Source organism: Drosophila suzukii, unplaced genomic scaffold (assembly GCF_043229965.1).
Source record: "Drosophila suzukii unplaced genomic scaffold, CBGP_Dsuzu_IsoJpt1.0 scf_9, whole genome shotgun sequence".
NCBI lineage: Eukaryota > Metazoa > Arthropoda > Insecta > Diptera > Drosophilidae > Drosophila > Drosophila suzukii.
Window position 1 is genome coordinate 343474 of NW_027255941.1, and position 72089 is coordinate 415562.

Below are 72089 nucleotides of genomic sequence, written 5' to 3' on the forward strand. Positions count from 1 at the left end.
AACTTTAAATCCCTTGGTTTGTTTCCCGTAATCGAAACGATTCCCACGCACTTTAGCAGCCACTGTGATACATTACTTATTTCTTATCAATGACCCTAGCAAAATCATACACTATGACCAGGTTTCTGTACCAGCCTTCTCCAGACATGACTTAATATTTTTAACATACGACTTGACCTTTGACAGCAAAATCAATTCTTTTACGTATTGAGATTACAAAAATATAAACTATAATGAATTAAAAACCGAATTTTTGTGTTGTGACTGGTCATGTATCTACCATCTTCGTCATGTAGATTGTCAATTAGAGGCTTTAACCAACAATGTCCAGTATTTGTTCAACAAGTTTGTGCCCCTAAGGACCAAGGTGATTAAGCCAATGCAAAATCCATGGTTCAGTAGTGAAATTAAAAACCTAACCCGCCAGCGAGATGTAGCTTACCTCCGGTGGAAGCGATACAAAACTGATGAATTATAACATACATATAACATACAATTTAATAACTGTGTTAACTCAAAAAACAGACGGAACAATCTAAAACGGTTAGGTATTGCAAAATGTAAGCAACAGACAGAGTCTGAGGTGGATGTCGAATTAATAAACAAAAAGTTTTTGGAAATAGATGTATCTGAAGCAACATGCAATCCGTACCTGAATACTCAACCCCTCTGTGATAATAGTTTTAGCTTTATATGTATAAACCAAAGTGATGTCCTAGCTAGTATTCTGCATGTCAAGTCCGATGCTGTTGGTCTCGATAATATGAGTCCAAAATTTGTTAAGCTTTTGCTCCCCTTAAGTTGCCCCATGTTACATATATTTTTAACACGGCTATTAAAACGTCTTCATTTCCGGACAATATGGAAAAACCCCAAAATTTTCCCAATTCCTAAGCTAAACAATGACTATAGACCTATTTCAATATTACCTTTTCTATCAAAAGTCTTTGAAAAACTTATGTCCTCACAGATTCAACTATACTTAGCTAATAATTCTCTACTTAATGAAAAACAATCTGGATTCCGTAAGAAAAGGAGTTGTATCACTGCAATCACTAATATTGTTGAGGATATAAGACAAGAACTGGACAGTAACTGCGTAACGTTTTTGACGCTCCTTGACCACAGCAAGGCTTTTGATTCTGTGAATCATAACATTCTCTGTACCAAGCTTAGGAATATGTTTAATTTCTCAACTAATGCGACGAAGCTTATTAGGTCGTACTTAACGAATAGGTTTCAAGCAGTCGTCTCTGGGACGCAAGTTTCTTCTCTCCGGAACTTATCCAGGGGAGTGCCACAGGGATCTGTGCTAGGCCCTTTATTGTTTTCTATTTACTCGTATGTCAATGATCTCCCTAGTATCCTGTCTGAGTGTGAAGTACATTTATATGCTGATGATGTCCAAATATATGTTAGTAGACCAGTAACTGAAATACATGCCTGTGTCCGTATAAGTAATAAAATGTTGTGGCTAATTGAAAAATGGGAAAAGGAAAATGACATACAACAAATTGTTGTCAAAAGTCACGTTTGAAAGTTATTAATGAACAAAAATGTACATATTTACCAGTTCAGCACAACTAACGCTGACCGAGCATTGAACTTTTTTATGCGTACAAACTCTATTTTCAGGTCTTGGAAATATTAAAAGGGTGCTTAACAGGTAATTTTAATTTACCACTTTTGGTAAAACTGGCTTGTTTAGCGGAACAACAGCAATAAATACCTAATCTTGTGATCTTCTAAAGCTGCAGGCCTGTACTATGTCTTTAAAAAGGTTGTTTTATATGCTTTGTACGCTCTCCTCACGTGCTTGGTATACATACAAAAGTTTTGGATCATTGTAAAACATATTGTTTCTATATTTTAAAAATGGTTTTTCTGGTTGAACTTAATTCAGTATATCCCTTAAGATTCCTTAACTTTTGACATATAACACATTGTTTTAAAAAGTAAAGTTTGGTAGTTATAACTGAACAAAAATTGCCACTTTTACCAGTTCAAACAACTAACGCTGCCTGAAAATTGAATTTTGTATATGCGGATCCAAATTCTATTTTATGGCCATGGAATCATTTAAACTGTAACATTTCCATGTGAGACTTTTCCAAGACTTTTGGAAAAGAAGGTCAATTATAAGGTTGATGTAAGACAAAAACTTCTAATGTCAAACAAAAACTCCTCTCAACGAGTAAAGAGTCGTGACGATCGCACCTTCAACATACTAAAGTACTGATATCAAATTTTGTGACGAAAAAATATTATACACTCGACAAAATAAATAACAGCAGATGAGTGGAAGTGCTGGAGGAGATTTACTGAAGATGCTTAGTGGGAAGGAGCAATACAATTCCTATCGGTCGTGTGCTCGCAATGAAAGTGGGCTCTGGTCAAAAGAAGGCAGATATTCGTAGGTTCCCTCTCACTCTGCGTCTTATAATCAAAATGTAAGTGTCCTAATATTTTAGGAGAATTATTGTATTAAAAAAAAAAACAACTAACATCGTTCTATAAAAATGGAAGATTTGATCATAGTAAAATTAAGTAAGTGCTCGGTAATTTTGCAATTAAGTTAGTCATTGTATGCTTAGCTTAATTTGTTGAATAAATAAATAAATAAATAAAATTAAGTAAACTGAATTTACTTATACTGTTATGTTTATGTATTATACATTACTATTACACTGTAAATTTTTAGTTTAGTGATAGAAATTTGATCCGTTAATACTTGTTTAAATACTTAAAACATTTTAATACTAACATTTTTAAAACTTCATATTGTGTTTTTACTTAAGAAGTAATAATTGTATAGTCGGATATGTTTCGCTTTAGAAAGGGTATAGGAGCAGTGGCACAAACAAGAGAAATCATGTAAAGGGGCGAGAAGAAGACTTGGTGCAGCATACTGTTTGAGTTATTAAAAAGGAAGCAGGCTACTAAACACCTATGTTTTGTTATTAAGTGATATTTTTTGAAAATAATAAAGTTAAATGGCTGGATAAAATGTTTTGTGTCAATAAACATCCCGCAAGGGGCTACACACACCTCTTAAATGTAAATTCAAATATACAAGTAAAAAGCAGGCCATGTCGAAGGTTAAAAATAAATTAACCAAGAAAAAACAAGACCCTTAAAAAATAATTGTACGTTAATGGAAAGCCTAAATAACACAATTGAAAGCAAATATGTATAAATAAACAAAAAATAAATATTAAATGTAAAATTGTAGTTAGAAATTGGTCAACAGTTTAAAGTTGGTTAGCTGAGTAACGGGTATCTGATAGTCGAAGCACTCGATTATAACGTTTTTCTTACCCGTTACTCGTACAGTAAAAGGGTATACTAAATTCGTCGGAAAGTGTGTAACAGGCAGAAGGAAGTGTTTCCGACCCCACAAAGTATGTATATTCTTCATCAGGATCACTAGCCGAGTCGATGTAGCCATGTCCGTCTGTCCGTATGAACGCTGAGATCTGGGAAACTATAAGAGCTAGGCTATTGGGATTTGGCATACAGATTCCTGAGCTTCTTGTGCAGCGCAAGTTTGTTTCAGCAGGGTGTCACGCCCACTTTAACGCCCATAAACTGCTCAAAACTGTGGCTCCTACAGTTTTGATGCTAGAATAAAAATTTAAACTGAAATGAATTGTTCTTATCAATAGATTGATCCAAAAAAAAGTTTGACACGCTCGCTTTAACGCCCACAAACTTCAAAAAATCGTAAGTATAAACGCTGTTACCTCCGAAACTGTCAAAGGTAAAGAATTTGGATTTTAGATTTAGAATCCGTAGCCTTATACGCAGCGCAAGTTTGTTACGCGAATATGCCACGTCAAACCGCCCAAGCCTGTGGCGCCCACACTTTTCATGCTAGATAACAATTTTGACTAAAATGTATTAGTCTCGTCAATACCTATCGAATGATCCAAAAAAGTTTGCCACGCCCACTCTAAAGCCCACAAACCGCCTAAGCGTGTGGCGCCCACTATTTTTATGCTAGAAACAAATTTTAACTGAAATGTATTAGTCTCGTTAATAGCTATTGATATACCTAAAGAAAAGTTTGCACCCTTACTCTAACGCCCATAACGCTTAAATCTGTCTACCGCCCACATAACCATATATCGAGATCACGGGAAGGTGGCGCATTTCAATCTCGCTTTGCTGCTTGCATATCTCCATTTCCCTTTGGTCCCTTTAGCTGAGTAACGGGTATCTGATAGTCGATCGTTTTTGTATTTGTTGACATTATATTGTTATTTGTTTCTTTTCCACAACCGATAATTAAAGAAATATAATAATTTGTTGTTTAATTTTGTGACTTATTTTGTTCAATTTAAACAAAGAACAGAAGTAGGTTTTTTGTTTTGGTGTACTCCATAAGTTGTATTAAGTGTATTCCATTATTGTACCTTTTCAACTTTTCTTGAAGAAATAATAAATCACAAATTAATCTGCTCAGAGTTTTAGTGTGTATTTATCAGTTCGAAACCTTACCCTAAAACTTTTAAAAGTGAAAAAATATTGGTTCACACCAAGAGCTGTAGTATTTAACTTCGCTAGAACTTCACCATCGATCTTTTACAGGAATGTGCAACTTTCTCCTTTTTAACCTTTGAAAAATATCTATTTTTGGAAAATTGGCATTCAAAATACGAATCGTTGTTCACCGCAATTACATCCAAAATGTAGAAAAAGTCTACTAATAAATTCTTGAGTGTAAACACTGCAAAAAGTACAAATTACTTGTGAAACCAAACAAATTCCCTGATAAAAACATTTATACTAAACTGTGAAAAAAAATACACATTGTGAAACCACAATTACCACCAGCGTTTTTAATCTTAAGTTTTCCAATTCAATTAGTATTTTTAATGATATAAATGAACAAATGTATGAAGGAAGAAAAAATACGGACAGTAGTGATGAAGAACTTTTAGAAAGCTAAAGGAATCTCTGTATAAAGAAGTCAAATCAAAGTTCAGACAGTGAGTTAGATGTTGGCAGAGAAAATCTAGCAGGTTACATAGAAAACAGCACAACAGCACACAACAACACAAATTATACGAGCTGCCATCCCGTCAGCTCTAAACACCAAGCCCAAGCCTTTGAACAGAAATTCCAGGAAATAGAGGGAAGACTTCGCTCTATCTCCATAACTAACACAGAGGTCAAGGCCTACAAACCAATTACAATTAATGCTAGTGTAAAATGTGAGGAATCCTTAGATGTTGTAAAATCCATTTCCGAATTCGACGGGAAACAAGAAAGCTATGAAGAAAGCTAGAGAACTTTCTCTAAAAAAATACTATGATGAAATAGAGAAGAAACTTACGCTTCTTACACGAGCCCGCTAATGACAGGTGTGCCTATGCTGCAAGCCTGGCCAAATTTACAAGCGAAAAAGAATGGCGCCAGAAAACTGGCAGTCAACCCAGCCAAAAATCGGGCAACGGTCAAAAGAACCCGCGTTATGTTAGGACAGGGAATGACCAGGCTCATAGTTTTAGGGACCCCGGCCCCGGTAGTTCGAAACAACGATAGTTTGGCCAAAAAAGCCAACATCAAGAGGCCGAGGCTGTGTATGTGGAACCAACTTTTCGTTCTTAATTACAGACTAATACAAGGAAAATAAATGGGGATGTCTCAATGAGAACCCAAAAAATTAATTTTACCCAACAAAATGAAGCCACAGCTATAGAAGACGAAATTTCGGATCGGGAATAAATAAATGTCTTATCCATTTTTTTTATAAAAAGAACACTTTCTTCATTCTGAATTGCCTAACGGAATTCGATGGGATAGTGGGCCTTGATTTCCTAAAGGTGGTAAACGCAAGAATAAATCTGATAAATTATACTATACGATATGAAGGGGGCACGGGACCCTTCTATTTGCAGAATTTAAGGATGTAAGTTGTAAAAAACTCCTTTCAAAAAATGATCAAATCAAGATCAAAAGCATTTGCGGACCCTCACAAGTCCCTGCCTTACAACATAAAAACGGTTGCAACAATCCCAACAGATGAGGAACCTGTTTATTTTTTTTCGAAAATGTACCCCTATCCTCAAGGGGTAGCGGACTTTGTTAATGCGGAGGTTAAACAACTTCTTGCTGATGGCATAATTCGACCGTCAGAATCACCCTATAACAACCCAATTTGGGTCGTAGACAAAAAGGGTGTTGACAAAGATGGCCACAACAAAAAGCGGCTCGTTATTGATTTTAGGGAACTAAATAAAAAAACCGAAGATGACAAGTATCCTAATCCCAATATATTGGTAAAATTATCAAATTTAGGTAAAACCCAATTGTTCACAACATGGGACTTAAAATCGGGATTACACCAGATTAAGCTGGCGGAAAAAGATAGGAAAAAAGCAGCCTTTTCAATTAACAATGAGAAGTATGAATTTTGTAGGCTCCCTTTTGGATTGAAAAACGCTCCGAGTATTTTTCAAAGGGCTATTGATGATGTATTAAGGGACGTCATAGGGAAGATTTGTTACGTCTATATAGATGACGTAATAATTTTTTCCGAAACAAAGGAAGATCACATTAAACAATTCGATAAGATCCTATAACGTTTATGCGCTACCGGTATGCGCTTATCCAAGGAAAAGTCAAAATTCTTCAAGGAAAGTGTGGAGTACCTTGGATTCGTAGTATCGCGAGGGGGAAAAAGAACCTACCCAGAAAAAGTGCAAGCGACAAAAAATTTTCGGCCACTGAGAACTTTCTTCAATCTTAGATCATTCTTGGGATTAGCTAGCTACTACAGATGTTTTATAAAAGGGTTTACTACCATTGCGCGACCGCTCACAAATGGGAAGGTGGGTGCGAACCAGTCGAGAAAAATTGAGATAAATTTAAACGAAGCTCAGAAAGAGGCCTTCGATCGGCTAAAGAATATTTTAGCATCGGAGGAGATTCTCCACAACACCGCATTGGGGCCGTATTATCACAGGGCAAGCGACCAATTACCAGTGACGAGGAATATCTGGCGGCAAATGTAAAAGAACTCTTAGCCATTGTATGGGCATTAAAGAGTTTAAGAAATTATTTATATGTGGTAAGAAATCTAACGATCTATACAGATCATAAGCCCTTTACTGCTGTCATATCTCCAAAAAACGAAACAAACGACAACAAAAATACATTGGAAAACGTTCGTTAATGAGCACAATGCCACGGTCGTTTATACCCCTGCCAAGAAGAATCAAGTGACGGATGCTCTTTGCCGCCAAAACGTAAACGCACTAGAAGACAGTGGTGATTCCGACCTCGCTACTACTCACAGCGAGGAATCTCTGACCTATACCATAGAATCAACAGACAGACCATTAAGCTGCTTCGCAACGCAATACATTGCGAGCTCCCTGTTCTTGCATTTATGCAACATTCCCTAATTAAAGAATTTCCCTCAACAGCCTTTAGACATTCTTAATTGTTTGTAGTCGATGTAAGGGACAAATCGAAACAACTCGAAATAGCTGCCGCCGAACACAGTAGGGCACATCGCGCAGTTTAAGAAAATATGAAGCAAATACTGCTAGATTATTTTTTTTTCAAAAATGACCAGAATTGTGACGGAAGTCGTAACAAGTGGCGGGGTGTGCTTAAAGGAAAAATATAATCGGCATCCATAAAAACAGACCACTGCAAAAACACCCATCCCAACATACGTAGGGGAAATTTAACACATTGACATTTTTTCTACAGACGGAAAATATTTTTTAACTGCTGTGGATAAACGCATTTTTTATTCCACAGTTTAGCGAAGGCGACCTCACCACGGTCAGACTAGAGCTAAACGAAAACACTCATCACACCATAGCATCATTCTATCTGGCTCACGACTACGACGGGCCATTACCAAACACCAATACACAATAACTTATGCATACGCACTCATCTAAGGAACTCATCCTGGGTGCGGACGCTAACTCACACCTCACGCAACGGGGAAGTACAAACACAAACGAAAGGGGTGAGACTCTACGACTATCTCCTTCAATCAAATCTATTCATCTGCAACAAAGGTAATGACCCAACTTTCATCACTAGGAATAGGAGGGAAGTCTTAGACATTACACTAATATCTGATCCCCTACTTAACCAGCTAGAAGCGTGGAAGGTGTGGATCGAACACTCATTCTCAGACCACCGATACATAGAATTTACAATAATTCTAGACTGTCCTCCCGCCGAGAACATTACTAATCTAAGATTAACCAACTGGGGATACTACAAAAATTTCCTCAATAGGAACCTACACGCTCCACCGACGAACGTACGCAACGGTCAAGTATTCGATAACCTAGTTAATACTTTTACTGACATCTGCGGTGAGGCCATAAAAAGGGCTTGCCCAAGCAGAACAGTCAAAGCAAAGCACAAACCCATATGGTTGTGTTCCACCACCCTGGCGAACCTTTAAAGAGAGTGTAGAACTTACTTCAATAGAGCTAAATACAATAATAGCAAATTTACCTGGAACTTATACCACACCAAACTGAACCTATACAAAAAGGAAACTAGAATATCAAAACGAAGAGCATGGGCTAATTTCTGTAGTAGCATAGAATCTACTGCGGAAGCATTCAGACTCAGAAGAATTTTAGCAAAATCTCCAGCAACCATTGGCTACCTAAAAACCAATGCTGACAGCTGGACGGAAAACAGTCAGGAAACCCTTGAACTACTGTTAGACACCCACTTCGCTAAAAACACCCAAGTAGTGGAGGAACTCTACATAGAGGAGAACCTTGACGACCAGAGTATAGACAACATCTCGAACCCTGACCGCATTAAGTGGGCTATTAATTGTTTTAAGCCCTTTAAATCCTCCGGCCCAGACGGTTTCTTCCCGGCCCAGCTACAAGGGACACTAGATATATCCCTACCCTGGCTGACAGCCATCTTCCACGGCTGCCTTGCTCTAAACCATATCCCAACAAGGTGGCTGGACGTTAAAGTAATTTTTATACCGAAAGTCGGCAAACCCTCCCACAGCAACCCAAGAGACTTCCGCCCGATTCATCTCTCTATCTTCTAGTTGAAGACCCTGGAAAGGCTAATTGACATCTATATCAGGCTAACCGTCAACCCAAGCCTACTCTCTGGCGCACAGCACGCGTACCGTAAGGGCAGATCAACAGACACCGCCCTCCACTCTCTAGTATCTAGTGTAGAGAGAGGTTTCCGCAATAAGGAAGCAGCGTTTCTAGACATAGAAGGCGCCCTTAACAACATCACCCCAACGGCGATTACTGGTGCTCTGACTGAACTGGGCATTGAGCGGCCCATAGTGGGACTCATACAAACCATGCTTACCAGCAGAGTAGTGTACTCCGCTACGGGATCAGCCCACTCGACCAGGAATATCAGCAAAGGAACCCCACAAGGGGTGTATTCTCACCTCTTCTATGGGTTATAGTGGTCAACAAACTTCTATCACTTCTAGAAGAGGCGGGCACTAAAGTGGTAGCCGCAAACTCTTTGCAATCTAATGGAGACAGCCTTATCCACCCTTTCTAGGTGGACGGCTGTCTGTGGACTGGGAGTTAACCCAGAAAAGACCGAACTAGTTCTTTTAACAAGGAAGTATAAGGTACCAAAGCTAGTTCTCCCAAAACTACACCAAACGCGCCTAATCCTTAGCAATCAAGCAAAGTACTTAGGTGTCATCCTTGACAAAAAGCTCCACTGGACAAACAACATCCTAGATCGCACACGCAAAGCGGCCATAGCTCTCTTCGATTGTAAAAAAGCATTAGGGAGGAAGTGGGGTTTCTTCTCCAGGATAGTTCACTGGCTATACACTGCAATATTCAGGTACATTCTCCTCTACAGAAACATCATATGGTGGCATTCCCTAGAAAAGAATTGTAACCTCCGGATCCTTCACAACATCCAAGGAAGCGCAGAAATCTGCATCAGTGGGGGTGCTCCGCACCACCGCCACTGAAGCACTAAACACAATTATCGACCTCTGCAACAGCGCTGAGGCTTCGCGAAGCCGCGGCATGGACAACAGGCTCTACGGGTCACTCCTGTATCCTAACAAAACATACATTCCTACCACATAGTACAGACTACGTTCCACCCATAGTCAACTTCGAAAGAAGATATAAGATCTTCATACCCACCCGTACAGACTGGGACAACCTCCCACATCAATTCGAAAACGCCGTCAACATATACACAGACGGCTCCAAGCTTAACTCCCAAACTGGTGGGGGAGTCTTCTCTCCCGAACTAGACATAAAAGTCTCATTCCGCCTACCAGACTACTGTAGTGTTTTTCAAGCGGAAGTCATGGCAATTCAGGAAGCCATGGCCCACCTGGACACATCAGAACATCACGATATAGACATTTTCATCTTCCTCGACACCTACACAACAAACTCAAAAACAATCTCTGAATGCCGCAAATCTCTTAACGAGATGGCCACTCATCAGAGAATCAGCCTCATCTGGGTGGCTGGACACCGTATTGAGGGCAAGTGCATAGCAGACGAGCTAGCAAGACAAGGGACAACCGCCGACATACTTCGCGATTAGGACACGGTGGGTATGCCCATGGTTACCTGCCCGCTCCACCTCAGGCAGAGACCAACAACCGATGGAACACAATCTCAACATGCCACAGTTCTAGACACATGGCCAATTTACAACTCGAAAAGAACAAAAACTACAATATAGTAGGAAGGACATCTCCACTCTTCTCTAGCTCCAAAAATTTTTCTCCACACAACTGTCAACGCTATGCACACAATATAGCGGTGTATTCGGATTAGAAACCGAATCGTTGAGTACAAATAATTTTTATGAACAAAAGCTGAGATTGAAGGATGACGAACCGGCTTATATCAAGAAATACAGAAAAATTAATGAAAGATAAAATTGTCGAACCATCTGTATCTGCATATAACAGCCCACTCTTATTAGTTCCGAAAAAGTCCATACTGGGCTCAGTTAAAAAGAAGTGGCGATTAGTAATTGACTATCGTCAGATCAATATAAAACTATTGTCTGATAAGTTGCCTCTACCTATAATTGATGACATTTTAGACCAACTAGGTAGAGCAAAATATTTTTCATGTCTCGACTTAATGTCAGGTTTTCACCAAATCGAGCTTGAAAGAAGCTCTAGAGATATAACGTCCTTCTCAACAAGCAATGGTTCGTATCGCTTCACGCGATTACCATTCGGCTTAAAAATAGCGCAAACTCTTTTCAGAGAACGATGACTATGGCATTCTCTGGACTAGATCCTTCTCAAGCATTCCTTTACATGGATGATCTAATAGTCTTTGGTTGTTCCGAAAAAACATATGCTTAAAAACTAAACTGATGTTTTTGAGAAATGTAGGAAATACAACCTCAAGTTACATCCTGAAAAATGCTCATTTTTCATGCATGAAGTCACTTTTCTAGGACATAAATGCACTGATAAAGGAATCTTGCCCGACGACAAAAAATACGTCATAAAAAATGATCCAGTCCAACACGATGCGGACAGCGCTAGAAGATTTGTTGCATTCCGCAATTTTTACAGACGTTTTATTAAAAACTTTGCCGACTATTCTCGCCATATAACTAAGTTATGCAAAAAAATGTTAAATTTGAATGGACAGCTGACTGCCAGAATCCGTTCGAACATCTTAAATCGGCTTTAATAGAACCAACATTGTTACAATACCCAGATTTCAGCAAAGACTTTTGCATAATAACAGATGCTAGTAAGCAAGCTTGTGGAGCAGTTTTAACTCAAAACAAAAATGGACTCCAACTCCCAGTTGCATAGCATAAAGATCTTTTACAAAGGGTGAAAGTAACAAAAGTACAACGAAACAAGAACTTACAGCAATTCATTGGGCAATAACACACTTCAGACCATATATTTATGGTAGACACTTCACTCTCAAAACTGATCACAGACCCCTTACGTACTTATTTTCTATGATAAATCCGAGTTCTTGAATTAGAAGAGTACAACTTCACTGTAGAGCATCTGAAGGGTGAAGACAATTACGTAGCAGATGCGTTATCAAGAATAACCATCAAAAGCTAAAAGACATCACCAGAAATATAAATAAAGTCACTACAAGATCTCAAAGTAGACAGAAATCCTGCGAAGGAGAAAAAGAAATAGAGTTGCCTAGGCAATCTATAGAAAAAGCTTCAATGACGAAGTACGTAAAGTAGTGACCTTGCACGTTAATAATATGACCTATTTCTTCAAACATGGAAAACAAATTACTGCAAGATATAATGTTAGCGATTTATTTACCAATGGAATTCATGACTTAGGTCAGTTCTTCCAAAGGCTTGAAATGCAAGCCAGTATATGTAAAATCAGCCAACTAAAAGTGGAAAAAGGGAAAAAATCTTCAAGCCAGTTTCAATTGATGATATTAAAAAAATGGGCAATAAGACACTGGAATCATTGAGAGTAGTGCTACTCAGCCCGGTGACCGTAGTACATAATGATAAAGAAAAAGAAGCTAAACTGTCTACATTTCACAACGATCCAGTACAAGGAGGTCACACTGGCGTAACTAAAACCTTGACCAAGGTCAAATGATATTAGTATTGGAAAGGTATGACCCGATATATTACTAAGTACAAAGTAAATGCCAAATATGCCAAAAATCAAAAGTGACAGCACGTACAATGAGTCCTATGACAATCACAGACATTCCAATAAATGCTTTCGACAGAGTGATAGTAGGCACAATTGGTCCACTACCAAAATCAGATAATGGTAATCTTTTATAGTAAGGTACGGTCCAATGAAAACGTTCATTTCGGGCATGGGAATCGAATATAAGAATTCAATTATAAACGACTTGTGCAAATATTTAATATTAAAAATATAACATCTACAGCACACCACCACCAGACAGTTGGAACAGTAGAAAGAAGTCACAGAACATTTAACGAATACATACGCTCATACATATCGATTGATAAAAATGATTGAGACGAATGGCTAAAATATTTTGTATACTGCTTCAACACTACACCCTCAATAGTACATGATTACTGTCCACATGAGTTAGTTTTTGGCAAAACATAGAATTTGCCAAAACAATTTAATACTATAAAAAATACAGAGCCTATATATAACATAGATGATTATGCTGGAGAGAGTAAATGTAGATTGGAAATAGCACATAGAAGAGCTAGAATTATGATAGAAGAAAATTACAGGAAAAACTAAGAATTTTATGAACTGAACTTGAAGTAGAATATAACAATTGTGATTGGACGCCCATATATACATATATCATCATCAAGCATGAATTGAATATTTTTAACAGCAACATTGATTACCTTTATAGCACATGTGTGTTAATAAGGGAAAAAACTATCCATCCAAAGCAAAATCCTTGGTTTACCAATAACACTAAAATAAACAAAAAAGGAAGTTAACTTCGGCAAGCCGAAGCTTGTATACCCTTGCAGCATTACATTTTAAGGGACTTTGAATATATTGATACGTTTTGCCCTCCTTTCTAAGCTCAATCAATTTTTTCTTTCTCCCTTGAAGCAATGAGGTCCTCTACCCACTAAAGCTAATTTTTTTCTATAGTTATAGTGTATTATGGTTCAATTTATAATAATGGTCTTCATTAAAAACCTATTTTTACCATTTTAGTGAACAGCCGAAATGTTGTGTCCGTGTTCAAAAATATGAAAGAAACCCAAAAACAGACCAAATCTAATAAGGTTTTTGCTTGTTTTGTATCTCTATGATCCATTCTACAAAAAAGATGTACTAGCGATTAACTAATGAAAAGGACTATGCTAATAAGCCGTTATATAGTTTCGCTTCTGTCGCACTGCTATTTTAATGAACACAGCTGTATGCTAGTGGCCAAATCAATTTTGATTCCCACCCTGCTTACGCAAAAATGAAATGTTGCTTGTAATTCAATCGTCCGTTACGTGTTTAATCTTCGTCGCACTGACCACTCTTCCCACCTAGTTCAAAATATTCTTGACATCAGCCTTAGTCAGTGGATTGACCTTAAGACATTAATTTATTTTCAAAAGATTGTGTGCACCCGTGATCCGTCTTACATGTTTAGAAAATTCTTCCAGCTCAATCGCAAAGAACACAAAACTCTATTATCCTCAGATATAAAACCCTTTGCTCGAAAAGGCAATTCTTTATTAATGCTATTCGCCTATGGAACAATCTACCTCATGCTCTTAAAACCATCAGAAGCGCGTCTCAGTTTATCTCTAAAATCAAAGAATTTATGCTTGCTGCAAACTTAAACTTATACTTAAACTTATACTCAAATTGTAAACACAACTTTGTTAATTTTGAAGTACTCCATTTAAATTATTTATTTTAATTAAATATTCTTTACTCAAGCCGATGTGACTAACGCAATAAATATAAGTCTTTACTTGTAGCGTTAGGATATAAATAAATAAATTAAATTAATGTCTGGCAGCTATTCTCGGAGTAAAACGATTTAGATCGCATGTGGAGGTGAGCAAGAGCATTGCCAGAAAACAGAGCTTATGGTGAAATGGCGAAAGCCTTGAGCTGGCTGCGTCAAAGATTTCACTGGCCGGGAATAGTAAGCCAAGTCCGAGCTTACGTTAGGGATTACACAGTTTGTAAAGAAACCAAACCAACGATTTGCGGTCCTAGACCCGAGATTGGTGCGGAAACGGTAACACTCAGGCCATTTCAGAATATATACATTGATTTTCTAGGCAAGTATCCGAGGTCTACTCGTCTCTAAATGCGATTCGAGCCTATTTAGAGCATGATCACCGAGACTGGGATCTTTATCTATCGCAGGTTGAGTGTGCACTCAGAGGAGCGGTCCACCAGGCTACCGGAGTGTCTCCCTATTACGCTCTCTTTGGGCAAAATATGTTCACCAACGCAGCAGATTTCCAACTGGCGAGGCGTTAGAAAACAACGAGAAGAAATTCGAAGGAATTCACACAAGGCATACGAAAGGAGCGCAACTGTGTACAATCGGAGGTCAAAATATGTGCAATTTGCACTTGGACAGGATGTATACAGGGGAACTTCACTTTGAGTAATTTCGGACACAACTACAATGCCAAATTCGCAAGGAAATTTATTAGATGTCAAGGATAGGTAACAACATGTACGAGGCTGAGACTTTGCAAGGGAAACCTAGAGGAATATACCACTCGAAGGATTTGAAGCAGTAAATTGCGGATCTATTAGCAACCTACGGCGAGCCCTGGAAGAGAAGCAGTCGGTGAGAAGGGCTTGCTGAGGTACTGACCTGTCTTCCGCGACGAGATTCCAAGTCCAATTTCACCTCGAAACACCTTGCCATTTTTTTTAATTTCATCGTGCACCAGCAAATTCGTCTTTTTAAATTCGTCAATAAAACAAGCCCAGCTGCCTGACAGTAAGATCATGCTACTTTGAACTTTGAAAACTTAGGTCACTCTACAAAGAATAACATTTTTTTTTTATGTATTAAGTTACTTTCTTCCGTGAGGAGGGAAGAATTATTTGGGCTCCCCGTTGGAACGGGTTAACGCCAACGACAATGTATAAAATTAAATTTCAAGAAAAACAAAATGTAATAGACTGCTTGTAAATAGCGTGCAGTAGTTTCTGGTGATGTTATGATGACGATGAACGACGAGCGATGAAGATGATATAGATGTGTGTGAGAAATTTCAAATTTACGACTTGGTGAGTTGGTATAAGCGTGAATGGTGTTATAGTGTATTAAATAAGCAGTGTGGAGTGTGTTATATTAGATATTAATATTAGCAGCCCGAATGAAACTGGTAACCAATTTTCTATTGTTTCATTCCCAAGAAAACGATATATACCGTTATATTTAAGTAGTGTTGGATAATTCTGTCTTGTTGGTGTATACTTTGAGCAATTTAACAGAATATTCGAAATGTCTTCATTAAACTTTCTTAAACTTTCATTTTGGAAAGTGTGTAATTATCAAAAGCGTGTCCGCTTAAGATTCTGTTCAGAATCTTCATTTCTATACGGTTGAATAGGTCTTCTTTGTTTTAAACCAAGGCTTGGAAGGGATATACGGTGAGAGGAGAGAGTAACTCTTGTTACGCTCTAATGAAAACAGACTGTATTTACGCTCCCCGTCTTGTTTTATTTGCGCGAACATATGAATGATAGCGTCTTTGAGGGTCCATCTGACGGATACGAAAGAGCCGTTCATCCTAGTATTTTTAGCCGCTGTATCTTGGAATGTATATTGGAATGGCTTGGAATGTGGTGAAACTCTACGGACACCAGGGCTGGATTGTTTATGACTTTTTTCAGAATGCATTAAGAAATGCAGTTTTTGGAGTCCGCGTTCTTTATTGTCTGGATGGCATCAAGACTGTCAGTTAAAATTGTTATTTTAGAGAACTTCTTTGAAATACCGAAGTCAATGGCTTTCTCTAGGCCTGTAAGTTCAGCAGTCAGCGACGACAGTTTTTTGTCGCTGTATAAACTTTTTACTGAACTGAAATTTATGTTAGCAAAAGCACTACCTGTACAATTTTCCGACACAGAACCATCAGTGAAGATGTTTTCCATATTTTTTGAGGTTAAATCTATTATTTTGTCCTTAAGCCTAGTACTCAGATCGGCTAAGAGTTTCACTAGTCTAAAAGTCTTATTCTTTGTGGTATGACCGAAGTTTTCAAAGTTCACCCGCAATGCATGTTGCATGGTCTTACTGTCAAGCAGCTGGGCTTGTTCCCAAACGGAAAGCAAATCAGTTAAAGCAATTTAAAAAAGAAAAGGCTGCTGGTGCACAAAGAAATAAAAATACAAATAAATGAAATGTTCAACGAATGTTTTTATTTATGTAAAATATAAGTTTAAGGCTTTCTTCTCGTCCCACGGGTGCTTCGCCATCTTTCCCGCGCCATTTGTAGTCCAGCACCGTGTCCCAATAGGCTGGCCAATAATGGCCTGTCGGTCAAGTCCCACAATAATGGGCAACAGCTTGGATTAGGCGTCCTTTTTCATCTAGCCGTTTTTCTTCCATTTTTCATTTTTAAATTCCCCACCGCTTTTGCACGAATACCGCCAAAGATGAAATTTCTTATTCTTTGGGCGGCGGCTAACGGCGTTCATCGAAAATTCAATTCTGGTATTTTTTCTGGTATTTCCTTAGCTCATATGAGTACCGCGCTAAAAAACTGACCCGACGAAAAGCGTTAGCCGCGTATATGCCTCTCTCTCACTCCTATAATTAGCTCGCGGTTTTCGTCGATGTGAGTACTAGGCTTTAAAGCCTAGTACTCAGATTGACTAAGAGTTTCACTAGTCGAAAAATCTTATTCTTTGCAGTGTGACCGAAGTTTCAAAGTTCACCCGTTCTTACTGTCAAGCAGTTGGGTTGGAAATTTAAATTTAAAAAGGAGGAGTCTGCTGGTACACAAAGAAATTAAAATAAAAATAAATGGAATTTTCAACGAATGTTTTTATTTATGTAAATTAGTAGTTTAAAGCTTCCTTCTCGTCCCACGGATGCTTCGCCATCTTTCCCGCCCCACCGCAGTCCAACTCCGAGTCTCAATAGGCATATTGGACCTTGAGGAAGTGGGAGCAGGATTGGGAACGGGGTTGATCCGCTGATGCTGCAGGAAGTCACCCAGCATCCTGGCAGTGGCTGGCTAAGGCTTCTCCAACTGTTCCTTAGCGGGAGTTACGTATAACCCCACTTCACTTCCCACATATGTCCAAAACCCAATTTCTTCTTTACCACCTCTTAATAATAAAGTACAAGAATTGCTTAACTCATTAAATGCTAAATAAACAATATATTAAAGTAATACAGCAAACAGGAAATGCACAGGTTAACGATCTGGCACATGCCAACCAAAATAAGTTCTAAGAATCCAAATAAGCAATATAACACAGTAAACAGGAAATGCATAGTTCATCGATCGTTATTAAATTCAGGCTAACTAGAGGCCAACGATCTTACACATGTCGACCAGAATAATTCGTAATAAGCACTTCTGTAAACCTAAATTAAGTTTTCTTTAAAACATTATCAATAAAGAATATTCAGTTGATTTTTGCCCACCAAACCCGCTTGACGTGTTTTACTTACAAATAATTTATTTTTTTTTAAAACTTCGCGACTCCTTAAACAAAATTGGCGCAGTCGGTAGGATCCTTTTTAATTAAAGAGGGTCCAGTGATTATTCAAATCGAACTTAACGCGAAGAGAAAAAATATAACAAAAATTTTTTGTGATAAATAAAAAATACAAAAAGTCAGCGAACAGAAGCGAACTAAAAATCAGTCCGCTAAGTGAACGTGGTGCAGTGCATAGAAAAGTGCATTGATCAAAGCAAAACCAGACCAAGCAGCGCAACAGCATTAAATCCAACTAAAAATCAGTGGATTAATGCCTGTAAAGATCGAACTAAAATCGACTTAGACAGCGCTAAGAAGGAAATCAACTCAACCTGGATAGAAGAAGGCAGCGAAGGATCGCTTCATACGACAATAGCAGGATGGCTCACGATAACGGCCAGATGCCCCAAGCGGATCTTTTGGAACAATTGGCCATAAGGGAAAGACAGCTGGAGCAACTGCAACAAGCGTATGTACAGCTCCAAGGAAATGGAAACAACCCAGCCCAACAAGAGCGGTTGTTCAAAAACATCAATCGTTTGGCAACCTTTACGGGAACCGGGGAAATCTCCATCAACTCCTTCTTCAGTAGCGTGGAGTACCTGTTACAGACGGTAGAGGACCCACAACTCAAGAGAGAAGCCACAGGGACAATATTCTACAGGACAATTCAGGGTCAAGCAAAGGATGCAGTAATAAATATCCCGGAGCCGGACAACTGGGACCTGATAAAAGCCACCTTGAAGTTAAGGTACAGACCAGACACGGAGCCGCACCAAATCTACAAGAGGATATGTGACCTGAGAGTGAATTCGGTGAGCGAGCTTGCAGTAGAAATTCAAATATAAAATATAAAAATGATGAATTAATTGTGTATCATATGAATGATAATTTTATAGATTTAAGTAATGTCGAAATTTTATTAGTTAACACAGCCAAAGAAATGACACAAGGCACTTTACTAGACAAGATCTACGAAGTCAGAGATTTAAGCACTATATTAAAGATAATGATGCAACGCAGATATGAAAATAGTTGCATTAGGTATCAGTATAGGAAAGGTAGACCTAATCAAAACAATTACAGGAACAACAACCAGAATACCAATCAACAATATAATCAGCAAAACAATACAATGCAAAATGCACATCAAAATAAGAATACCAATCAACAATATAATCAGCAAAACAATACAATGCAAAATGTACATCAAAATTATCAGAGCAACAATTCAGGACAAGTTAGACAGAACAATACCCCTCAGAATTTTAGAGGCAATAACTCCGGACAAAGTAGACGATATAAAAATAATCAGTGGAATCAACAAGCAGGATCACATCAGTCTAGGCAAAATAGGCCAGCGAATGTGGTACCTATGGAGGTAGATATCATAGAAGCCAACCAACACCAAAACAATACCGACCAAAGCAGATACGAATATGACAACTACAACAGTGACCATAACTCGAACAGTAAACACGAAAATAATCAAATGGAAAACTATCCACAGGCAGAATTCAATAATACGGTTTTTTTTTACGAAGCCGCCTCGGATGGGTTACCACTAATAGAACTTAACATAGACAAACAGAAATACGTGGCCTTAATAGACACAGGAGCCACCTTGAGTTTAGTTAGCGACCAGATTAACGGTTACAGAAAAATGAGACTAAATACGCCCATACCATACACTACAATTAACAGCAAAGACGTAATAGCGTACGAAATTCATACCACAGCCCCAAAAGAATTTAACTTACCAAATAACGCAAGAGTACGATGGAAATTAGCCCCGGGGCTAATTTCCATCGTACTCTTGCGTTATTTGGTAAGTTAAATTATCCCTATGGATAGACCTCCTAAATTTGTTGACTGCATTTATAAACATTGAGAGGAAGGTTTTAATTTTAAATCAAAAAGAAAACGTAATTATAAACAATCCATATCAATACGAAGAAGTTTCTGTATTAGAAAGTAGCAGTAAAAACTTAGAGAATTTGAAACTCGACCACTTAAATGAAGAAGAAGTCAGAGAAATTAAAGTCATTGTACAACGATTTAGCAAACTTTTTTTTAAGGAGGGAGACCAACTAACTAGTACGACAGAAATTGAACACGAAATACGGACCAATACAGAGGAACAGTTAAACTCAAAACTTTATAGATACCCACCACAACACGAGGAAGAAGTTAGGAAACAAATAAAAGAAATGGAAGAACAGGGTATAATTAGAAAGAGTAATTCAAGATACTCTAGCCCACTTATAGTTATCCCGAAGAAGATCGACAACTCAGGAAAGAAAAAGTTTAGGATAGTAATAGACTACAGGAAGTTAAATGAAATAACCATAGACGACAAATTTCCAATTCCGATCAGATCTTAGTCCGAGAATCAGACAGAAAAAAAACGGCATTCGTAACGCCACATGGACTATATGAGTTTATAAGAATGCCATTTGGGTTGAAAAATGCCCCTGCCACATTTCAAAGACTTATGAATGAAATACTTAGGGATCACATTAATAAAAAATGCGTCGTGTATCTAGACGATATACTTATTTTCAGCACCTCATTAAAAGAACATATTCAAGCTATTAACGAAATATTCCAAATATTAGAAAAGAAAAATTTAAAAATACAGATTGACAAGTGTAACTTCATGAAAAAGGAAACTGAATTTCTAGGACATATCCTTACAAAAGAGGGCATTAAGCCAAATCCAAATAAGATCGCAATCATAGAAAAACAAGGAAGAACGCTATAGTCGAGTACCTCGACTATCAGATACCCGTTACTCAAAGGGAAATGGAGATATGCAAGCAGCAAAGCGAAATTAAAATGCGCCACCTACCGGCGGTAGACAGATTTAAGCGTTATGGGCGTTAGAGTGGGCGTGGCAAATTTATTTTTGGATCAATCGATAGGTATTGACGACACCAATACATTTCAGTAAAATTTTTTATCTAGCATGCAAAGTGTGGGCGTCACAGGTTTTCGCGGTTTGTGGGCGTTTAAGTGGGCGTGGCAAACTTTTTTTTAGGTCAATCGATAGGTATTGATGAGAACAATACATTTCAGTTAAAATTTTCTGTCTAGCATCAAAAGTGTACGAGTTACAGTTTTGGGCGGTTTGTGGGCGTTAGAGTGGGCGTGGCAGTCTACTGAAACAAACTTGCGCTGCGTAAGAAGCTCAGGAATCTGTACGCCAAATTTTAATAGCCTAGCTCTCATAGTTTCCGAGATCTCAGCGTTCATCCGGACAGACGGACAGACGGACAGACGGACAGACGGTCAGACGGACAGACGGACAGACGGACAGACGGACAGACGGACATGGCTAGATCGACTCGGCTAGTGATCCTGATCAAGAATATATATACTTTATGGGGTCGGAAACGCTTCCTTCTGCCTGTTACATACTTTCCGACGAATCTAGTATACCCTTTTACTCTACGAGTAACGGGTATAATTACTGTTACCACGAACAGAGAAGCAAATAAAAAGCTTCTTAGGTATAACAGGTTATTACAGAAAATTTATAAAAGATTATGCTAAAGTAGCACAGCCAATAACCAAGTATTTGAAAAAAAATGTTAAAATGAATCTAAAAGACCCCACCTATGTCGAAGCATTTGAAAAATTAAAACATTTAATCAGTTCTCACCCAATTTTAAGATATCCCAATTTTGAAAAAAAAATGTACATTAACTACAGATGCATCAAATTATGCAATTGGATCTGTCCTATCTCAAGACGGTCATCCAATCTGCTTTGCATCAAGAACGCTAAACAATCATGAAAAAAATTACTCAGCAACAGACAAAGAATTCCTAGCAATACTATGGAGCGTCAATTATTTCAGACCATACCTTTACGGGAATAAATTCAAAATATTAACTGACCACCAGCCAATAAAATTCTTACACTCAAAACATAAAGGTAAAGATATTTCAATATAATAATAAATAAGAATATCAATTTGAGATAGATTACTTGAAAGGAAAAGAGAACAGAGTGGCAGATTTTCTTAGCAGACTGGAAGACAGCCACCTCACGAACAAAACCGAAAACGAAAGAGACAATGAATACGAAGATAATATTTCAGACATAAACATGATAGCAAACATTGAAGATAATCTCTCAACATCAACAGTACACTCAGCCGAAGAAAATTTACACAATCATTTTTATATAAAAGAGGAAATAGTTAACAAATATAAAACACAAATAATTATTACAGACAGTAAAACAGACGAGTATAAAACAATACATGGAAAATCAATAATATTTATAGCAAAACAAATATATACACAAAGGAAAAGTCGGAATCTATTCAGAATTATCGTATCAAGAGTATAACATAGTACAAGAAAAACTAATAGAAATGTTTTCAGACAACAAACAATTAGAATTCATAAAATGCACACTCAGAGCTCAAGATATTGAACATGAAACAGAAGCAGTAAGACAAATTTCGTTTTATCATGTAAGAGAAAGTATGCACTCAGGAATTCAGGAAACATATAACCAATTGAAAAACAAGATTTACTTTCCAAAATTGTTAGAGTTGGTGCAAATGGTTATAAATCAATGCGACTTTTGCAAAGAAATAAAATATGATAGAAATCCTATTAAAAATAAATTCAGTAAAACGGAAACCCCATCAGATAAAAATCAGATAATACACTTGGATACATATGTAATAAAAAATACACATTTTTTAACGACCATAGATAAATTTTCAAAGTTCGCAGCAGTATACCCATTAAATGATAGAAATCATATCACTATAGTAGAACAATTGGAGGAACATTTTACGAAAATAGGCAAACCAGGTAAAATAATAGCTGATAACGAATTTGATTCATTCAGGATTAAAGAACTACTAAGACAAGAAGGGATAGAATTACACTTGACAAAACCGAATAGTCACACTGGCAATTCAGATGTAGAAAGACTACACAATTCACTAGCAGAAAAGTTTAGAATAACATATAAAACGGAAGCGTCGAATATGTCAGTAAAACAAATTATGCAGAGAGCAGTGAGAAATTACAATGAAAGATATCACTCCACAATCAAATGTACCCCCAGCGAAGCCCACAACAATAAGATAGAATTGACAAAAATAAACGAAAATATAGATAGCGCTAAACAAAAAATGTTAGAAAAGCACAACGGCAACAGGGAGCATTATGAAGAAAAACGAGAAGAGGGTTTTATAAAGAACTACAAGGCAGTCAGGCACAAAGAAGCTCCGAAATTCAAAAAAGCAAATCTCGGTAATATTGACCCAATAAATATTAAACGCCCTTATAAATTTACAGAAAATACTAACGACGACTATGTTGCTGACGACAATACTAATGACAATGGCAATAACAACAACAGCGGGAACACTAACGATTCAAGAAATACCTGATCAGGACGGGTATGCGCAAATAGAGATGAAAAATCAAGATATAATTATCACAACAGATATAGTAGTACATATAATAAACTTAAAAGATATTGACAATATTTTGAACGAAATAGGAAAAAACATAGAAATGACAAACAATGACAACAAACACATATTACAATCGGAACTAACTGAAACAAAAAACAAATTGTATACCCTATATGGAAACCACAATCGCGAAAGAAGAGGATTAATTAATGTAGTAGGTAGTTCAGCAAAATGGTTGTTTGGAACAATGGACGATGAAGACAGGAAAGAAGTTGAGAATCATATCTCTACATTTAAAGAAAACATGCAGGAAACAGATGAAGCATTAAACAAGCAAATTTACATAAATACGTATTTCAATGATACAATAAAATACATTGAACAAATAGTTAAATCAGATAGAGAGGCAATAGAGAGACAATTGAATGCAATTAGCAAATTCGAAAATAACAGATACCAGGAGAACTTATATTACGACCAACAGATAAAAATTCAGTTAATAAAAAATAAGATTGAACATTTGCAGGATAACGTTGCTTCTGCTAGATACAATATATTACATCCCAGCATATTAACAGATCACGAAATAAAAAAATACAATATCGATTTCAACAAACTAAACCATATAAAGTTAGCTACGGCTATGTTCAGAAATAATCTTTTAGTATTCGCAATAGAAATACCAAACAACTTTGTAACAGTAAAAATACAACAGATAATACCGATGCCTAATGAAGAAAACTTTGAAATAGATCAGGAATCAGAACTGATATTTAACTATAAAAATTCAACATACATCTATAAAACAAATAAAAAATTAAAAGAAATGCGAAAAAGTAAACATTGTGTATTTAAGAAAAATTGCAAACTGGTACAAAGAAATGAAATGCAAATATTAGAACTAGACGAAGAAACCGTAGTAATTAAGAATGCTAAAAATGAAACATTATATCAAAATTGTAACAGCAATGAAATTAAAATGAAAAAAATATTCTAATACACTTTACAAATTGTACAATAGGTATAGAAAATAATTATTTTACAAATTCATACGAATTAGATAAGAAAAGAATTTTATATGAGAAATCAAATCAAACTCAAAATTTTACTAAACAAATCACTTTTGAGAAAATATTGGAAAATAATAAGATTAACTGATCGAACATAAGAAAATTAAAAACACATAAAGACATAAATTATTTTTTTAATGCAACCATACTTTTGTCAATAATTGTATTAATTGCTTACATTGTTTTAAAACACAAGAACATTAAAATTCAGCTCAATAACAATAGAATTCAGGAGAATTCTTATCTAAAAGGGGGAGAAGTTACGTATAACCCCACTTCACTTCCCACATATGTCAAAAACCCAATTTCTTCTTTACCACCTCTTAATAATAAAGTACAAGAATTGCTTAACTCATTAAATGCTAAATAAACAATATATTAAAGTAATACAGCAAACAGGAAATGCACAGGTTAACGATCTGGCACTTGCGAACCAAAATAAGTTCTAAGAATCCAAATAAGCAATATAACACAGTAAACAGGAAATGCATAGTTCATCGATCGTTATTAAATTCAGGCTAACTAGAGGCCAACGATCTTACACATGTCGACCAGAATAATTCGTAATAAGCACTTCTGTAAACCTAAATTAAGTTTTCTTTAAAACATTATCAATAAAGAATATTCAGTTGATTTTTGCCCACCAAACCCGCTTGACGTGTTTTACTTACAAATAATTTATTTTTTTTTAAAACTTCGCGACTCCTTAAACAAAATTCGGGCGCCCTATTTTCCTCCTCCCTATAGAAGCCAGCGGGTCCTCCAGCTCCGCTTAAGCTGCCAAGTAGCTGGTGGTGGTGGTGTCCGGAGTCCTAATGGAGAGGTGGTCGGAGATCGTATTACTGGTGGTTCTGCTAAAAAGATACTTCTAATAGTACAACGCGACCAAATTCTTTTGGCCAGATCTTACTTTCTTTGCGAGGACGCGCTCGGCAGGATGTCCATGTAGAGATCGAAGTCCCACTCGGCATGTTCCTTCCCACTGGGATTCTCTAGTGGATCTCCTCCAGCACTTCAACTATTCTGCGAATTTGCCCCTTTTGTAGAATTGCTTCCTGTCGGTGAAATCCAGCAATAAAAGGCATAAGCTTGGATTTGGCGTCCTATTTCATCTGCTCTGACCTTCTGGATTCGATTTTGGGGTTTTCCTTCCATTTTTAATTTTTAGTTTCCACATCGCCTTTGCACGAACACCGCCAAAGATTAAATTTCTTATTCTTTGGGCCGCGGCTAACGGCGTTCATCGAAAATTCACTCGCAAAATCTGGTATTTTTCTGGTATTTCCTTAGCTCATCTGAGTACCGCGCTGAAAAACAGACCCGACGAAAAGCGTTAGCCGCGTATTTGCCTCTCGCTCACTCCTATGGTTACCTCGCGGTTCTCGTCGATCTGAGTACTAGGCTTAAATAAAGAGAGAATTATAGCTTCGTTTGCCATTTTTGTATTGTTACAAGTACCTTTAAAGAAATTTGTGTCAACTGAAATCCATCGTGTGAACAGAGAATAAGGACAAAGAGGAGCAATACTATCCAGGATACTTTTAAACTCAGCATAAATACTACTGTAACTAGTATTTTTGGCTACAAAGGAGTTTGACAGAAGCGACGCAGATGGTAGTCCATGAGCGAACGTTTTGGCCAACTCCTTTGCTGTAGCGAATTTAATCCCATAAGCTGGAGATAGTTAAGCTGCAAGATTATAAATAATATTAATTGGAGTCGATTTAATTAGTCCTAAGGTCTTTCTAAGATGAAAATTAGCATGCTTATTTATGTTGTTTTGTACTGATTTTGAAATGTTAGAAAAAAAGGAGCAGGCATATTCATATCTAGTTATAATAAATGCTTTATAAAAAAGTAATGACTTGCTTGGATGTACTCCGAAGCGGCATCCACTGAGCATTTGAATAAACATAATCGTTTGATTAGATTTAGAGATCGTTTTATTTACATGCTGAACAGACGAGTTATTTGAACTTATGACTGTACCTAAATAATTCACGCTATCTACATTTTTTAAAATAATATTATTGCGCAAGATTTGCTGATTTGTTTGGATTAAAAGTAAGATTTTTAATCTTGCACAGTTCCATAAATCTATTTACTTTTTGTTCTAATTTCTTTTCAGCCACCGAATAGAGTTTGTCATAGCAGACTAGAAAAAAGTCGTCAGCGTACTGGAACAAAATACTGCCATGGTCATTACTTAAGCTGTGAAGCTCAGCTGTATGTAAATTAAAGAGGATTGGACTCAGACAACTACCTTTGTTTACTGTAACCTCTGCAGTACCCATAGTAAGAAGTCTTTTACTAAGGAAATTGATAATGAAATATATATGATTGTGATCGATACCCAAACTGATTAATTTGCTACCCAGAATAGGGATATTGACGGCATCAAAGGCTTTACTTAAGTCTAAAACAGCTGCGCTAACGTGGAAACCACGAACTTTTAGGTTGGCTATATTATTTAACACATCGTTGATGCATTGGGCAGCAGAATGATTTTTTCTGAACGCATAGGATCTTGGTGGCAGAATATAAATTTTTTTAAATGTGCTCTTCCATACGCAATTTTATCAAACCTTATAAGCACTTAAAAGTCACACATAGAAGGCAGATAGGTCTGTTGTTGGTGATAATTGAAGAGTCAAGATTTTTTTGGGAACAGGTATTCTCCCTTATTTTCCGCCACTGTTCTGAAATAACACCATTGTCTAAAGTAATGTTTAGCAGGGATACCAGTTTTTCTATTTGTTCTAAGGGTAGAGCTAAAAGCATTCTGTATGAAATGTTGTCAAGACCCTTAGCCGAGTCTGGGTTACGAGAGTTTAGGAAGTCAAGAAGTTCACGCGCTGAAAAATTTGAGTTGGTATATCTATAACGCAGGTCAAGAGAAAAAGATACGTCAGGACACATCGCAGTGTTGGGTGCTGTGGCTATTTGATTGAGGAAGTCTCTATGTTCTGAGTCAGATATTGCCCTATTGGACGGTTTAATTTGTTTATAAAGTTTAAGATTTTTGATTTTGTTCCACATCTTTCAGTGAAGAGGGGTTGAAAATATCTTCTGCAAGCTTGTTGAGGTTTTCTTTTCTCATTTTATAAAAATAGTTGTTAAATCTTTTGTTATTGTTAATATAGGCAATAGCATCAGATTGCAGTTTGGATTAAAAATATTTTTGTCTGCACGCGTTTCTTAATCTAAACAATTTTTTACAGATCTCGTCCCAATACTTTTTTGGAACATATCTATTATATGTATTTATTTTAATTGAATTGTTAGAGTGTATTGTTTGGGATGAGTTGGAGATGCTATCTAACGTTACAATTTGAATTTTGGAAAAGTCTTGAATTATTTTTTGATGGTTAAATTTAATAATATTAGTCGAAGCAGAAATTTGTTTATTTCAATTAAGATTGGGAAATGATTGCTATTTGATATTTTAGAATTTATTGAGGACCAGTTAGAACAAAGATTGCTACTATTAATGAACTATAGGATGGGTTATGAGAATAAGTTGGAGAGCCGTTGTTAAGGCAAAAGAAACCGCAGCCTCTGGCATCTTGAGTATTATTACCCCAAATGCTGGATTTGGCATTAAAGTCACCACCTATGACAGTTAGACCACTCGATTGAACAGCAATAGTAAACAGATCATCGCAACCTTGTTGAGAAGAACTAATGTCTGCAGCATAGACACTGAAAATATGAATATTATTTCTTAGGTTAATTTTACAGATACCAATGACTTCCAAGCTAATATTACAGTTGATTTGTGATTCCAACGCATCCATAACCATTGTTACGTGGCTACATACAAAGCTATAGTTTGCCAAGCTACACATGGAATTATTGGAAACCCATATCTCTGATAAAGAATAATTCTAGTAATTATTTGTTATTATTAGCAGTTAAGCTCTGAATATTAGGATTTTTGTTGTCATTTAAATAATATAATTTTAGGTTTTATTTTCAAATGAAAACAGATAGACAAATAAAAGAGAAAAATATATAAATAAAAAATAATAACTTCAACAGATAAAAATAGATAATATTAAAAAAAAAAAATAAAATATAAATAAAAAGGTTATTCAAAATTAAACAAGTTGATTAATTTTGAACAAATCAATTTTTGATTTGTAAGTGCTATTCTGTTTCTTAAATTCTCTAAAAAGTTTCTTGGTTCAGGTACTAAATTGGTTGTTTCGTTGACTAGAAATGAGGATATATCAGAAGCTAATTCATTTAAACTATTCTCCGCAGCTTCAAAAGCTGGATTGTCTAAAAAAGGTTGACTAGAGGGTGAGGAACTAGGCGGATTAGAATGAATGTGAGAAAACTTTTCGTTTAGAGTGTACTCGTGTTCATAAAGAGCAGCTCTCTCTTCGTTTTTCTTGCTAAGAGAGTTCTTAACAACCTTGTTAAAAGGGTTTTATGCAAATATATGTTGGGTAGCTATTTTGGTATTATTTTGTAACACTGGAATGGCGGATTTTCTTTGCCATGTTGGCTGGGGGAAATGGGTTAAATCGTTGGTGTCAACTTCATCTAAAATTTTGAAGAGAGAGGGGTACCTAATCTTCGTTTCATTTCGTGATAAATTTTTAAGAGTCATACATTTCTGGATAGCGTACGCTCTCTTACGAGCAGGACACTCAAGAGAGGTAACTGAGTGATTTTGTTTGCAGTTGACACAAACGAGTTGACTACATTGTTGTTCTCTTGAATGCGATAGAGAACATTTACCGCTTTTTTGTTTAGTTTGTTTAAAATCTAAAAGAACGTAAACATTGACTAAAAGGAACAAATGGACTAACATTAATTTTGGTGTACAGAAAGACAACCTCGTTGGGAATTTGAGAATCTTTAAGCAGAATCTTAGCCCTAGGAGTGTTGATAAAAATATCTTTATTGTCTCAGTCCTTAGTCTTCACACGAATTATTTCTTGTATAGGTACTGGAGAAAATATGTACTCCTTAAGTTCAGAGTCGGAAAATTTTGTCGGAATATTAAAAATAATACCCATTTTAAAAATGAAATGCTTAACAATATTTGGTTCGTAACCATTACTTTTAAGATTAGAGGACAGGATGCTATTAGCTGCCGTCGCTGACTTACACTCAGCCTTGCAGCGCCCATAACCAATCTTATTTACTGAAATTATATATTTAATTTTTAGTTTTAACAAGACAGCATTTAATTTAAGTGGATTTATAGGAACTCTTCTAGGTCGATTTTCGACATTGTTTTCACCAATTTTGTCTATGTAGACCACAAAGGGTCCCTTGTGAGCGCTGCCGTACGAGTATCCGTTGTTTTCCAAATTTTCACTTTCCCTCTTCTCTTCTTTGCTAGCAGGGTCCGTTATATTTCTACCAGTTACTTGACTGCTTGGACTCGGACGACTTACAGGGTCATTGACCTCTTTCATCTCAACTTCTTCGCTTTCCGATTCGACTAAATTCTTATCCGTAGGTTTTTTCTTTTTATTTAAGGGTGTAAATTTCGGCCTAAGGGTTTTTTCCTTGGCCTCGGAGGATGCCATTTATCTTGGGGTAATTTTACCCGTAATTGATTATTATTTATTTAACCAATACCAAAAAACAAATATTTATAAATAGTATTTAAACGTATATATTTCGTTATATTTTTGTTAAAAAAAAAAACAACACCTCAAACACCTCCGTTGCATGCAACAGTCCGCATTGGAATGAATAAGATTTTCGACTAGTGAAACTCTTAGCCGATCTGAGGACTAGGCCTAAGCCTTGACGAAAACCGCGAGCTAGCCATAGGAGTGAGCGAGAGGCAATCAGGCGGCTAAGGCTTTTTGTCGGGTCTGTTTTTCCGCGCAGATGAGCTAAGGACCTTAAGGTCTAATATGTTTATTGGGATTCGGAGCTGGACTACAGATGGCGCGGGGAAGATGGCGAAGCATCCGTAGGACGAGAAGAAAGCCTTGAACTTCTCATTTATATGAATAAAAACGTTTTTTGAACATTTCATTTATTTTTGTGCACCAGCAGACTTTTCTTTTTTAAATTGCTCCAATTGATATCTTTTCCGTTTGGGAACAAGCGCAGCTGCTTGACAGTAAAACAGTGGTCGGCAGCGGCCTATCTAGTGAGCATAGGGAAGTGTTCTGCCCATCCTCTGCTCGCTCACGTATAACGTACATGTTCGTGTGACTTCGGCATGGGTCTTCGGGTCATTTTTTCTCAACTTCGGCTCGCTTTTTTGTTGCTGCGGCAGAGGATCTCAGTGCAAAGCAGAGAAACGTCTCGCTACAGCACGCCGCGCGCAAACTTCGTGTTTGTTACACTCACACTAATGCAAGGCAAACTTGTGATGGTATGTGTGTGCCGACCACTGCAGTAAAACCATGCCAAATACGTTGCAGGTGAATTTTGAAAACTTCGGTCACACTACAAAGAATAAGGTTTATCGACTAGTGAAACTCCTAGCCCATCTGAGGTGGTGGTGGAAAAGGTCAGTGAAGCGGAATTTGGTCGCTGAAGCGGAAACCCCCTCCTGTCTAAAAGGGCTATAACCTTATTTGATTACCGCGCTGAAAAACAGACCCGACGAAGAGCGTTTGCCGCCTATTCGCCTCTCGCTCGAGAGGCTAGATCAACTCGGCTAGTGATTCTGGTCAAGAATATGTACATATATATACTTTATAGGGTCGAAAACGCTTCCTTATACCTGTTACATACTTTCTGCCGCAGCTTACATACCCTTCTAATCTGCGAGTTACGGGTTTAAATATACATACTTTGTTTTATAGCATATTATTGCACTTTGCCTTTGTTTCAACATAGCGCCGGCAGTCCAAAACTGGGCGGATTCAGTAATGCCTTTCACGCATTGTAGAGGAGTGACCGCGTGCTGTGTGCACTGGGCGAGTAAGTTACTGGCGCTACGACTCCACAACGATGATTATCAGCGATTGTTGTGCTGAGCTCTATTGCCCACTTTTTATAAGCTTTACTGCCGCCGGTTATAAGATATGACATTTGACTTTTATTTTGTCCTGGTCAGAACTTGGTCGCGGTAGTGTCAATGGCAAAACAAGTTTATGACGATTTACGTGCGGTCTTGCTGGCTGGATTTTTCAGTTTGGGTCTGGTACCATATATATGTTTATTCGATTCTTAACCTAGTCCTACTGACTAAAACGGTTTAAAGCGACGCGACTGTTTAAGCAGCTCAATCTTTCGCTTGTCCTCCTCGAACTTTTTACGAATCTCCATGATATTCTGCATCTTACTCTCGCGGATCTGAAAGGTGTAAAAGTTCTTCAATTCCTTGGACTTGTTTTCCGTGGGTACCTTTTGTTCCAGGCGTCCAATCAGAGAGGCCTTTTGCTTAAAGCCAGCGTTGCGTCCCTCGTTGCCTACGGTGACCCATCCGTCGGCATCAGATTCTCCGCTCTTGGCCGCCTCCGTCGCAGCTCGCTCCCTTTTGTCGTACCCGGCCATGTATTTCCTGATCTGTACCTTCGCCTTGTAAGCCTCCAAAAGGTAGTTTTTATCGTACTCCTCATGCCAGAGCTCCATGCCTGTTTTGACAATGCACTCCCCGCTGGTATTGAAGAGGTCAATGCTTCCCAAGGCCAGGGCCTTGTTGATGCTGCTGGCCTTCTCAAACACAATGTAGGCTACCTTAAAGATAAAGAACGGGCGTGCGTAGGAGAACGTTTCCCCGGTGCTCTCGTACCATTTGGTAGTCTCCTCCTTTCCCGTCCTAACGGCAAACTCTACGGCCTGAATGCTTCCCGCCCGACTGAAGACCGTGTTCAGACTGTCTTCCGCGACGTAAGGCGGAACATTGAGCAGGAAGAGTGTGCGACCCTTGGGTTTGTTGGGATCCATCAGATGAATAAAGTGCTCCCGCATGAAGACGCTGTGGCAGCTTTTGGAATTGGGCTTGGTGCGTAGAGGAACCACTAAGGTTGAGTACTTATTAGCAACATCAGAAACGGCCAATTTTTTAATATTTACCTACATAGCCCTCCTGTTTTGCCATTTTGCATTTTGTATTGTATAAACGTTTTAAGCCAATGTGACCGATGCTTCTTTCGCCTGGGGAAATGTACTATTAAAAATGTCCGTCAAACTGGCGTCGGCGAGTTAGCAAGGAAAATGGAATGGTGGAACTTGGAACATGGGTGTTCATATTATGTTTTAGTTTTCTTGCTATTTGGAGACAAGAAAATAATGCTGGCCGGTGTGGCCGTGCAAAAAAACACTTGATGTTCTCAAAATATATGGTTTTAATTTTGACGAGCAAGTTTAACAAAAATTCAAATGCATTTTTGAAACATTAGGAAGCCTCTGATTTGCCCCAACCCATCTGTATCGTTTGACCTTTTTTGCTTAACAATTCTGCATATTAGTTATTTCGATTTGGTCCCCAGCCAGATTGCAAGAAAATTTTAAAAGAGCCCCATGTTCCAAATTCCTCCAATCCACTTTCGTTGCTAACTCGCCGATGCTAATTTGACGGTCATTAGTGGCATAAGTCTGGTATTCAGATCGGCTAAGAGTTTCACTAGTCGAAAAATCTTATTCTTTATAGTGTGACCGAAGCTTTCAAGGCTCACCCGCACTGCATGTAGCATGGTCTTATGTCAAGCAGCTGAGCTTGTTGTGAAACGGAAAACACATCGTTTGGATCAATTATAAAAAAGAAGAGTCTGCAGGTGTATGGAGGCCAGTTAATCCTCCATCTCCGATTTAGCAGCCAAGTACCTGGTGGAGGTGGATTCCTTTGGCTCCCCAATGGAGAGCTTGTCGGAGACTGTTCTGGTGGTTCTGCTAATAATGATACTTCTATTAGTAAAACGTAACCAAATTTGTTTGGCCAGAACTTACTTTATTTGCGAGTACACGCTTGGGAGGGTGTCGATGGGAGCAAGGTCCCAATCGGCATGTTATTTCCCAATGGTATTCTCTAGTGGATCTCATCTAGCACTTCAACTATTCCGCGGACTTGCCCTGTTGTAATCTTGCTTCCTGTCGGTGAAGTCCCACAATAATGGGCAACAGCTTGGATTAGGCGTCCTTTTTCATCTGCACTGACCTGCTGCAGGCGTTTTTGGAGCCTTCCTTCCATTTTTATTTTTTTAAGTTCACACCGCGGTTGCACAACCACCGCCAAAGATTAAATTTCTTATTCTTTGGGCCGCGGCTAACGGCGTTCATCGAAATTCACTCGCTAAGTCTGGTATTCTTTCTGGTGTTTCCTTACCTCATCTAAGTACCGAACTTAAAAACAGACCCGCCGAAAAGCGTTAGCCGCGAATTTGCCTCTCGTTCACTCCTATTGTAAGCTCGCGGTTTTCTTCGATGTGAGTACTTGGTTATAGGTACTTATGCTACTTTAAGCCTAGTACTCACATTGACGAAAGCCGCGAACTAACCATAGAAGTGAGCGCTAGTTTCACTAGTCGACAAATTTTATACTTTGTAGTAGGACCGAAGTTCTTAAAGTCCACCCGCAATGCATGTGGCATGGTATTACTGTCAAGCAGCTGGGCTTGTTCCCAAACAGAAAACAAATCAAGTCTAGCACTTTTAAAAAGAAGAGTCCTTAGCGGTCGACCTTATTTTGTCCTCCCTATAGAAGCCGGCGCGTCGTCCATCTCCGCTTTAGCTGTCAAGTAGCTGGTGGAGGTGGAGTCCGGTGTTTCCTCAAAGGAGAGCTCGTCGTAGATCGAGCGATGTCCCATATTCCTTCCCACTGGGATTGTCTAGTGGATCTCCTCCAGCACTTTAACTATTGTGCGGATTTGCCCCTCTGTGGTATTGATTCCTGTCGGTCAAGTCCGACAATTACTTTGTTTATGCTAAGGGTTTCATAATTTCTTAAAAGCGTGAAATAAAATTATTTACCGTTTATGCGACACGGCCGTATTCATGCATTTTATCAATCTCAGCTGACAAAGATGCCGGACCGGTGGAAAAAGGTGTTAGCGATTATTAAACCGAGAATTTCACTTTAAAATGTTGACTAAAGAGCCGTTAAGAATCTTTAACTTTTGACATGCAACACATTGTTGTAAAAAGTCATGTTTGAAAGTTATTAATGTACAAAAATGGGCACATTTACCAGTTCAGCACAACTAACGCTGCCGAGCAGTGAACTTTTTTTGTGCGTATCCAAACTCTATTTTAAGGTCTTGGAAATATTAAAGGGATCTTAAACAGGTAAATTAAAACCTACTAGTTTAGCGGAACAACAGCTATAAATAACTAATTTTTGTACGCCCGTTACTTGTGATCTTTTCTTTGAAAAGGTTTTTTTGAATCGACACGCCGGCTCAACGAAGCAGTGCAAAAGAAGACATCGATACATAAGCGCTATAGTGGCAACTCGGACTTTGCAAGGCGCCCTATTCTCTTGGCTTCCTCTTTGTGGCGTGGTTCTGGTATGCAAAACTGAGTGAGTTACAAAGTTGTTTGCGAGACAAGTATTACCGATTTTTCTAATCTTACACTTTTCAACATGAAACCTGAGTCTGATGTTTCAGACTTGGACAAGTTGGTGAATTTGCAATCAGATCATCACCAAGCCCTTAGGTCTACATTACAGAACATAAGGAAAGATTCGCAGGCGAGGAAAACTAAAATTTGTCTAAAAAAATGGCTGGACCAAGTGGAGGAGTTACGGAACGCTTTTCGGGAGACGCACCCGGTGATCGTTAATTTGGATGGACTTGATGATTCAAGTTACGCCACGAAGAATTTCCAATCAGATTATATTTACGCCTATTGCGCTCTCGCCGAAGACTTCGACAAGCTTGGACCAGAAAATACTGCGCCGACAGCAGCAGCCGGGAACGCCGAACCAGAGTTGCGAGTAAACATGCCGCAAATGACGGTGCCTAAGTTTTCGGATGCGTGTGTGGACTGGCCAGGCTACTACGATCCCTTCACAAGCCTAATGCATAGCAACAATAATCTGAGCAATGTCCAAAGATTGCACTTTCTCAAGGAGTCGTTGCCAATCAGTCGTGATAATGACAATCGTCAAATGCAGCTCACAGATGTTAACTATGCAGTGGCTTGGGGAAAAAAGGTACAACAATCCTCGACTCGTTTTCTCACACCATATGAACGCAATCTATGCGTTGCCCAGATTGCAAAAGGGAAATACCGATTCTATTTGGTCGATACTAAATGGTAAATGATTGCTTAGCTGCCTTCCGCCGCGTTCATGCGTTGGACGGGGAATCGCAGCATTGGTTGGCGCATTACGTAGCATCGAAGCTGCTCCCTATCTTATAGGAATTTTGAATCATTTCTGAACGATCGGCTAGTCAGAATGGATGCGATTGAGAATCGAAGCTCGTCGTATGATTCCAATGCTGGCCCAGGTTCAATCAAGCGCGTGCGAGTGCATAATAAACAGGAGCACTTAAGGCGTTCAAATCTTAGCGGTGGACTGTTACAAGCGCAAGGATAAAGTCAGCAGGGCTAAATTATGTGTCAATTGCTTGAGTAAGTCGGTCAGCGCCATCATACGTTGCTACATTTCCCGGTTCCGGCTCAGAACCAGCTTTCGAACCACGCTCAATCGCATCCTGCCCGGCCGCCGACACCGCAGTTTGTGACGCCGGCATTCATGTGTGTCTACATACAACTTACATTCAACGTTGGAGCAGATTTCACACGCATCTTACAGATGTCATTCGGCGACGTCATCCAACCTTTCCTCGAAAAATGTACTTCTCGCTACGGCTCGTATTGTGGTACGAAACCCGACCAACGGCCTGCAAGCAGTAATAAACGCTCTCGTCGATCAAGGATCTGAGGCAACCATAGTATCTGAACACGTTGTTCAGTCCCTTCATTTGAAACGATCTGCCGCCGTAGTTGCAAGTATACGGTCAATTTTGCCATCAACAGTATTATCAATTCCCATTTGTCATTTGATGTTAACTCCGCATATGTGCTCAATTCCGTAACATCCTGCCTCCCTAGTCTCAGCTTTTCGCCGCAGCGATAGAATCACATCCAAGGGCTCCCGTTGGCAGATCCAAATTATTAGCGATCAAAACGAGTTGATCTCATCTTGGGAGTGGACCTGTTTGCACAAATCATGCTGCCAGATGCGAAGATTGGATTGCCTGACAAGCTCATAGCTTAAAATACTCGTTTTGGTTGGATACTAGTAGTAGGGAAACGCGGGTTCTGGGACAAGTAGCATATTAATGGCCCCCGGCCCCCCTCCCCCCCCCTCATTAACGTATGCGGGTTCTGGGACAATTAGCATAATCCAGTAAATTAACTGATTTTAATGGGCTTTGAAGTCATAAAAATGTCGCGATCATGTCTATAAAGAGTATACTTAATTGGCCCCATCGCCCCCACATCCCCATGTGACAATATTGATCATGTATCCTTCCCCTCATTATGTGCAATTAATAGTCAGGTGAGAAAGGTGCACGTGAGAAAGGTCGCACAACCATAGTATCCAAAGGTTGTTATCTTAGAGGAACATATCCGATCATGTTGGGGAAAGGTGTGATCACGTACCCTTTTGCCTCATTATCACAGGTGTTGCTGTGCACGTGTGAAAGGTCACACACCCAAAGTATTCAAAGATGGTTATCTTAGAGGAACATGTCCGATCATGTTGGGGAATAATGTTTCCTATGATTGTAAAACTAATTTAGAAATCAAAAGAACCCCAATAAAATAAATCTCACAAGTTAATGATTCTCAGATGTGGAATATTTTCAAATACACATTTTTGTTTCCGCCCCAGAACATTTAACTGGTAAATTGTCTAAGATTCTCTCCTTTCCACAAATGGGTCATAAACATGTCATAAAAGGGATTCAAGCAAGAGCTACCCGAACATGCGCACCTGTCAATTACCTGACCGCAATAAAAGGGGCACATGCACAACCCAGAAGGCGCACGCTCATTGACAAGATCATGGGCCTCACGCCAACGACCTCATACGACCTCATACGACGTTCCCATAATAGGGGTTGAAATCACGACCGCGCAACAACTCGCAAGTAGCCGACATATCTCAGTCAAGGAAATATTTTCCATTCTCCGTACCTGTAATTTTAACTCGAAATAAAAAATCAGAAGTTTATTTTGTAGCATAATAATACATTTATTCATTTATTTTGGTATTGCGAACATTTTTGATATACATAGAAATTAATTTTCTGCTTTGATTCCGGCGATTTGCATAGAAGAAGCAGGCGCACGTTTCCGACGTCATTTCTGGATTACAAAATGTAAAGTGTTCACCATAATTCGTAGTTTTGAGATCATGTCCACCTCGATTCATGAACATAGATTTTGTGTTTAGAAGATATTGAAAATGCTGACCAGTTATCTCTCCTTTAAATTGTTCAATAAATTGGTCAATTTCCTCATGAAATTTCATTTTGTTAATTCTATTTTCTTGTAGGTCTTTACACATCTAGTCTCAACTTTAAAATGATGTATAACAATTATTTTATTGTTTTGGAGCTACTTTTAAAAAATGTCAAAATAATGTATGCATTGTTTAGAGCACAAACCCCGCCCTTAAGGTGTGTTTCACAATAGGGAAACCGGTTTCCTTTAAACCTGTTTAATGACTGACAGCCCATTTCCTCGATATTAATGAGCTGACGACTCCCAAAAAACTTCTGTAGAAATCGTTTCTTTTCCACACCTTTACAAATAATTTGTTTTCCGCTTGTAATTGTCCTTAGATACTTTCGAGTTTGTGGAAAACTGTTGTCTTCATCGTTCCAAAAAATTTTGTGATGTGTATTGGTTAACCAAATTGCAGTCTTTCGAGATTTTGTATTTAGCAAAGTAAAATCATATGGTGGTTCTATTAAAATACTATTATTCAAGTTTGGATCTTTTTCGAATACAATTCCAATTTCCTTTAAAATAAAATTATTATTATTATCAAAGAAACCTTGAACATCAATCGAAACAGTATCATTCAACATTTTTCTAATGTTAAACAACTCATTGTACTAGTCCGTTTAATGGGTTATATTCAACTAAACGGTCATGTATGAGGAGACTGTAAGCTTGGGTATTTTCATGACTTGGTGTCTACAGTTCTATTGAAATTCTCACATCAATAGGACCAGTTTTCACTGATTCGTTTTGATATGAAAGATCAACCACAATAATAGGGGCCTTCAATTTAAATTCATTTTGGGTCAAAAATGCTTGTGATTCACGATTATAGTAACTAGATTGAAATCTTGTATACATTTCATATAGGTGAGCATACTGATTCTTACTAAAATCAACATTCAGATTATCATATGGATATGACTCAGAATTCAAGTGAACTTTCAAGTTTGATAAGTTATTTGTGATAAGTTCTCCATTTAGTGTAAATCCAATTTTGGCAAATCTTGGTTTTTCGCGGTTAGCCGAGAATTTCACATTCCAGCTGTGTTGACTTTCATACCCCAATTTGGGGTTAACATATGAATCCCAACTCCGGAATGCGATTGGTAGGTTTACACCACTTTTAATAATATCGTACATCCTAATTTTTGCAAAATCGCTCGGAGTTACATGGGGAATTTTCCAGGTTATATTCGTCATTTCCAACTTAAAAGTTTGTTTATTTCTGGTTTGTTCAAACACATCACCATGATTCTTAGTTAGCATCAACACTAGTTCATGTTTACAATTTAACAAAACTTTTTTATAATCTTCAGCAAATCCCAATAAATTTTTTAATGGTACAGAAAAGTTAAAGTGGGGTCCGGTAGATATTTCATCCCCACTGCTCCATCCGGAATTTAATAGATTTTGACTTTGAAGATTATCCAGAGATATAAAATATTTTAGGGTAGTACTCATATTGATGGACATGGACTTGACACATTGGACACGTTGTGTTTAGTTGTTATCTAGCAGTATTTTGATGCTTACTTTCTCTTTAGTCTTGTTTTTGGGATGGTTACTTTGTGTATGGTACCTGTAAAGTACTTGCTTTTGGATGATTACTTTTTGTATAGTATCTGTAAAGTACTTGGTTTTAGATGGTAACTAACTGTTAACAAGTGTTATGAGTTGTTATAGTTTCTGGTTAAGAATTATCAAAGCATACAAACCAACTTACCGTGAACTATAATTACCTGACCATCATTAAAGTCACATGCCCAAGACCTAAGGAGCAGGCCGTCTGATAAGTTCATACATCTCAAGACCATTGATAAGGGATGATGTTCCGACCGTGCACCAACTCGGAAGTAGCCGACGTACCTCATTGAACAAAATACTTTCCCTTCATCCGTACTTGTAGTTTTAATTACAGTCAAAAAGAAATTTTGTAGGATCATTTAATTTTATTTTATTTAATTTATTATTGTAAACATATTTCATTTAATTCATAATTAAATATATATTATATATATTTTTATATAATTAATATTCTGACTCCTCCTTCTGTAAAAAACGCATATTTTCGCTTGCTTCCCATAGATAGATGTAAAATAATTCTTACAAATTAATGTTTCTCAGATGTTGGATTATTCTTAAACCATTCATTTGTTCAGTCAAAAAAAATTTTATAGGATTATTTAATATTATTTTATTATTGTAAACATATTTCATTTAATTCACAACTAAATATATATTATATGTATTTTAAATATTTAATTTTCTGACTCCTCCCTCTGTAAGAAATAAATGGGTTGTTAACCTTCGTTCCAAACGCATATTTTCGCTTGGTTCCCATAGATAGATGTAAAATAATTCTTACAATTTAATGTTTCTCAGATGTTGGATTATTCTTAAACCATTCATTTGTTCAGTCAGAATCAAATTTTATAGGATTATTTAATATTACTTGGTCCAAGGAACTTGTGAAATGGTTCCGAGGACGCCTAGCTGGAGGCGACCAAGCGGGTCGCAGGTTGCGGATAGCGAACGGCCTGTAAGGCCAGCTGTGAATAGCAGTAGGCTAGGTCAAACGGATTCCGCCAGACCGAAACCTCTGCAATAAACAGCCCCATTCATTTGTTCAGTCAGAAACAAATGTTATAGGATCATTTATTAATATTTTATTATTGTAAACATATTTCATTTAATTCATAATTAAATATATATTATATATATTTTTATATAATTAATTTTCTGACTCCTCCCTCTGTAAGAAATATATGGGTTGTTAACCTTCGGTCCAAACGCATATTTTCGGTTGGTTCCCATAGATAGATGTAAAATTGTTCTCACAATTTAATATTTCTCAGATGTTGAATTATTTTTAAAGCATTCATTTGTTCCATCCCATAATAATATTGTAATATATTTCGAAAGTCTCGTTAGTTAGCATAGGAGCGTCTTTCAATTTAATTTCTGATTCAAGTTTATGATAGAGGTTTTGGGACCTGGTAATATCGGTTCTTGTTGTCAACTATTTTTCTAGTTCTAGTTTTCTAATTCTATTCTATTTGTATACTATTTGTATGAGTAAGGTATCATTGTCTAAGATTCTGAATAAGTTTAATAAGCTCTTTAATTACAATACTGATTAGCTGGTTACTATATATTTAGTAGATGTATACAAGTTGTTTAGTATTTGGTTTCTATATGTTTAATAGATGTATACAAGTTGTTTACTAGATGTATACAAGTGGTTTACTAGCTGTTTAGTATCTGGCTACTATATATTTAGTAGATGTATACAAGTTGTTTAGTATCTGGTTACTATATATTTAGTAGATGTATACAAGTTGTTTAGTATCTGGTTTCTATATGTTTAATAGATGTATACAAGTTGTTTACTAGATGTATACAAGTTGTTTACTAGCTGTTTAGTATCTGGTTACTATATATTTAGTAGATGTATACAAGTTGTTTAATAGATGTATACAAGTTGTTTACTAGCTGTTTAGTGTCTGGTTTATATATCTTTAATATCTGTTTACTTGATGTTTACTATTTATTATTAGCTGGTTACTAGTTGCTATTAACGTCTACGAGCTTTTATAGTCTTTTGTTAAGAATGATCAAAAAATCTTGATCACTAGACGACTTTCAATGTGAAGTAAAAACTTACACTCTGATTTTTAATGTGTTTGCTATGAAGAAAGAAGAAAGAATGCAAAGCCAAATTATCTCAAGATTGATATATAAATCTTAGAGGAACATGTCCGATTATGTTGGGGGAAGATGTATCCTGTGATTGTAAAACTAATTAAGAAATAAATTGTTCACAAGTTGTCTAAAAGCTGTGTAGAAGCTGTTTTGATAAACAATTTTGATTCATCAGATATTAAGAATATATAATAATATCATCCACTTTAACTAGTATATTGTTAAAATAAAACATTTCCATTTTTCATGTTCTTTCATCTTATGTAGGTATAATAAATGTAATCTTAACTACGATAGCTAGCCTTACATCCCATAACTATAGTTATTAGCTACAACAAAATATATGAATGTCAAAAAACGATTTAAAACTAACTATATTTGGGAAAGTAATTGAAATCGCTCCGGCGTAATACAATAAAAAACAAAAAACACTGTGATTATCCCATTTTCTATCACCATAACAAATGAGTATACTCACACCTAAATGACCAATTGTATCCTTTGTCCAAAATGTCTGTGACTTTCACTTATAAATTTGTCACCGATAATTTAAATCCCATTAAGCAAACCACCCATTGCTAACCGTGCCATAACCCCAGAGTCAAGTTGGTTACCTACAATAAACACAGGTTATGGTGTAAAGGATTGCTAAAATGCCTCGACGCAGGCGCAAAGGTTAAGGTAATGGAAAAAATTCATGGAATATTATCCCTTCATAAAAAAGGTCATAAAAAATATAATAAGGAAAGTATTTTTTATTTGCGAACCATTTATAACTGTTACCAACAACACAAATAGAAGTAATTGAAATCGCTCCGCCGTAATACAGTAAAAACAAAAAACCATATCCTTTGTCCAAAATGTCTGTGACTTTAACTTATAAATTTGTGACCGATAATTTAAATCCCATTAAGCAAACCACCCATTGCTAACCGTGCCATAACCCCAGAGTCAAGTTGGTTACCTACAATAAACACAGGTTATGGTGTAAAGGATTGCTAAAATGCCTCGACGCAGGCGCAAAGGTCAAGGTAATGGAAAAAATTCATGGAATATTATCCCTTCATAAAAAAGGTCATAAAAAATATAATAAGGAAAGTATTTTTTATTTGCAAACCATTTATAACTGTTTACAACAACACAAATAGAAGTAATTGAAATCGCTCCGCCGTAATACAGTAAAAACAAAAAAACCATATCCTTTGTCCAAAATGTCTGTGACTTTCACTTATAAATTTGTCACCGATAATTTAAATCCCATTAAGCAAACCACCCATTGCTAACCGTGCCATAACCCCAGAGTCAAGTTTGTTACCTACAATAAACACAGGTTATGGTGTAAAGGATTGCTAAAATGCCTCGACGCAGGCGCAAAGGTCAAGGCAATGGAAAAAATTCATGGAATATTATCCCTTCATAAAAAAGGTCATAAAAAATATAATAAGGAAAGTATTTTTTATTTGCGAACCATTTATAACTGTTACCAACAAAACAAATAGTTATGTTACAAGGGTCCCGAAAATGCCTCGACGAAGGCACGTTGGGACCTGGTAATATCTGTTTTTTGTACTTTTTATATATTTCTTTTATTTATTATTTTTTTATTTTTATAATTATTTTATTTATTTATTCATTTTTTTTTTTTTCTAATTGCTTAATTTCCCTTAGAATGAAAATCGGCGGAATGTGCCTTCTCCCGGGAAGAGTGGCTCCTCCGCCTCTCTCTCAGCCGCCTGCTGTCTCCGCTCCTCGGTCGGGAATAAGCCCATACCTGGGCGGACGCTCCTCCGCCTGGTGACGGGAAAGCTCGGGAACAATGGGTTCCGGAACAGGCCTTTGTACACTGCGGTGTACCAGTCCGCCTCTTCCTTTATCCTCTCGTGGGTCGCCATCCATGCTTCATAGTTTAGCATGTTTTGCTCCTGGCGATCTACCAGCGCGAGCAACCTATCCTCGTTTACCGGACGATTCGATAGAACCCTCCGGAGCTGAAACGCAGTGGTCCTCAACGCGTCTAATAGTGGGAGTTCCTCCCAATACTGATGCTCTGCTTCTTCCTGCAGCGCTTCCACCTCTTGGCGTGCCCATTCTTCTGTCGGGTAGGGCTCTCCTTTCGCGGCCCACTCGCGCCTTTGCTCGCTCAGGCGAGCGCGCATTTCAGTGATGTCGCTAGGAATTTCGGTCATCTTTCTGCTGTGATGTCTTCTGGTGTTCTGCCTGGGTTATCAAGCAGCAAACAGCTCTTTAAATACTGTTAGTGCTGGCAAGCAATTTATGACTAACCCTTGTATTAGTTTTGAGAGTGTTATTCCACTTAAATTTAAAATTTTGTTTTTCCAATCTTCCAAGGATTTTTTATTGTTTGTGCTTACTTTTGCACCTTCGCTGTGGACTTTTTCGGAACCCTTGTAACATAACTATTTGTGTTGTTGGTAACAGTTATAAATGGTTCGCAAATAAAAAATACTTTCCTTATTATATTTTTTATGACCTTTTTTATGAAGGGATAATATTCCATGAATTTTTTCCATTACCTTGACCTTTGCGCCTGCGTCGAGGCATTTTAGCAATCCTTTACACCATAACCTGTGTTTATTGTAGGTAACCAACTTGACTCTGGGGTTATGGCACGGTTAGCAATGGGTGGTTTGCTTAATGGGATTTAAATTATCGGTGACAAATTTATAAGTGAAAGTCACAGACATTTTGGACAAAGGATATGGTTTTTTGTTTTTACTGTATTACGGCGGAGTGATTTCAATTACTTCTATTTGTGTTGTTGGTAACAATTATAAATGGTTCGCAAATAAAAAATACTTTCCTTATTATATTTTTTATGACCTTTTTTATGAAGGGATAATATTCCATGAATTTTTTCCATTACCTTAACCTTTGCGCCTGCGTCGAGGCATTTTAGCAATCCTTTACACCATAACCTGTGTTTATTGTAGGTAACCAACTTGACTCTGGGGTTATGGCACGGTTAGCAATGGGTGGTTTGCTTAATGGGATTTAAATTATCGGTGACAAATTTATAAGTGAAAGTCACAGACATTTTGGACAAAGGATACAATTGGTCATTTAGGTGTGAGTATACTCATTTGTTATGGTGATAGAAAATGGGATAATCACAGTGTTTTTTGTTTTTTATTGTATTACGCCGGAGCGATTTCAATTACTTTCCCAAATATAGTTAGTTTTAAATCGTTTTTTGACATTCATATATTTTGTTGTAGCTAATAACTATAGTTATGGGATGTAAGGCTAGCTATCGTAGTTAAGATTACATTTATTATACCTACATAAGATGAAAGAACATGAAAAATGGAAATGTTTTATTTTAACAATATACTAGTTAAAGTGGATGATATTATTATATATTCTTAATATGTGATGAATCAAAATTGTTTATCAAAACAGCTTCTACACAGCTTTTAGACAACTTGTGAACAATTTATTTCTTAATTAGTTTTACAATCACAGGATACATCTTCCCCCAACATAATCGGACATGTTCCTCTAAGATTTATATATCAATCTTGAGATAATTTGGCTTTGCATTCTTTCTTCTTTCTTCATAGCAAACACATTAAAAATCAGAGTGTAAGTTTTTACTTCACATTGAAAGTCGTCTAGTGATCAAGATTTTTTGATCATTCTTAACAAAAGACTATAAAAGCTCGTAGACGTTAATAGCAACTAGTAACCAGCTAATAATAAATAGTAAACATCAAGTAAACAGATATTAAAGATATATAAACCAGACACTAAACAGCTAGTAAACAACTTGTATACATCTATTAAACAACTTGTATACATCTACTAATCATATAGAAACCAGATACTAAACAGCTAGTAAACAACTTGTATACATCTAGTAAACAACTTGTATACATCTACTAAACATATAGAAACCAGATACTAAACAACTTGCATACATCTACTAAATATATTGTAACCAGATACTAAACAACTTGTATACATCTACTAAATATATAGTAACCAGATACTAAACAGCTAGTAAACAACTTGTATACATCTAGTAAACAACTTGTATACATCTATTAAACATATAGAAACCAGATACTAAACAACTTGTATACATCTACTAAATATATAGTAACCAGATACTAAACAACTTGTATACATCTACTAAATATATAGTAGCCAGATACTAAACAGCTAGTAAACCACTTGTATACATCTAGTAAACAACTTGTATACATCTATTAAACATATAGAAACCAGATACTAAACAACTTGTATACATCTACTAAATATATAGTAACCAGATACTAAACAACTTGTATACATCTACTAAATATATAGTAGCCAGATACTAAACAGCTAGTAAACCACTTGTATACATCTAGTAAACAACTTGTATACATCTATTAAACATATAGAAACCAGATACTAAACAACTTGTATACATCTACTAAATATATAGTAACCAGCTAATCAGTATTGTAATTAAAGAGCTTATTAAACTTATTCAGAATCTTAGACAATGATACCTTACTCATACAAATAGTATACAAATAGAATAGAATTAGAAAACTAGTACCAAAAAAATAGTTGACAACAAGAACTGATATTACCAGGTCCCAAAACCTCTATCATAAACTTGAATCAGAAATTAAATTGAAAGACGTTCCTATGCTAACTAACGAGACTTTCGAAATATATTACAATATTATTATGGGATGGAACAAATGAATGCTTTAAAAATAATTCAACATCTGAGAAATATTAAATTGTGAGAACAATTTTACATCTATCTATGGGAACCAACCGAAAATATGCGTTTGGACCGAAGGTTAACAACCCATATATTTCTTACAGAGGGAGGAGTCAGAAAATTAATTATATAAAAATATATATAATATATATTTAATTATGAATTAAATGAAATATGTTTACAATAATAAAATAATATTAAATGATCCTATAACATTTGTTTCTGACTGAACAAATGAATGGGGCTGTTTATTGCAGAGGTTTCGGTCTGGCGGAATCCGTTTGACCTAGCCTACTGCTATTCACAGCTGGCCTTACAGGCCGTTCGCTATCCGCAACCTGCGACCCGCTTGGTCGCCTCCAGCTAGGCGTCCTCGGAATATTAAATAATCCTATAAAATTTGATTCTGACTGAACAAATGAATGGTTTAAGAATAATCCAACATCTGAGAAACATTAAATTGTAAGAATTATTTTACATCTATCTATGGGAACCAAGCGAAAATATGCGTTTGGAACGAAGGTTAACAACCCATTTATTTCTTACAGAGGGAGGAGTCAGAAAATTAAATATTTAAAATACATATAATATATATTTAGTTGTGAATTAAATGAAATATGTTTACAATAATAAAATAATATTAAATAATCCTATAAAATTTTTTTCTGACTGAACAAATGAATGGTTTAAGAATAATCCAACATCTGAGAAACATTAATTTGTAAGAATTATTTTACATCTATCTATGGGAAGCAAGCGAAAATATGCGTTTTTTACAGAAGGAGGAGTCAGAATATTAATTATATAAAAATATATATAATATATATTTAATTATGAATTAAATGAAATATGTTTACAATAATAAATTAAATAAAATAAAATTAAATGATCCTACAAAATTTCTTTTTGACTGTAATTAAAACTACAAGTACGGATGAAGGGAAAGTAAGTCAATGGTCTTGAGATGTATGAACTTATCAGACGGCATGCTCCTTAGGTCTTGGGCATGTGACTTTAATGATGGTCAGGTAATTATAGTTCACGGTAAGTTGGTTTGTATGCTTTGATAATTCTTAACCAGAAACTATAACAACTCATAACACTTGTTAACAGTTAGTTACCATCTAAAACCAAGTACTTTACAGATACTATACAAAAAGTAATCATCCAAAAGCAAGTACTTTACAGGTACCATACACAAAGTAACCATCCCAAAAACAACACTAAAGAGAAAGTAAGCATCAAAATACTGCTAGATAACAACTAAACACAACGTGTCCAATGTGTCAAGTCCATGTCCATCAATATGAGTACTACCCTAAAATATTTTATATCTCTGGATAATCTTCAAAGTCAAAATCTATTAAATTCCGGATGGAGCAGTGGGGATGAAATATCTACCGGACCCCACTTTAACTTTTCTGTACCATTAAAAAATTAATTGGGATTTGCTGAAGATTATAAAAAGGTTTTGTTAAATTGTAAACATGAACTAGTGTTGATGCTAACTAAGAATCATGGTGATGTGTTTGAACAAACCAGAAATAAACAAACTTTTAAGTTGGAAATGACGAATATAACCTGGAAAATTCCCCATGTAACTCCGAGCGATTTTGCAAAAATTAGGATGTACGATATTATTAAAAGTGGTGTAAACCTACCAATCGCATTCCGGAGTTGGGATTCATATGTTAACCCCAAATTGGGGTATGAAAGTCAACACAGCTGGAATGTGAAATTCTCGGCTAACCGCGAAAAACCAAGATTTGCCAAAATTGGATTTACACTAAATGGAGAACTTATCACAAATAACTTATCAAACTTGAAAGTTCACTTGAATTCTGAGTCATATCCATATGATAATCTGAATGTTGATTTTAGTAAGAATCAGTATGCTCACCTATATGAAATGTATACAAGATTTCAATCTAGTTACTATAATCGTGAATCACAAGCATTTTTGACCCAAAATGAATTTAAATTGAAGGCCCCTATTATTGTGGTTGATCTTTCATATCAAAACGAATCAGTGAAAACTGGTCCTATTGATGTGAGAATTTCAATAGAACTGAAGACACCAAGTCATGAAAATACCCAAGCTTACAGTCTCCTCATACATGACCGTTTAGTTGAATATAACCCATTAAACGGACTAGTACAATGAGTTGTTTAACATTAGAAAAATGTTGAATGATACTGTTTCGATTGATGTTCAAGGTTTCTTTGATAATAATAATAATTTTATTTTAAAGGAAATTGGAATTGTATTCGAAAAAGATCCAAACTTGAATAATAGTATTTTAATAGAACCACCATATGATTTTACTTTGCTAAATACAAAATCTCGAAAGACTGCAATTTGGTTAACCAATACACATCACAAAATTTTTTGGAACGATGGAGAGAACAGTTTTCCACAAACTCGAAAGTATCTAAGGACAATTACAAGCGGAAAACAAATTATTTGTAAAGGTGTGGAAAAGAAACGATTTCTACAGAAGTTTTTTGGGAGTCGTCAGCTCATTAATATCGAGGAAATGGGCTGTCAGTCATTAAACAGGTTTAAAGGAAACCGGTTTCCCTATTGTGAAACACACCTTAAGGGCGGGGTTTGTGCTCTAAACAATGCATACATTATTTTGACATTTTTTAAAAGTAGCTCCAAAACAATAAAATAATTGTTATACATCATTTTAAAGTTGAGACTAGATGTGTAAAGACCTACAAGAAAATAGAATTAACAAAATGAAATTTCATGAGGAAATTGACCAATTTATTGAACAATTTAAAGGAGAGATAACTGGTCAGCATTTTCAATATCTTCTAAACACAAAATCTATGTTCATGAATCGAGGTGGACATGATCTCAAAACTACGAATTATGGTGAACACTTTACATTTTGTAATCCAGAAATGACGTCGGAAACGTGCGCCTGCTTCTTCTATGCAAATCGCCGGAATCAAAGCAGAAAATTAATTTCTATGTATATCAAAAATGTTCGCAATACCAAAATAAATGAATAAATGTATTATTATGCTACAAAATAAACTTCTGACTTTATATTTCGAGTTAAAATTACAGGTGCGGAGAATGGAAAATATTTCCTTGACTGAGATATGTCGGCTACTTGCGAGTTGTTGCGCGGTCGTGATTTCAACCCCTATTATGGGAACGTCGTATGAGGTCGTATGAGGTCGTTGGCGTGAGGCCCATGATCTTGTCAATGAGCGTGCGCCTTCTGGGTTGTGCATGTGCCCCTTTTATTGCGGTCAGGTAATTGACAGGTGCGCATGTTCGGGTAGCTCTTGCTTGAATCCCTTTTATGACATGTTTATGACCCATTTGTGGAAAGGAGAGAATCTTAGACAATTTACCAGTTAAATGTTCTGGGGCGGAAACAAAAATGTGTATTTGAAAATATTCCACATCTGAGAATCATTAACTTGTGAGATTTATTTTATTGGGGTTCTTTTGATTTCTAAATTAGTTTTACAATCATAGGAAACATTATTCCCCAACATGATCGGACATGTTCCTCTAAGATAACCATCTTTGAATACTTTGGGTGTGTGACCTTTCACACGTGCACAGCAACACCTGTGATAATGAGGCAAAAGGGTACGTGATCACACCTTTCCCCAACATGATCGGATATGTTCCTCTAAGATAACAACCTTTGGATACTATGGTTGTGCGACCTTTCTCACGTGCACCTTTCTCACCTGACTATTAATTGCACATAATGAGGGGAAGGATACATGATCAATATTGTCACATGGGGATGTGGGGGCGATGGGGCCAATTAAGTATACTCTTTATAGACATGATCGCGACATTTTTATGACTTCAAGGCCCATTAAAATCAGTTAATTTACTGGATTATGCTAATTGTCCCAGAACCCGCATACGTTAATGAGGGGGGGGGAGGGGGGCCGGGGGCCATTAATATGCTAATTGTCCCAGAACCCGCGTTTCCCTACTACTGATACTATCTGGACGAGCAGAAGGAGTTACAAAATCTTCCGAATTATGCTGTCATCGAGTAACTTTGGACACGGAATCCATCAATCAAGCGATTCTGCGAAGTCGAGTCAGAAACGGAGGAGGATCTCTGGTGCGAAACATTTTTCCAGGAATCTCATGTGCGTCGATCGGATGACCGCTCCGTGGTACTATTGCCCTTTAAAATATATTTGGATCCAGCAATAGTTTTGGGGAGATCTTATCGAATGGCGCTGAATCGATTTATGCAATTGGAACGGAGTCGGTCGAACCTTCCGGATCGGTGGGACAAATATGTGGGGGAGATCGAGAAGTACTTTTCGCTTGAGCAAATAGCGCCTGCTTTGGGCAGTGAGAGCAGTCTAGTGAATCGCACATCTGCACCATGCGGTCTTCAAGGAGGAACACCATTCGACAAAACAATGAATCGTTTTCGACGCCTCCTCAGGGACTTATGCATATCCAAAGACCAATAGCCTCGAATAGTAAAATTGGAGAACAAGTGAAAATCAAAAAAAAAACATTGGAAGCATTCAAACATGCATTGAAATACATTTAAACAATAAAATCATGCGAATCATGATAAACAATTAAAGAGGAAGAGTCTCCCCACCAGCCGTTCAATAAGTCGTATGCCTATGGCTAATATAACTATGAATTTTGTGTTTAAGTGAATTGGTACAATTTTATAGACTAAGATAAATAAACCAATCGTAAAGTAAATACAAGCTTCCTTTCGAAGCCTAAACTCTTTCGTTCGAAGCCTACAATATTGCGTTTTAAGTTCAGATCATATTGCGTTCCGATTTTCAATCAAATTGCATCGGTCAGCATAAATTCTTTTCACAACGAGATGCGACAGTTTCAGCATAAGCTTTTATTTGAAACAAAAATTAAAGTTCTGGAAGCTTAAGAAAGAAACACTTCTGGCCGAGGTTCGTTGGATAAATTTTTAAAATTAAGAAGTCGGTCTATTTCGGATTGAAGCTGCGATTGGTCATACCTAATAATTAAAAGTAAAAGTGTCTTGATGTATAAGTGAGTTTGTAAATTAAGGTCAATCATCAATAAAATAAAATTTAAAAATAAAAATTATATTTTTTTAAGTCAACGACAACGAATAACATTAATTGGCGCCCAACGTGGGGCTGCGTCATCAAAAATTCTAATAAAAAACAACTAATGAAAAATAAAAATAATATTAACAAACGCAACTCGCGCAGCCATGAACTCAAATTTTTAGTGGAAAAATTAAAACAAACACCAACGACACAAAACAAAGATATAATGATCGCCAACACTTGAAAAAATTTCCCTATATTAACAAGAAGAAAGATCATCTCACAAACTGAAGGAAGACCCCATCGGAGAGTATCGTGGGGATAATTAATATTTTATTTCAAATAAATTGGAAATGAATTAATAGATTAATAAATATTCAATTGAGCGAAGTTAGCAAAAAACAAGGAAGAATGAGTACCTCGACTAACGGATACCCTATACTCAGCAAATGGAGATATGCAAGCAGCAAAGATTGAAATGCGCCACCTACCGGCGGTGGACAGGTTTAAGTGTTATGAGCGTTAGAGTGGGCGTGGAAAATTTTTTTTTGGTCAATCGATAGGTATTGACGAGACCAATACATTGGCATATTCGCGTAACAAACTTGCGCTGCGTACAAGGCTACGGAATCTAAATCTGAGATCCCAATTCCCTATCTTTAATAGTTTCCGAGGAATCCACGTTAACATTTAAGATTTTTTGAAGTTTGTGGGCGGTTTGTGGGCGTTAAAGTGGGCGTGGCAAACTTTTTTGGGTCAATCGATATGTTTTGATGAGAACAATACATTTCAGTTAAAATTTGTATTCTAGCATCAAAACTGTAGAAGCCACCGTTTTGGGAGGCTTGTGGGCGTTAGAGTGGGCGTGGCACATTGCTGAAACAAACATGCGCTGTGTAAGAAGCTCAGGAATAACCATTCCAAATCTCAATAGCCTAGCTCTTATAGTTTCTGAGATCTCAGCTTTCATCCGGACAGACGGACGTGGCTAGATCGACTCGTCTAGTGATCCTGATCAAGAATATATATACCTTATGGGGTCGGAAACGCTTCCTTCTGCCTGTTACATACTTTCCGACGAATCTAGTATACCCTTTTACTCTTCGAGTAACGGGTATAAATAGATGGCTTAAAAAACAGTTAGCTACAGATTAGATCAGAGAACTATAAAATTCAAGAAGTTGACCCAAATGTTAAATGTGAAACCACTTTTGAAGTAATAAAATCATTACCGAAGTTCACCGGGGAAAGAACACAACTGGAGAGATGAGCCTTTAAAAAATTCAGAGTCAGCAGTATTTTACCGCGTTAACAATTTTACGAAACAAAATCATGAGAGCAGCTCACGACGCTCTGACCAATCATGACACTGTTCTACATTTTCAAGCAATCTTATCTAGATTGGACTTTATATACAATGACAAACGATGACATTCCATGTTCTTGGGTCCGAGTTAAGTATCCTTAGACAGGGTAGAATGACAGTTACTGAATACTATAATGAAGTTAATAAAAAAATGACTTTACTAATAAGCGAGCTTGGAAGAGCAGAGGAGTTGCTGTTGCCAAACGGAGAAAAGAACTTGCCGAGAAGTTCACCACTGCGACTGCGTGGTGAGAAAATGCCTGCCTGCCAAGGGCAGGAGAACGAAAAAATTTGAAGGAACTCAGGGGGATTTGACACGCGAACAACGGAGCCGGATAGACCTACTTAGGAAGACGAGATAAGTCGCAATTAGGCAGACCACGCGTTTTTGTAGTCGGTAAGCGAAACGGTATAGTTGTGCAGGATTTTTACTGGTGCAAAAAGAAACGCGATTAGAACAAAAAACTGTAAACTTTGTGAAGTTGTGTGAACGAGACGAGAAGGCGAGAGAAGCCAACGGTGAATAAAGACAAATTTAATGAATTAAAATTTTCCATGACTTTCGACCAGTCTCTATCAAGAAACGCGATTAGAACAAAAAACTGTAAACTTTGTGAAGTTGTGTGAACAAGACGAGAAGGCGAGAGAAGCCAACGGTGAATACAGCCAAATTTAATAAATTATAATTTTGACAACGAGTGTGTATTCCTTTTCCATGACTTTCGACCAGTCTCTATAAAGCCGTCGAATAAATAAATTAATTATAACGAATTATAATAACCTTAACCCGAGAATCGATCAAACGTAACGGAACCGTAACCCCCGCACGTAATTAACAAACATATCGGCCGTTAATAGAGTTATATCCTAGTTATCAATAAAACCTTGGGTCCGCCCGAGTTTTATCGTAATTTGTAATAAAACCCTGGGTCCGCCCGAGTTAAATCGTAATCGGTAATGAAACCCCGGGTCCGCCCGAGTTTTATCGTAGCTAGTAGTAGCGAAACCCTGGGTCTGCCCGAGTTTCATCGTAGTTATTAATAAAACCCTGGGTCCGCCCGAGTTTTGTCGTAGTTATTAGAAATGAAACCCTGGGTCCGCCCGAGATTTCTACGAAAGCTGTTTGCCAAGTCCAGGGTCTGCCCGAACTCGGTAACCGGTCTTAGGTCTAGTCACGTACCTTTTGGTTCGATTTTCTCTCCTAATTATAAAGACCACGCCTCAAAACTCACTCGATTAACCCACATGGTCCACTGTAAATTTATAAATATTTTGTGGAGGCCCTAGCCAACCCCTGAGCATATCCTGGCTGGGAAAACATCCTTACAATCTGTGGATTAAATGGTTCAATATCAGAAACTCTTTTCTCATCAAAGCCACCGGACTTGCCCAATGCTTTGGCAAAGGTCCAGGAATTGGAATCAAACAATGTCCGTGCTCAATTTGCAAATAGGTATTATGGTTTTAAAAATGAAAATAAAAATGTTATGTCGCCATCCCTCAGTAATCGATTAATCGAGAAAACCAGGGATGCAAACTGCGACAAGGGTTTCCAGTGATGGGCAACGTGAAAATTTGGAGTCAGTTCGGGGGCGAATTCAAATTCAAACCGGACAAATGTAGGTTATAGGGACATTGACCCAGAATGTAGAGAACAGAGGTCCGTAATCTGCATGGGTTGGCGGAAGGAAAATGGCCGACACTAGATCAGTTCAGATTTGGTGTCGGCGGCGCGCAGTCGTTGAATTAGCTATCTCCTTACGCGGTCGTGGTGTTCAAGTGGCCATCAGCGCCTAGATAAGTTCAGCCAAAATTTCGAACGCAGTACCGACAAATAAAAAGGAGTGATCCCGCCCGTGCAAAGTCCAATAGGAATCCCATTTCAGGCCAGCCGAGAAGAGACGAGGAAGGTAGTGGCCAGGTTCCAATAATTAGGGCCTGGCCAAGTTTTTTCTTGGAGCAACCCCGGTTCTCGGCCGAAGGTTACGTAATCGGCGGGACCGGTGCCTCTACCCGCTAGCTACCTGGAGGAACCCGTCGTGCCTGCTAGATGTCATCCGCGCGCGTGGAGAATTTACTTCAGGAGGGGGCATAATTTTCTCCAGGATTCGGTGGAGGACTCGATCGTGCGTGGAGTTACGTCACCAACAGGAGCTGCAAGATATTGGCGGCTTAACGCGAAATAATCCTTTTATCTTTATGTTGTGATGCCCATTAATTTATTTATTTATTCAATTATTTATATTCTTTTCGTATAATATTTGTTGGGGGAGGGGATTTTATATTACACTTTAAAATTAACCTATGCATTGCAAATAGATACTACCCATGTGGCACGATTATTTATTTATTTATATCACAAATTTAAAACTGTTTATTTATTGCCGGATGTGAACAATTCACGGCGAGTGTTTTTTTATATTTGTACCTTTTGGGCGAGGCTTACTTTTTAAATCATCAAAGCCAATAATCACAAAAACACAAGCACTTGTTAATCCCCCGGGGAATCCTCTCCAGCGACCGCGTCGAATAGGTTCGCGTGTTATCATCGGGTCTGGGATCCACTTAAGAGAGCTCTTTTAGGTAGGGGCCGAAACAGAGAAAACAGACCAGTCTATCCGTCTACGTAAATCCCTTTGTGTGACTGTTGCACCCGGCGGGCGGTGGTTGATGGGTTTCCTTACGGGAAGCTGAAGACGTCCTGTAAATAATTTAAGTGAATAAATGGTAATAGAATGAATATGGAGTAGACTTATCTTTCAGAGGGAAGAGAAAAACATGTAAACAGTTCCAAGGTATCCTACGGTGACCGGTCCAAGGGGCAGTCGGAGACATCTACGGCTGCTACGGTTGGGTGGGAGCGCAGAGGCTTTGGGTTTGCCCCCAAAAGCCCACAATATATCTGATGGCGTCCTGTGGCCTAGAAAGGAACAAGTGGGGGAATTAGTTTTGCGATAATCACGTGTTTTGTTAGTTTTATAGTTTCGCACATTTCGTCAATGTTTTGGTCCAGCCATAAGACAGCTATTGCAGCGTGAAGTACAAACATCTGTTTGTTTATTGTTGCGTGTGTGTGGGCAAGGTTGGAGTACCCACACCCCAAGTGCTCTAGATATAGCCGGCGCTGCCCACTCGCGGACACAAGTAGTCCCATTTTGGGACATAGCCATATTGACGCCCAAATTTTCCAATATAAATGGCAACGCACCAGGCTCTAACAGGATTTTCCTCTTCCCATTGATCTTTTTGAAGTCCTCGTCTGACCGGTAGGCGAATACCAAAAAGATCTGAGGGAAAGACGGGAAATTAATTTTGGATTAGGAAAGTAAGAAAAGAAAGAAAACGTTCTGTATTGTGTACAAGCACACTGGAAGATTTGCGATCGAGATAAAGGAGCAACAGTCGGGGGGACGTTAAAAGATCCTTTTTCTTCAGGCAGTCGCCAATACAACCGAAATCCGGAGTCCTGAGTTTCTTAAGAAGAGGAGTCTCAGAAGCTTCTGGATGATTCCTCGGTGTCCTTGACTGACGAACGGCGGTTGAGAATAATCGAGAGGTCGATGGGATGATGGCGTTTGAAGAAACATGGATTTTTGATTACTAAGTAAAATGACACCCTTGACTCCCAAACTTCGACTGAGTCGAAGTTGGAAAGAGTCGACTCTGTCATTGTTTTGTGTTAAACGTTAAATGTTGTTATCATATTCCAAGGTCGAGGACAGTCCATTAGAGAAATAGCGCCGCAGATCAGTTCACCGTGTAGGATGGGACAGTTTATAGTAGTTCTTTCCCCTTCTGTTTCCTGAAAGAAAAATTACGAATTAATCATTTTTGAAGAAATAAATAATCAAATTAAAATGGGTAAGAATGGAAATAATATGGAAGATTGCGTGAACCTTACGACCCCTTTAGGAAAGGCAGGATCATTCACTTGTCCCCCACTGCAACCAATGCCGTTTCACACTCTAAACGGGGTGGGAAACCCAAAAAGATTACAGCTTGGCGACAATTCCACACCAATACCGACTTTTTCACACATCCAGCTAGATCCGATCCAAGAACAGTATAGCCTCGAGGGAGTCGACAACCAGGGCCATGCTAGCGATTTCAGGAACTTTGTGGTAGAATCCCAGAACCATTTTCGAGCTGAAATTGAACGGTTTATCGGTGACAGGATTGACAAAAATATCAAAGAAGGCTTTGCTGAGTTGATGAGGCAGGTCGAAAGGAAGACATCTCTATCGGGGGGTCAGAACCATCGACTAGATCTCAGGGACTCCCTGCGGGCGGTCATTTTGAAAGTCGTCAACCTGGGAATCAGCCAACAATACAAAACCGATTCAGGAATGACCCGGAAGTAAATCCTGGCTCTCCTGGACAACATCAGTAAATCGGTCCGTCGTGTTATCATCAGAATCTTCAACAGGAAGGTATGCACTTCCGACCAGGTTCCTCTTCCAGTGGAAGCAATCAACCAAGAGACACGGAAGGCCGTCAAGGGGCTCTTCGGCGGAATCATGAAGTCTACGGGTATTCTCAACGAGGACACTGTGTCCCAGTGCACAAATGGGGGATACAGTTCTCTGGCAACTCCGATGGGATGAGTGCGGAAGAATTTATATTCCGAGTCGAGCACTTAAGGCAGCATTATGGTACGCCTTGGGCGGATCTTTTCCAAATTTTTCACCGCTTGGTGGTCGACGGTGCGGCGGAATGGTACTGGCTGCTGGTCCGTACTAACAATATAGCAACCTGGATGGAATTGCGGACAGCTATTGAGCGTCGGTATAGCGACACTAGATGTGACTATGAGAGGATCCAGGACCTGAGTGAGCGGAGGCAAATGCCAGGAGAGTCTCTGGGTTCTTTCTTCCGCGCGATGCGAAGACTGAGGGCTGCGGTGCGGTTACCAATTACGGAAGAATGGATGATCAAGACCGTCAAGCGTAATCTGTGCGAGCCCTTGAAGCAGTACGTGTTTCCGATTCGGGCATACACCTTGGAGCATCTCAGAGACGAATGTCGAGACGATGAAAGAGCTTTCGCGGAGGAAGTGGGACGAGCCAGACAGACACCACGAGCGGTACCCCCCAGACGACTGGAATTTCGAGGGCAGGGGGTAGACGAAGTCCAGTACAGTAGTATTCCAGACCAGAATTTCCAGACAGTAGTCGAAGATGAAAACGAGGGAGGACAAGTAGAGGCCATCTAATCTGTCAGCCAGCAGAAAGCCGTGGTATGTTGGAACTGAAAACAAGCCGGGCACGTCTACAAGCAATGTGAAACACCGCAAAAGTCCTACTTCTGTTTCAAATGCGGGCGAGCCGACACGTTGACGCCGAAATGCCCAAACTGCAATCCGGGAAACTCGAAGGGGAACGTAATAAACCCAGTGGAGTTGCGTTCCGGACGGGAGTCGGTCGGTGTAACCCCAATGATCCAGAGTCGTGTGAAGTAAACGCAGGATCAAGGGTGGAATGGCATGGCAGACTGGCTATAGGAGAGGAGAGAGGAGGAGAGATGGCGGCGATACAAGGAGGCTCGGGAACGCATTTTTAAGGACCACCAACTGGAGGGAATGACAACTGTAGCCAGACGGATTCACAAGGCTAGGCAGCGCTTCAAAAAGACTAAAATGGAAAGGCAGGAGGTCCAGCGCACGATATCGCAAATAGAATCCCTTAAGTACACTAACGACGATCCAAGGCCCTACGCGACAGTGACTATAGCAGATCAGGAGATCCAAGGACTGCTGGATTCCGGAGCTTCTATTAGCGTTTTAGGTACCGGCTGCCAGGAGTTGGTGGATCGACTTGAATTGGATTGGTTACCATAAAGGGGAAACGTGAAGACAGCGAACGGCGAGGATCAACGGATACTAGGCAAGGTCATCGTGAGAGTGGTTTTCTGGGGACGAGAGGCCAGCATGTGCTTGTATCTATATCCAGCTTTAAAGCAACAGTTGTATTTGGGGGTAGACTTTTGGAAGGAGGTCAATATTGCTCCGGAACTATTTGGAGGTGGCGTCGAGGAATTGGTAAAGTCGCAACCAAAGGAAGTTACAACTGTTGAGCCCGAGCGTCATCAACTATCGGCGTCCCAGGAATCCCGACTCACTGAAGTCCGAAGAGTTTTTCTTTCGTACAAAAAGGTGGGATTGGGGCGAACTAATCTTCTAAAGCACAGGATAGAACTGGAAGAAGGAGCGGTACCGGTGAAGTCAAGGCACTATCCGATGTCTCCGGCAAAACAGGCGGCGGTCTATGCTGAAGTGGATGAGATGTTGCGACTAGGCGTTATCAAGGAAAGTGAGAGTGCTTGGAACAATCCTGTGACGTTGGTCATAACACCTGGGAAAAATAAACTTTGCTTGGACGCGCGCAGGGTGAACAAGGTGACAAAGAAGGACGCGTATCCGCTTCAAAACATAGATGGACTCCTAAGCAGAATTTCCTCAACAATATTTATCAGCAGTGTCGAGCTGAAACATGCTTACTGGCAAATCGAGCTGGAGGAAGAGATTCGACCGATCACTGCATTTACTGTCCCTGGAAGGCCCTTGTACCAATTCGTCGTAATGCCCTTTGGGCTCTGTAACGCGGGTCAAGGCCTGTGTCGGTTGATGGATAAGGTCATCCCATCCAAACTACGGGAGAAAGTCTTTGTTTATCTCGACGATCTACTGATAGTATGTTTAGTATGTGATCGTATGTTTGAAGGCAGCCGGACTCATAATTGGGTTGCAAAAATCACATTTCTGCTTCAAAGAATTGCGCTATTTGGGTTTCGTAATTGGCGGAGGGGAATTAAGAACAGATCCCTAGAAGGTAGAAGCTATTCAAAAGCTAAGTAATCCCCGTAAGGTAACAGCTATTCAAAGGCTAAGTAATCCCCGTAGTCCGCGGGAGGTTTGTAGTCTGTTGGGTACAGCAGGTTCATCCGTAATTTCGCAGAAATTTCCGCCCCTCTTACAGATACCTTGAAGAAGAGTGGAAAATTCCACCTAAGCCCCGCGGCTCAGCAAGCCATAGAAACCCTGAAAACTGCTTTCGTAACGGCGCCCGTGGTAAACCATCCAGATTTCTCACGGCGTTTTTACATGCAGTGCGATGCGTCCGACACGGGAGTTGGGCAGTGCTATTCCAGCTGGATGATCAGGGAAACGAAAGACCCATTGAATCCTTCTCACAGAAGCTGAACAAATGCCAAAAGAATTACAGCGTCACAGAAAAGGAATGTCTGGCGGCCATCCTCGGAGTGAAACGATTCAGACCGTATGTCGAAAGTATGCCCTTTACTATTATAACAGACCACGCCAGCCTGAAGTGGCTGATGTCATTGAAGGACCTCGATGGGCGGCTTGCTCATTGGTCGTTAAAGCTTCAGATCTATGACTTTGTTATAGAACATAGGAAGGGATCAGAAAACGTAGTGGCTGACATTCTTTCCAGGATGATAGAGTCAATTGACTTGGAACTCTTTTTGGGGTTCGAGACGACAGAATTCGAGTCTCCAGAGTACGCTGAGTTTAGGAAGGAGGTATTGGCACATGAAGAACGTTTCCCAGATCTCGTTGTGGATGGAGATTATGTGTTTCTGCGGTCTAAACGAGATGATCATAAACCCGAATTAGGGGAATACTCCTGGAAACTGTGGATACCGGCTATTCTCACACGCACTCTGATAGAGCAAGCGCATAGCCCGAAAAATAGAGCTCATGGTGGAATGGCGAAAACATTGAGTTGACTGCGTCAGAGATTTCACTGGCCGGGGATGGTGAGCCAGGTCCGAGCTTATGTTAGGGATTGTACGGTATGCAAAGAAACCAAGCCAACGAATTGCGGCCCTAAACCCGAGATTGTTGCGGAAGTCGTTACACTTAGGCCATTCCAGAAAATATACATCGATTTTCTGGGAAAGTATCCGAGGTCTCGAGGAGAGAATTCATATGTGTTCATAGTAGTTGATCATTTTTCGAAGTTCACACTCCTTAAGGGCATGCGGGAAGCACCCTCTGCGGGAGTAATTCGATTTTTAAGGCAGGAGGTGTTTAACAAGTTTGGGGTTCCGGTATTGTTACATTCCGATAACGGGAAACAATTTGTTTCCAAGCAGTTCTTGGAATTTCTGACGGAATATGGAGTTAAGCACATTCGGACCGCTGTTGATTCGCCTCAGTCAAATGCGGCGGAAAGAGTCAACCAGTCTGTTCTAAATGTAATTCGAGCCTATTTAGAGGACGATCACCGAGACTGGGATCTGTATCTGTCGGAGATTGAGTGTGCGCTCAGATGAGCGGTTCATCAGGCTACTGGAGTATCTCCATATTTCGCTCTGTTTGGGCAAAATATGTTTACCAACGGGGCAGATTACCAACTGGCGAGACGTTTGAAGGCATTTGAAGACAACGAACTGTATGTCCTGCGAAGAGAATCTAGGATCGCCCTGATGCGCGAAGAAATCCGGAAGAATTCAAACAAGGTATACGAAAGAAGCGCAGCTGTGTACAATCGGAGGTCACGAAATGTACGATTCGCAGTCAGACAGGAAGTATACCGGAAGAACTTTACCTTGAGTAATTTCGGCCAGAATTACAATGCGATTATGTACTCACCTGGCTCCCGCGACGAGATTCCAAGTCCATTAGAGGCCATCCACCCAAAAAAACCAAAACAAACACAATCCGATGTCCGGCTGGGGAAGAGGAAGACATCGCAACCAGCTGTTCGGTAGTATGTGTGGGTGTGATCCCTCGTTGAGCCTTGTCCTGATGTCCCAAAATGATCCTCCGTGTTTTGGCCAAGACCCTACGGTGAGTGCGTTCCGGTTAGTGGGGGGAAAGAGAAAAGTCCAATAGGAATCCCATTTCAAACCAGCCGAGAAGAGACGAGGAAGATATTGGCCAAGTTCCATTAATTAGGGCCTGGACAAGTTTTTTCTTGGAGCAACCCCGGTTCTCGGCCGAAGGTTACGTAATCGGCGGGACCGGTGCCTCCAGCCGCTAGATACCTGGAGGAACCCGTCGTGCCTGCTAGATGTCATCCGCGCGCGTGGAGAATTTACTCCAGGAGGGGGCATAATCCTCTCCAGAATTCGGTGGAGGACTCGATCGCGCGTAACAGCACGTGGAGTTACGTCACCAACCGGAGCTGGAAGAGATTGGCGGCTTAACGAAATGATTCTTTTATCTTTATGTTGTGTTGCCCATTAATTTATTTATTTATTCAATTATTTATATTCTTTTCGTATAATATTTGTTGGGGGAGGGGATTTTATATTACTCTTTAAAATTAATCTATATATTGCACATAGATACTACCCATTTGGCACGATTATTTATTTATTTATATCACAAATTTAAAACTGTTTATTTATTGCCGGCGAGTGTTTTTTCATATTTGTATCTAATAGTTATTTAACACTTATCGCTCCTTCTGGGCGAGGCTTACTATTTAAAACATCAAAGCCAATAATCACAAAAACACAAGCACTTGTTAATCCCCCGAAAATCCTCTCCAGCGACCGTGTCGAATAGGTTCGCGTGTTATCATCGGGTCTGGGATCCACTTAAGAGAGCTCTTTTAGGTAGGGGCCGAAACAAAGAAAACAGACCGGTCTATCCGTCTACGTAAATCCCTTTGTGTGATTGTTGCACCCGGCGGGCGGGTGTCCTGTAAATAATTTAAGTGAATAAATGGTAATAGAATGAATATGGAGTAGACTTATCTTTCAGAGGGAAGGGAACATGTAAACAGTTCCAAGGTATCCTACGGTGACCGGTCCAAGGGGCAGTCGGAGACATCTACGGCTGCTACGGTTGGGTGGGAGCGCAGAGGCTTTGGGTTTGCCCCCAAAAGCCCACAATAAATCTGATGGCGTCCTGTGACCTAGAAAGGAACAAGTGGGGGAATTAGTTTTGCGATAATCATAAGACAGCTGTTGCAGTGTGAAGTGTTGTGAAGTACAAACATCTTTTTGTTTATTGTTGCGTGTGTGTGGGCAGGGTTGGAGTACCCACACCCCAAGTGCTCTAGAGCTAGCCGGCGCTGCCCACTCGCGGACACAAGTTGTCCTATTTTGGGACATAACAAAAATCAGGGAAATAACTTAAGATGTAATCCAATAAACTCAAAACGAAATAATAATACTAAGGGAACAGAAAATAATTGGAATTATAACCAAAATAATAATTGGCCACAGAACACGAATCTTTGGCAAATCTGTTATCAGAATTCCAATCAAAAACTACAAACTGTCGAGCCAATGGACGTTGATCCATAGCTCCAAATTCAAAATAAGCCTAGTAATAATTGGCAGACAAATACTAATCGAGGAAGATATAATAACAATTATTATAAAAACAATAATCGTTTAAACTATTATCGTAAAAACCAAGCCAGGGAGAAAACTCAAGCTCAAAAAGGAGAACCAGAAGGAACTGTTAATCAGCTTGCTAATAAGGTAACAATATTAAATAACATCAATGAAGATCATTTTTTAGATCAGACCCCTACAGGGGGTAAAGAGCAAAATATTCTAATAGGCACGGGAGCCACTCCCTTAAGAAGGGAATTTTTGAGAGTAAAAATTAATTTTCAGTTTACAAAAAAGTATCCACAGTTCATGGGTATTCAACAATTAAATATTATCACTATATAAATATATATGAAATAGAAGGATTGGATCTGACCAGTTAATTGGATTTCATTTATTAAGAGAAATCGGAGCTATAATAAATATAGAAAAGGGAGTGTTGGATTATAAAGGTAAGACAGAAAAGTTAATATATTATGATAGTGAGGAAAAAAACGATAGAAGTTTAATCGAAGACAATAATACACTTCCATTAAAAGAATTTATTTAAAAAAAAATATTTTGATTGTAAAAATTACGAAAACACAGATTCTATATTTGTGGAAAGTAGCGAGAAAAGTTTGGGATCAATAAATCCTGAACACGCCGACGTAGAAACATCCGTCAATAATAAATTATCAAGTTTGGAATCAAAAAATCCTGAGCTCGCCGACGATGAAATTTCCGCCAGCAAAAAATTAAATAGTTTGGGATCAATAAATCCTGAGCACGCCGACGATGAAATTTCCGTCACCAAAAAAGTTAACTGTTTAGTTCAAAAAATCCTAAACACACCGACGTCGATTCATCCGTCAACAAAAAACTAAAAAATATTGGAACTAAAAAGTCCAAGCGAAACAGAATGAACAATATTAATATGTCGAGTACCAATCGAATAGAAGTATTGGAGAAGAAAATAATTGATTTAATCGAAGAAGAAGATTCAAAACTAAATTTACAAATTCCATTTCGAACCGACACCGAAAGTGATAGGGCATTTAAAGTAAACAATATCCTTATGCTTTATCAGTTTCAGACTTCGTTAATACTGAAATCAATAGAATGTGTCGGGTCACGCAGCCGCAGCAGCCAACTAACTTCTTAATTCGATCTCTTATATTAATGGCATCGCGAAAGGTAGCTCTCTTTATCTAGCTCTCTCGTCTTTTGTGTACTTGCATTTTTCGGCCCAGCTTTCGGCTGGCTGTCCGTTTGTAAAATCAGTACGAATTCTGATCTCGACATAAAACGCATTCTCGTCTCGCCTGCTGTACTCTCTCTCGCTAATAAATTGTTAACAAGCCTAAAGCAACCTGAAATTCGTATTTTAATTTAGCAACAACTAATAAAAAAGCTTATTAGTTCAACATTGGTGACCCCGACGTGATTTGTGCATAAATAATACTAAGTGCAAATCATATAAGTCTATTTATTGACTTTTTTCATTCTTGCTTCTGCGGTGCATTGGCGTAGCAACAATCATAAGGCCTTAAATGCAGTGAGCACTATAAATAAATAGCAGTTGGTGATTGCGGAAATTTACATATAAGGCGCAAAAATCAGCTATACATAGAAGCGTACATAGCCAAGTAACGGGCTGTTATTCCCTCGTTTGCTTTGCGCTCATCTTCCCGCTGGAGCCGAATTTCGGGCATTTCGTCTGCTGTTGTTGTTGTAGCCATGCCTACGGGAGCTTTTGGAGATGTTACCGCTGATGCAAACAGGGCAATATTTTTAAAGCGCAAGGCAACGGCTTTATTTAATAGAGTGGAGCGCTTAGTGGATTCCCTATCAAGTGCGGCGTTAACTTCATGCGACGAATCCGGTCTTCATGTGAGGTTAGAGTTGATTGATGAGCTTCAAGAGTCATTTAAAAAGGTGCTCGGTGAGCTCGAAGAAATCGCAGGATGCATCATCGTCCAAGTTCTGTTCCAAAGGTTGGATCCGGCAAGTCAGGCAAAGTGGGAAGAGCGATTAGAGGACCCTGCCTTCGTCAATTTAATTCCTACGTGGGAGTCAATGGCATCATTTCTGGAGCAGCGATGCAGGACGTTAGAGACTATGGATTTCGCCATGGCAAACTATACGCCGGGCAATCAGGTGGGAAGTAACAGAATACCCAATGCGCGTAGATCAGCATTTGTTGCCTCGAACGCTAACCCCTGGATTTGTATATTCTGTAATGATACAGGGCATTCCATTTCTTATTGTCAGAATTTTAAAATCCTGTCTCCTGCGAATAGGCTTCAAGAAGCGAAGCGGCTCGGTCTTTGCATAAATTGTCTTAAGGTTGGTCATCAAGTTCGGCAATGCAACTCTAGTAGTTGTCGTTCATGCGGATCTAAGCACCACACCCTGCTTCACTTGGGAAACTCACCTTCTTTTCCTTCACAAGAAGGAGCACAGCTTCAAGAAGCACTTCCTTCTGCTTCACCCTCTGCACTGCCTTCCACTTCGACTGCTCTTATTGCACAGGAATTTAGTAATGATATTGTGCTCTTAGCAACGGCTAGCATTTTAGTAAAAAACCGTTCTGGGGTTTTCGTTCCCTGTCGAGCTCTACTCGATTCGGGCTCCCAACTGCATCTAATAACGTCCCGATTCGCAAATCAGCTTCAAGTAAAGAAAGTAAAATCCTCAGCATCTGTAACTGGAGTTGGAGATTCCAGTTTTGTGACGGACGGTCACTCGGTCAATATTACGATTCAGTCCCGAACTTCCGAATACTCGGCCAACATTACCGCGGTGATTGCTCCGAACATAACAGAGCGACAGCCTAGCTTCAACGTCGACATTGGCAGCTGGAACATACCCAAAAATATACAGTTAGCTGACCCAAGGTTTTATGCTCCCCAGCGGGTGGATCTTTTAATCGGAGCCAGCCTCTTTTTCGAGATGTTGTGCGTTGGCCAAATCAAGCTCCCACCTGGATTACCCCTAATTCAAAAGACGCGTCTGGGTTGGGTTGTTTCTGGAGGCTATGGCCTTTCCAATGGCTCGGTTTTAATGTCGTCTCAAGATGAACTTCTCGCTAGTAGAGAGAATAGTTTCGATAGGTTAGATGATCTTCTTCTTCGACGATTTTGGGAAGTGGAAAGCTGCGCCGAGCCAATTATACGCGCTACTAAGGAAGAATTGGACTGTGAAGCACATTTCGTAATATACGTCGTTCGTTTGCCAGCTGGTGATTATTCTGTTCGGCTGCTTGTCAAGTTCAATCTAGATCTTTTGGGAGAGTCCTACCAGCAAGCTTATCGAAGATTATTGTCCCTAGAGAGAAAGTTGAATCGTCAGCCATCTTTGAAGGCTCAATATGCAACATTCATAAAAGAATATCTCGATCTAGGACATATGTCATCAGTTTCTGCCGCTGACATCGGGTTGTGCCGATATTTCTTGCCTCATCATTGCGTCATAAAGGAAGATAGCTCCACCACAAAGCTTCGCGTAGTTTTTGATGGATCGGCGGCCAGTTCCTCAGGCTATTCTCTCAACGATGTTCTTATGGCAGGCCCTGTTATTCAGCCTAAGCTGTTCCAGATTCTTCTACGGTTTCGTTCACACCCAGTAGCAATCACAGGAGACATTTGCAAAATGTACCGTTGTGTTAGGGTTCAGCCTGAGGATAGCCATTTGCAATGCATTTTGTGGAGAGACTCCCCCCAGGATCAATTGCGGGTGTTTAAGCTAGACACCGTTACTTATGGCACGAAACCAGCATCATTTCTGGCTGTGCGAGCTATGCATCAGTTGGCAGCAGACGAGCATACAGCGTTTCCGCTTGGGGCTGAGGTCATTCGTCGCGATTTTTATGTGGATGATTTGATATCTGGAGCCAAGTCCAAGGAAGAGGCAGTCATCATTATGGATCAGGCATCAAAACTTCTAGCCAAGGGAAAATTTAAGCTTAGAAAGTGGTGCTCCAATGTGTCGGCTGTTTTGGATGGAGTTGCAGACAAGGATAGGGAGTCCTATTTGAAGTTTGATGATGGCACTGATTTTGCAAAAACCTTAGGTCTCGCTTGGGATCCAGTCTACGACCAACTACTGTTTTCCTTTTCGGTCTTACAGTCAACCTCAAGCCCCTGCAGGCGATCTGTCCTGTCTGCAATAGCGCGATTCTACGATCCTCTCGGGTTGGTTGGACCTGTGATCACAAAATCGAAAATTTTCCTTCAACAACTGTGCAAGGAGAAGTTATCCTGGGATGAAAGCCTTCCTGAGTCACAGAATACGGAATGGAGTGCTATATGTACGAGTTTTGGGCAGATTAAGCATGCGTCATTTCCTCGGCTGGTTCGTTCTCCAAACTCTGAGAGTGAAATACATGGATTTTGTGATGCCAGCATAGAAGCATATGGTGCTTGTGTCTACATCGTTTGCAAAGGCCGATCTCAATTACTTTGCTCAAAGTCAAGGGTAGCCCCATTGAAAACACTCACTGTGCCCAAGTTGGAACTGTGTGGGGCGGAGCTCCTGTCTAGGCTCATCGCAGAAGTGTCTGGGACGAATGCATTTGAGGGAAAGGTTTATTGCTGGAGCGACTCTGCTGTTGCGCTTTCATGGATCCGGGACGAGCCGTCCAGATTCAATATCTTTGTAGCGAACCGAGTAGCTGCCATTCAGGAGCTAACTGAGTCAGTGGAGTGGCGATATGTTCCAACTTCTTTAAATCCAGCTGACATTCTCTCCCGAGGTGCTTTTCCTGCTGAGCTCAACGAGTCTCCTCTCTGGACTCATGGACCAAAATTCCTCTGTGGTCCCAAAGCTGACTGGCCGACCCCAATCACTGCTGAAAAGCCAACGCTTGAGGTTCGCCGGAGGATCCTGCTAATAAAATCTCCATATGAAGACATAGTGTCCAGTTCCAAATTTGCCAACTCCTTTGCTGCCCTTCAAAGAGTTTTCGGATACGTCTATAAGTTTAGTAATCGCATCCATCGCCCTACGCTCACGGTGTCTGACCTCCAAGGCGGTACGCTGCTGTTGCTTCGTCTTGTCCAGCGCTCACATTTATGGGATGACATCAAATCATTGCAGTCAAAGGGAATGGTGCACTCCTCCAGCTCGCTCGCATCTCTTTCGCCATTCATTGACCAATTTGGGCTTCTTAGAGTGGATGGCCGGCTGAGGAATTGATGGATCTCATGCATTCGAAGTCACTGGCATTGACTTTTGCGGGCCATTTCTCTACAAGTCAGAGGTGCGAAGCAAGCCTCCAGTAAAATGCTACGTTTGTGTCTTCATTTGCTTCGCCACGAAGGCTATTCATCTGGAGTTGGTCAAGGATCTCTCTACGGTATCGTTTCTACATGGCCTCAAACGATTTATATGCACTAGAAGAAGGCCGCGACAGATTTGGTCTGATAATGCAACCAACTTTGTTGGAGCTCGCAATGAGCTGCTCGAGCTAAGGCGTCTTTTCCTCAGCAGTGATCATCAGAGAGCTACATTGGACTTTTGCCTAGCTGAGGCTATTGATTGGTGTTTCATTCCTCCTAGGTCGCCACACTTTGGCGGTCTTTGGGAAGCGGCTGTGAAGATCGCCAAGCATCATTTCTACCGCGCTGTTGGCACTGCTGTTTTAGCCTTTGAGGAGTTGCGGACCCTGGTGTGTCACATTTCGGCGGTTGTTAATTCTCGACCATTAGTCTCGATTTCAGAAAACCCAGCTGATCTGGATGTATTAACCCCAGCACATTTTTTGAATGGTGGTCCGCCTTCTTCTTTCGTCGAGCCGGATGTGACCAGTCTTAACTTCAATCGCTTGGATGGATGGTAACGCGTGGCTTACTTGCAGCAGATCTTTTGGTCCCGATGGAAGGAAGAATACCTAACATTGCTACAACAGCGCTCCAAGTGGCGCACCCCAAAACCTGGCCTGGTTGTCGATGACCTAGTTCTGGTTAAGGACGAAAACTTGCCTCCCATGAAGTGGCCCCTCGCCAGAGTGATCGAGCTTCTCTTCGGTGGAGATGGGGTTGCTCGAGTTGCCGTTCTGAAGACAGCATCAGGAGTGACAAAGCGAGCAGTAAACAAGCTGTGTCTGCTACCCCTTAAGGATAATGTTGAAGCCCAGGCTTCCAACGGGGGGAGTATGTCGGGTCACGCAGCCGCAGCAGCCAACTAACTTCTTAATTCGATCTCTTATATTAATGGCATCGCGAAAGGTAGCTCTCTTTATCTAGCTCTCTCGTCTTTTGTGTACTTGCATTTTTCGGCCCAGCTTTCGGCTGGCTGTCCGTTTGTAAAATCAGTACGAATTCTGATCTCGACATAAAACGCATTCTCGTCTCGCCTGCTGTACTCTCTCTCGCTAATAAATTGTTAACAAGCCTAAAGCAACCTGAAATTCGTATTTTAATTTAGCAACAACTAATAAAAAAGCTTAAGGAAAATATTATAGGACCAAGTAGAAGCCCTTATAATTCACCACTTGTGGTACCCAAGAAAGGACAATGAAGATGGCAGTCCCAAACATAGACTAGTGAAAGATTACAAAAATCTTAACGAAAACACCATATGCAAGACCCGTCTGTAATATTAGCTAATTTAGGAAAGGCTAAATACTTTTCAACAATTGACTTAGAATCTGGATTCCACCAAATTTTAATGAAAGATTCAGATATTGAAAAAACAGCATTTTCTTTTAATATCGGAAAATTTGAATTTTTACGAATGCCTTTTCGGTTAACAAGCACACCCAGAATTTTTCAAAGAGCTATGGATGATATCCTAAGGGAACAAGTATGAAAATCTTGCCATGTCTATATGGATGATATTATTATTTTTTCAAACACTATTAAACAACATTATGCTGATTTAAATAAAATAATTAATATTTAACAAAGAGTAAATATGAAAATTTCACTCGAAAAATGTAAATTCTTTAAATTGGAAACCGAATTTTTTAGTATAATCATAAAGTAATTAAAACGGATCCCGGACAAATTGCCACAATTACAAAATATCCGATTTCACGCAATATTAGAGAACTCCGAAGTTTTCTAGGCCTAACAGGGTATTACAGAAAATTTGTCCGTACCTATGCAAAAATTGCTAAGCCATTAACAAAATATCTAGGTGGGGAAAATGGAAATGTTTCTAAAAGAATGTCTACAAAAATTTCAAAACAGCTTGACGAATCAGTCTTACAAGCTTTTAACCATCTAAAACATAATCTAATAGCACAAGTTGAATTAGTTCAGCCAGATTATAGTAAGAAATTCGCTTTAACAACAGACGCATCATACGTAGCTGCCGGGGCAGTACTAACGCAAGATAATAAACCAATTACGTTTATTTCTAAAACATTAAACAAGACGGAACAACTTTATGCCACAAATAAAAAAGAATTGTTAGCCGTAGTATGGGCTTTTAAAAATCTCCGAAATTATTTATATAGAGTAATTGGCATAGAAATACAAACGGACCATCAATCCTTATCGTTCAAAATTTCGGATAAAAATACAAACGTAGAAATGAAAAGATGGTATTCTTTCTTTGAAAGCGTTCGTACCCAAAGGTACTCAACATGACCACACCCAACAAATCAAGCAGTAGCCAAGTTGGGAACAGTACCAGGCGCTCAGTAGCACCCACTGCATATGAGAATTGCTGATCAGCATATTATATGTCTCACTAACTCACCGTCTCACCGACTCAACGGCACACTGACCGGCCAATGCAGTCAGCACATTTTGCAGTGTCAGCCAACTACGCAAAGCCAACTACGCAAACTGCTACCATAATCATAATTCCCTGACCCACTTTAGAATATAGCTTACTTCACTAATATTACACTAAACTTCCGTGTTCCAAGTAGTATATAAACATGTTCCAAATGAAGAATAAAACAGTTATCAACACATCTCATAACTCCGCGGTTCTACTTCCTACCTCTGGGAACAGGGCTCGTAATACACTATCTCCACAAGCAGCTAACCTACGTTAGCTCAAGCGCAGTTCCGCATCGCCTATGGTCCGGCATCACAGTAACCTTCGTTACCATTGCCGCGACGCGATCGTCCTGCCAGCAAAGCGTCCCCGTGCCAGCGACAAGTGCTCATTACCCCCTTGTCCCGCGGTGTGACCCGGAAGTGTCTACTTCGGTTAAGCACAAACAGAAAGTTTTACCCCGAAAATAATATACTAGCCCGAAACAACAAATGTTGTAGCCGATGCAATATCACGGATACAGATAAATAATATTACAAACAGCGATATAGACGTTTCTGATCAGTCAAACTCAGATCAAGACACACAGCATTCTGCTGAAAGTAGTTTTGAAAATGTAATACAACAATTGTTATTAACAACGGGGAGGTATACAATACATGAGTCACTGGAAATTTTTGGCAAGATGACACACATAATCGAATATGATACAGTTGAGAACTTAGTAACCATATTAAGAGAGTATCATCCACCTAACATAACGGTTGGAATTCATTGTAGTTTAGAAGATTAATATCATATTCAAGAATCTTTAAAAAATAACTTTACTAATAAACTTCTCTTTACGTGAATATTTCTACAAGACGCAGAAAACGTCGAAGATAGAGCTATAATAATAGAGGAATCACACAAAAGAGCTCATAGGGGACTAGACGAAAATTATAAACAAACCAGTAGACTGTATTATTGGCCCAATCTATATACAAAACTAAAAGAATACATAAAAAATTGAAAAATTGCCAATAAGAACAAATAAAACCCTATTCAAATTCCAATTGTACATGCCCCAATACCGACTAAAGTAGGAGAAAATTTACACATTGACATATACTATGCGC

General features: G+C 38.8%; 2 protein-coding genes and 1 long non-coding RNA gene across 6 annotated transcripts; 2 read left to right on the forward strand and 1 right to left on the reverse strand.

Moving 5' to 3' along the window:
• Positions 1–15489: 15489 nt before the first annotated feature.
• Positions 15490–27015, forward strand: LOC139355158 (uncharacterized). 2 transcript variants are annotated; one of them, XR_011605877.1, is made up of 2 exons: positions 15490–15721; positions 26799–27015. XR_011605877.1 is itself a non-coding variant. In XM_070999492.1 (2 exons), exons 1-2 carry the CDS (start codon positions 18532–18534, stop codon positions 26907–26909), a joined length of 546 nt encoding a protein of 181 aa, XP_070855593.1. In that variant the 5' UTR covers positions 18032–18531; the 3' UTR covers positions 26910–27015. The 2 variants fall into 2 exon arrangements, 1 of the variants encoding a protein (XP_070855593.1); XM_070999492.1 differs by lacking the exon at positions 15490–15721 and adding an exon at positions 18032–18966.
• On the forward strand, positions 21654–25318 carry LOC139355159 (uncharacterized). The gene is made up of 2 exons (XR_011605878.1): positions 21654–22090; positions 23479–25318. It is a non-coding gene; the product is annotated as an uncharacterized lncRNA (long non-coding RNA).
• Positions 27016–31798: 4783 nt separating the features above from the next.
• Positions 31799–32914, reverse strand: LOC139355157 (ribosomal RNA-processing protein 7 homolog A-like). 3 transcript variants are annotated; one of them, XM_070999491.1, is made up of 3 exons: positions 32682–32914; positions 32006–32622; positions 31799–31954 (listed from the first exon to the last, which is right to left on the reverse strand). In XM_070999491.1, the coding sequence occupies exons 1-3, from the start codon at positions 32707–32709 to the stop codon at positions 31847–31849; spliced, it is 753 nt and encodes a 250-aa protein (XP_070855592.1). In that variant the 5' UTR covers positions 32710–32914; the 3' UTR covers positions 31799–31846. The 3 variants fall into 3 exon arrangements, with proteins under 3 accessions (XP_070855592.1, XP_070855590.1, XP_070855591.1); XM_070999489.1 differs by having other exon boundaries at positions 31799–32622; positions 32682–32913; XM_070999490.1 differs by having other exon boundaries at positions 31799–32622; positions 32678–32837.
• Between the last annotated feature and the right edge of the window lie 39175 nt (positions 32915–72089).

Bases quoted from the DNA above. Each gene is read 5' to 3' on its own strand.
- LOC139355157 (XM_070999489.1), bottom strand. From the start codon at position 32,709: ATGCAAAATGGCAAAACAGGAGGGCTAT. The intron at 32,623-32,681 runs GTAGGTAAATAT...ACTCAACCTTAG, and splicing joins TGGCAAAACAGGAGGGCTAT to TGGTTCCTCTACGCACCAAG.
- LOC139355158 (XM_070999492.1), top strand. From the start codon at position 18,532: ATGGCTCACGATAACGGCCAGATGCCCCAAGCGGATCTTTTGGAACAA. The intron at 18,967-26,798 runs GTGAGCGAGCTT...ATTTCTTTTCAG, and splicing joins GTGACCTGAGAGTGAATTCG to CCACCGAATAGAGTTTGTCA.